Source organism: Phaethon aethereus (genome assembly GCF_964289735.1).
Source record: "Phaethon aethereus genome assembly, chromosome: 5".
Classification (NCBI taxonomy): Eukaryota; Metazoa; Chordata; class Aves; order Phaethontiformes; family Phaethontidae; genus Phaethon; species Phaethon aethereus.
This window is the reverse complement of record NC_138579.1, coordinates 51,212,833-51,284,921: the sequence shown is the minus strand read 5'-3', so window position 1 is coordinate 51,284,921 and position 72,089 is coordinate 51,212,833. Positions and strand designations below refer to the sequence as shown.

At 37.3% G+C, this 72,089-nt stretch overlaps 1 protein-coding gene across 1 annotated transcript; it reads right to left on the bottom strand.

Moving 5' to 3' along the window:
- Positions 1-22,038: 22,038 nt before the first annotated feature.
- Positions 22,039-52,657, bottom strand: CPT1A (carnitine palmitoyltransferase 1A; the record flags this gene model as incomplete). Its single annotated transcript, XM_082000556.1, has 18 exons — positions 22,039-22,182; positions 23,680-23,772; positions 26,412-26,516; positions 27,588-27,740; positions 32,259-32,393; positions 33,700-33,864; positions 34,723-34,839; positions 36,728-36,833; positions 37,873-38,061; positions 39,187-39,382; positions 43,703-43,790; positions 44,815-44,922; positions 45,584-45,661; positions 46,512-46,649; positions 47,371-47,472; positions 50,671-50,842; positions 51,244-51,383; positions 52,517-52,657. The coding sequence occupies 18 exons, from the start codon at positions 52,655-52,657 to the stop codon at positions 22,096-22,098; spliced, it is 2,313 nt and encodes a 770-aa protein (XP_081856682.1). The 3' UTR covers positions 22,039-22,095.
- Between the last annotated feature and the right edge of the window lie 19,432 nt (positions 52,658-72,089).

The window sequence follows — 72,089 nt, the reverse complement described above, 5'->3', positions numbered from 1 at the left end:
AAGGGAAACTGGATTGAGAATGTAGGATTCAGCAAATTTCAATCCTAAATGCTATGTAGGTAAAAATTTTCCCACCACAAACTCTTGTACTTTACAATATGGGTAAAAAGGAGGTCATCTTCCTCATTATGAGGCTCATCTGTCTAACAAATCTAATGTTGAACAAAGTCTAGTGTGGTTTTTTTTCTTCCAACAGTAAATACCAAACCTACTGACAACATTGCTCTGTTTTTCAAAAATAGTACATCTGCAGACAGCAGGAATAAGTTGCCAAAACAGAAGACCCAAAGCTAAACTTAGTAGACTTGCCTACTACCACTAGAAATGGAATTGTTTCACAATGCATAAAATAACCAAACTAAGCAAATTCTTACTCAGTTTTTACTGCATCTCTACTCACGTAAACATCCAATAAAGTAATTTCAAGTTAAACTTACTTTTAATAAGAGTCTAGGTAAAGACTGAAGAATTGGATCAGAAAGCCCTAACTACAGAGAAAATCCATTTCAGTAAAAAATATAATAAGCTTTCTACAGTATTAAGTTACTCAGAAAAATGCTGGATGTGGTGCTGGTTTCACTTACACCGGCATGAAACTTTTCCTATGCCAGATCAAAGATCATTAAATAGAAAAATTGTGGAGACTTCGTCAACATATCAATATTAATACTTATTGGCTTTATAACACATTGAACATTATCCAACTTTCAGCCCTTTAGATTTTAATTATGCACATAAGATATGGGATAAACATCTCCCAAATTCTTCCATGATCATCCATTCAGCTAGACAGACAGAGTAACCTCTTTTTTCTGCCTCTTCAGCTTGCACCAGGAGACAAGCACATACTGCTTTCACTTCCTCCCAAGATATACATACAGCTGGTTGCCTGAGAGGGGAAAAAGAAACTAGTATGAAATATTTCCATTTTAAATACACAAAATAATTTAAAAGATGAACTGCAAAAGTCAGTTAAGAGTTGGAATGCACAGAGTTGAATCAGAGTAGCTGCACTGTTACTATAAGATACATCATTGTAGGAATTTCACTGTTTACACTGAATAGCTTCTGCTTCTAACAGATTGCTTCTGAGTTTTTCTAATTTATCACATGGAAGACTGTGTTCACACTACATAATTAATCTATGCAAATGCTGCCCAACAGGTGCAGACAAAGAAAGGTTATACAAAAAGCCTCTTCCTCCATCTGCATGCAATAGTCAGATCCTGCCTAATGTACAAGGGAATGTGTTAAAAAGGCTTAGTCAGGGTCTAGGGAATACTAAATGTAAAAATCAGTCTACTGCTGTTAAAGGAAACAGCACCAAGCCCCTCAAGGATTCCCTGAATGGCACCTTAGCAGCCTTGCTTTGAGTAAATCCTTGAAACTACCAGTTGTTAACATCGTAACTCATTCTACTATATTAATAATGTAACTCAACCTACTGTGAGATTCAAGCAAAGGCACAACTTGGCACCATTTACCCCATCAATACACTACCAACAGCAGAAATTATTAAAATTTTAAAAATAGATGATCAGAAAGTATTTTTAAAATTGAGTTAAGATAAGAATGTCAAGGTAATAGTTGATGCAAAAAAGCTAAGAAAATCATGTATGCAAACTGAAACTTTTAGAGCCTGGAGTAAAGCTCCCTAAATTCAGTTAAGAGGTAGTTTAATTTGTTTCTATTTATTAGGCAAATGACTATAAACCAACAAAAAAATAGAGATTAGGCTACAACTATGTTAGAAAGCATAACAACATCACAATAGCATGGTCACCTTGGCAGTTTGAATAGTAAAATATTCTAACACAAATGAAATTGACAGGAAGTGGACCAAAGGAAGAAGAGATGGGAAAGAAGCAGTGATATAAACTTGCTTATTAATTGAACATCACAAACATATTAATAACTAATTTTCTTAGTACTTCTTTGGTCAAGGTTTTGTTAGAAATGAATGCTTGAATGTAGAAAAATTTTAGAACATAGAAATTGAAGGAAAAACAAGCAGTAGCTAAGGGGGAAAAAAGTCGAGAGAATGCAACATGTGATCAATACATAAATAATTGTTGCTTTGTAAGTGGAACTAATACATATATCCCTGAACTCTGTATACTATATTCTTAAAGGACAGTTATAGCCTCTCCTTTATGTATTATTTTAATTATAGAAACAAGATGGTAAATGCTATGTGAAGCGATTCCTTGTATACAAGCCATCTGTCATTTTAGTCACTATTTCTTAGATAATTATGATAATGGTTACACAAAAAATTAATGAAGTCAGACCAATGGATTATGCATTGCTATTTCTAAATATTCACCTGTCTGTCTTCAATTTTGGTAACATTTTGAATGTTGATGTTAAAACTGGGCTATTTCCTTCATTATTTCCAATATCCATGTAGTTTAGCACATTCAACAGTTTTTTTTCATCTGGACTTTCTTCATAATTTTTGCAACCGATGCATTTGCAAATAGACGAACACATAATTTTAGCCTGGCAAACACAGAATACTTAGAATAAAAATTGCACAAATCTTAAATTAAACATACATTTGAGCAACTATTGGAGGTATACCACCAGGGACTTATTCTATGTGTGTTGGCCTTGGATGCTGCCAGAGAGAGACCATCAGCATCAATACAGTAGGGAAGCAAGACAGGTTTTTCTCCATGGATTCTCTGTGGAGATTGATGTTCTGTACATGGACAAATCACTCCTCCCCTCCATTTGTGGATAATTTTGCAAGATAACAAAATAGCATGGATGCAAAGAAACTACCAGGATTAGCAGAAAACCATTCCTCACTTCTTCTGGAGCAAGCAATTTCTTCAGGATCTGAGAGCTCCTGATACCGAAAATTTTAGCTGTTTAACTTCAGTCAGATTCAGTTCTTGGAAGATATGACAAGAAAGAGACTGTGCTTCTTATGTTCAAAAAGTTTTATGATGGAAAATGCAAAGAAAGAAGTAATTATTTTTAGCATCTACTAGTTACAGAATATAGTCAATATTAAAGTAGTAACTGATGAGAGGAAAGTTCACCTGACTCACCTCAAAGCACTCACAATAATTCTTGAGGCATCCTGAGCGCTTGCAATTACATCCTTTGTTATGGTGAGTTTTAATTTCTCCTAGTTTCATTTTCCCAATCTTTGGTAAGAAAGCTTCTGGGTTTCTATCAAGACAGGCCTAAACAAAATATTTCTAGATTATGAGAAACTCAAAGAAATGTTTTTAATCACCTGAATTACTGTGATCCAATGTTTAACAAAGAAGTTCTTACTTTTCATTCTCATTATTGGTGATATGAAGCCCATGGATAAAGGAGTCTTCCATGGCATGTGAGAGCAGGAATTCAAAGATTCCAGAACACTAAACCAAATTGGCTCTACCACAGGACATTACCATCTACCAACTTACATTGTTTTTATGGAATAACCTAAATGACCCATCTACTATTCTCTTGGGGCTGGCTTTCTTTCACTGCTGACACTACTTTCAGCAGAAGTAAAAAGTTCTCAGTAAAGAAAGTACCCTTGCATACATAGTTACATACATCTCGGAAGTTTTAAATATATCTTGTTTTATTAATGGCCCAATACAAAGATCATCATCCACTGAAATCAGCATTGGATTGTAACAGCACATTTTAATTAGGTCCCAAGACCTCGCAATGCCATGGACTACTAAAAGGCACGTTAAAGAGGTTATATAACCTTTATGTTCAATATTTATGGACGGCACAGGTATGCTTCCGTCAGTGACAAATAAGATCTATTATGGTCTACAAGATGCCATGTACAGCAGTGAAAGGAGCACTTAGACACCAACAACCCCATCAGCTGAACTACAGATGAGCATCTGATTTGCAAACTAATTGTTGCATATTGACAGCAAAAACTGCTGTTGCTTTGACTGGTTGGATGTGGCAAAGCTCTAACTCTAATTAGATCAACGTCTTGTACAATCCCAAAATTATATGAGTGATACAGAAACAGTTCTGGACAGTTGCATACAACAAGTTCAAAGCCATCCTTAAAGCATCATTGGTAGAATAAGGCTTCATTATCACTTTAAAACTTACAGAATATACATATTAGATTAAATTATTGCTCATATTGTACAGTTTGATATACACACAAAAATTAGCCCACATATTATTCTTCATTCCACTAATAAAATCAGTCTCCAAATGTAGAAGCAACCTGCTTCTCACTAGGTTCAGTGTTGCTGCCAGGACAGCCAACTTTGCATTGCTGCATGGGTCAACTGGAAAGACTAACACTGACAAACGCAGATCTGTCAATGAGAATGATAATTTGGATAGTAATTGTTTTCTTTCAACTACTGTCTGACTTCGGGATACAATAAATTTTCCTTCAAGTGAAAAAAATTTCTGAAATTAAATTTGGGGTTGAAAACTGCCTTCCAAGAATAAAAGCATCATTAGTTTTAATCCAAACAAGTTCTATAAAAGGGAGGAAAGAAATCCCTGAATTTCTTTATGTAAGAATAATACAGGGGCAACACTTAGCTTTATTTAGGTTAATTATTTAATATCTTTATTGATGATCTGGATGAGGGGATTGAGTGCTCCCTCAGTAAGTTTGCAGATGACACCAGGTTGGGTGGGAGTGTTGATCTGCTGGAGGGTAGGAGGGCTCTGCAAAAGGATCTGGACAGGCTGGATCGATGGGCAGAGGTCAACTGTATGAGGTTTAATAAGTCCAAGTGCCGCGTCCTGCACTTCAGCCACAACAACCCCATGCAACACTACAGGCTTGGGGAGGAGTGGCTAGAGAGCTGCCCAGCGGAAAAGGACCTGGGGATGCTGGTTGACAGCCGGCTGAATACGAGCCGGCAGTGTGCCCAGGTGGCCAAGAAGGCCAACAGCATCCTGGCCTGTATCAGAAATAGTGTGGCCAGCAGGAGAAGGGAAGTGATTGTGCCCCTGTACTCGGCACTGGTGAGGCCGCACCTGGAATACCGTGTTCAGTTTTGGGCCCCTCACTACAAGAAGGATGCTGAGGTGCTGGAGTGTGTCCAGAGAAGGGCAACGAAGCTGGTGAGGGGTCTGGAGCACAAATCTTATGAGGAGCAGCTGAGGGAACTGGGGTTGTTCAGTCTGGAGAAGAGGAGGCTGAGAGGAGACCTTATCGCTCTCTACAACTACCTGAAAGGGGGTTGTGGCGACGAGTGTGTTGGTCTCTTCTCCCAAGTAACCAGCGATAGGACGAGCGGGAATGGCCTCAAGTTACGCCAGGGGAGGTTTAGATTGGATATTAGGAAAAATTTCTTCCCTGAGAGAGTGGTCAAGCATTGGAACAGGCTGCCCAGGGAGGTGGTGGAGTCGCCATCTCTGGAAGTGTTCAAAAAACGTGTGGATGTGGCACTTCAGGATATGGTTTAGGGAACATGGTGGCACTGGATTAATGGTTGGACTTGATGATCTTGAAGGTCCTTTCCAACCTTAGTGATTCTGTGATTCTGTGATATTTCAAATACTGTAACTAGTGTAAAAAACAATACTGCTACATTTTTCATACATGAGGCCGATACCAATGTGTACTGTACTTTTTTTTTACCTTAATGGCTTTAAATCGCTCAGTTTCATTAAGTTGATTGTTGTAACAATTATTGCAGTTGCAGTTGTTGCAAAAATCACCATTGGCAAAGCAATCACAGTATCTATGATTAACATGCAAAATAACATAAGAAATTAAAATAATAACCGGTTTAAGTATAAATTTTTAATTGTAAAGTCTACTTTTAGGCAGAATGTTCAGTTTCTATTAATAAAAAATGTTCCTTCCTCTGTAATTTAACCACATCTAAACCTCGACAAAGAGCTTCTCCCTCTTTCAGTTTTACATTTTGTAAAATACACCCAGTCCATCAATTAATCAAACTTTAATTATTGTGTATACATCTCTGTGCATATTATTTATGTATGAGAGCATCAGCAAGACAAAGGAATTATATTTTAGTATACAGCATTTATATTCTACACAGGATTTTCCAGATATGCGGTGAACAATTCTTCTAGCTTCTCTTTTTATTTTTCATACTTCGGATTATATGCAGTCATCTACACCTCTGCACCAAATTCTGAGCTTGCGTGACACTAGTTTACATCAGCTGTGGATCTTTCTAACTCAGTATCAGATGAGTAATTTTTGACACATATGTACTGTTCATTTTAAAGCACACATTTCTTGTACGTTTGTCCTTTCATCTATACACTGTTTTTAGCATTTGTTAAATATTGATAAACTATTACTTACAATTTAAGACACTGAGATTTTGTGCAGTTACATGGTTTCTTAGACTTTCTAACCCCTGAACCAAAAGGTAAGCTACACAGGTTGAAAAAGGAAAAAATTAGAAAAAAATACACAAATACAACTACAATGAAAACTAATTATTTTATAGTTTTGAAACAATAAATACTGATTCTATTTTTTTACACCAATATTGGTGCTACTTAACAAGCGTGTTACACAGAGTGTGTGAGAGAGAATAAGCAACTTGTAATCTCCCTCTGTCCACTAGATGTCACTACTTGAGAGAGGTCTGCCCTTAGTCATACAACCTGGTAATGATTGTGCAACTGCAAAGCTCTCTCACCTTTCACATTGGGGTTGCATCTCCCTCTTATTTAAAAATGAGCTGTGATTAAATAGTATTAAAAGAATTCCATTATTGTTAGAAATACAAGCTAAGCATATGATACTTAGATTTGGAAATATATCAATTAACTTAGAAAATTAAATTTTGTTCAGGCAAATGGACAGCACAATTGTACTGATCCTAAGAAAACCTGAAACCATGCTACATAGTCTTGACCACCAGCAACTGGCATCATGACTACCGAGATATATACACAGAGCATTCTTACAGAACTGCATTTTTGTTACAAGAGAGAAGCAGCTATGCAACATGAGTCTAGGAGTCATTGCCAGTTTAAAATTCAAAAGCCATTGTGGATATAAGATGTTTCACGCATCTCACCCCTCTGAGGTCATTTTCACTGGCCCATGCAGATTTGATTCTAGATGGAATGTGGCAGTGCTAGCTACTGGTTGTAAGGGTCCATTTTCAAACTGTTCAACATAAAATGCATATATTGTGTTTATGTTAACTTTTTAAAAAATACTCTTGTAATTTAACAGAGAAAAATTAACACAAAGAAAATGCTTCAGGGATAGTTTGATTTCCAAGGTTACTGATAAAAACTCATGGAAGTAAAGGGTCATGAAGTCGGCATGCATCTGCCCTTGGAAACTGTTCAGTATGTCAGGAATCCCGTTTCTCCCAGCACAAAGAACCAAGAACTGCAGTATTGGCACACTATTTTCAATTTACTGATAATTTGAGGTTCAGTTGCTTTTAAGTCTGGTAGTCAGTTGAAACTGGCTAGTGGCTTGATGATTTACATCATGTTCAGCTGCAATATGACATCTAATTAGTTGAAGACTAAGCAAAATATAAAAAAGAGTCATCTCCCAGGCCAAGAAAACACACTGCAGATCTGTTGTTTCTTGACACATATGATTAATAAGGGCCTGGTTATGGAGAGAGACAAGGGAAGAACAATTCAGATTACACTGATATTACCTGTAACAGAGAGACAGTGAATAATTGTAAATCACTCTTATTTTAATAGGTGATTAATCTAACTGGCTATAAAGAAGAGGAAAATTAATATATTTAAAGCAAGAGGAGAAATCTAGTAAACAACTAGTTTGTTGTAAAGTTAGAGAAGAACCACAAGCATGTCTACATCACTGCTCCAGAATGTTTAGGCACCAATTTGCAGATATACTGCCTTTAGAGATGAAAGACTCCCTAGATCATTGTTTGATCTGACCCTTGGGTTTTTTATTCCCACTTTTATGGTAGTGGCTGTATCCACAAACCATTTTCTGTGTTTGTACCAACATCTCATATTCACTTCACACAAATCAGAAGTTAACAATTAGAAATTTCAGTGATTTTTGCTACCAACTCTGTTGGAAGTAACACATGAGAAGCCAATCATCTGCAAAGATTTTTAGTCTTCTGTTCAATTTTCATAAACAAAAATTATAAAGACTTAATGACTGTTAAATCGTAGCCGAGAGAAAAGAGCGTAAAAAATCCTACTGGAAGAAAATATTATTCTTCTTCTGGTAAACATCAATGTGCTTTCCTTCACCACAAAAGAGTCTTAAAATGGTTCTCAGAAATAACATACTCTATATAATACCAAATTCAGGGTTTCAACCCCAGAAAAAAATTATTTTTCTTATGGAAAACTGTATTTTTAATTCTGGTATTACTTCTACTACAATAAGAAAAATGTTGAAAGTTATATGCAGAAAGTATGCTGAGAGCAGAACTAATCTGTCCAAACTAGCCAAACTGTCTTTAGAAAATGCATATAATTGTTACCTTCCAACACAGACTTAACATTTGGAACATTACATTCCACTTTAAGAAAAGGAAAAAGAGTGTATATGGTACTTAACAAGTCTAAAGGATAAAGCTTCTTTACCTCTTGTTCATTTAGAACCAGCTCACCCGGAACAGGCAAAAACTGCCCCAGTACAGCTGTTACAGGGTCGTCCACACCTGAAAAGACGACATTTACCTGAAGACAGCAGATCTACTCACAGTGTATAAAATTTTATTTATGCATAAATATTTTTTGAATTAAGCATACAGGCAACACAGGTAAATTGGTATCTTCAACTTATTTGTTAATAAAAAAAAATTACCTGAGGCTGGCTGTCCTCTGTTAGCCCCTTTCTTCTACAGTTTAAGTTTGAACCCAAATTTACTCTAAAATAAATAGCATCAATGAAGGACCTAGAAGTTTTCTCTCCAGAAATGTTCTTCTCATTGAAAAAAAACAAGACATAAACCTGATCACACAAAAATACCCGACATAAGAAGCCACCACCAATTTGTCAGCTAGGAATTTGAGCATAGTATGTTTTTCTCTATGACATGAAGTACATTTAAATTCAAGTGCCATAGACTTAAAATATTTTGATAAAATAAGAAAAATGTCAGAAACAATTAAATATATTTAACCTGAGTTCTTATTTTACAAATTTCCAGAGTTCTGAGAGAGAATCTGGAACAGAGGTCTGCAACTTATGCAACAATTTACAAAAAAACCAGGGAGAAAACCATAGCTGTAAGAGTAAGTCTTTGTGTAAGTCCTGTTGAAGAACTGCCTGTAAGTATATGAGCATCCTAGCCTATACAGAAAAAAGCAAATATCAGTCATAGTAAGATTACAAGATGGATCTTATACATGTACTTACTTCCTTCTCATCTAAAGAAAGAAAAAAAAAAAACCTTAACTCAAAAGTTGAATAGTCCCTAGACACTTTTAGATATAATTTCTGTACCTAATTCTTTTACTTGCTGTGAAGACAAGCAAAACAGAGGAAAGCTCAAGCAAATAAAAACTAAGAAGCGTATGCCAACACACTCTTCCTCAGCTTTTTCTTCTCTAACATTACAGCAAATGAATGAGAGTTTGAATTTTATAAAGAACATGACCTTTAACTTGAATATGCTTGGTTTACTCTTCTGATGGCTTATGACAAATACAAGTAAATGGGCTTTATACTTGGAGCATCTGCTGAGAGTCGCTCACACTCAGCACCTACTGGTATTGAGAGCAATATCTGTGCTTGTATAGTGCTAAATATTAAGTCTTTGTTTTCTCATTGCCACCAAAATGCACCACTGTAATAAAATTATAATAATAAATAATTAATTGAATCACGTTAATAATGTTTCTGATGAAGTTATATTTAGGTAAAGAAATATTTATTTAAATTTAAACTAAACCACACTCATTTAAACTAAACCTCACACATTTTCTGCTATTCAAATGAAAATGTGTTACTCCATCTAAACAGCATTAACTTTAGGACCTCAAAAACCACGTTCTTTAAAAATTGATAGCATTTAAAGTTCACATAATTATGTAAATACTGGTGAGATATTCTGAATCCTGAGGCTAAAGTATACTCATAGGCCTCAACGCTGCTCTTCATTTATAGAGCAACAGTGACACTTCGTGGCAAGCTAGGGTAAATGCAAATGTATGCAAGTGCTTAAGTTAAATGTGCTTTATATGGAAAGCAATCTGTATATTAAAAACTTTCAATAAATTCAACATATACATTACATCATTCTTATTACAATGAAGCTCCTCGAAATTTTTCAGTTATAAAATAAAGTAAAAAATAACTGGTGATAGCTACATTAGCTTTAGCTCACCTCACACTGTTGCGGCCTAAAAACATAAACACATGCAGTTGCACATTAACAATCTATGATATACTATCCGACAGGCTAGAGAAAATTTTCTTTTTTATTGTACCTGACTGAAGATAATTATGTTGGTTGTGATACTCAGGAATTATTTGAACTGATTTTAGTTCTTGTGTGCCACAAGTTACACAGAGTATTTGAGTACCTCCTTCCAGCTGGCAGATAACCTGGAATGAATAATGAATGATTAGCTTTTACCTTAGAAACTGTAATTCTAAGTCTATAAAGGTTTTCATAAGAGTACCACCTGTCTTATAAAGCTTCATAATCACAGACTGGAATCTCTCAAACAAATGGATTATGGATGAAAATGTTTGCTTTTTGACCCTTAATTTTAATTTATTTTGGGAAGCAGCTATTGAGATCTAACGTTGTAGCTCCTAAACCTAGGTGATATAGATTCTTGGTTCTCTAAATTGCTCCATGGGGACTTGAGGAGCATATTGTAGCTATTTACTAGTGTGCTGGCTTCAGATTCAGTTCCCTAAACAGAACATGACATTATAATTGCTCGGGTTTAATTTCATTTATTTAGCCATGATTTTAAATCAAACTTTTCCTTCAGATGAAGTAACCTTCATATTGTTTGGCTTTTGGTTGTTTTTTGTTTGTTTGTTTCTAGCTGTTAAATAGAAAAAAATGTTTTTTTAATATACATACATATAAAGTAGCAGTATAACTAGATAAAATTTAGACTGAGTCCAAGGAAGTGACTGCCTTACTATTCTTGATACACCACTTATTAAGTGGGACTGCTTGATGCTATCACAGTACAAATAAGTTAATTTTATCTAGCATATAATTTTGCTATCAATTACAGAATATAATTACCACAGGGTTGGAATCATTTCTGTGTGAACATCTGGATTCCTCTGCTACACTGTGCAATGCTAGTAACTTGCAGCCAGACTTGTCAACATTTGAACTCTGAAAAATTGCTCTGTCTTGGTGATTCTCAGTAACATTACTAACTGCCTCTCTTACCTCAGCCTGAAATACAAAGTTTTAATTCTTAACAGGCATGCTTTAAAATCTACTTTAAATTCCAAGCAAATATAACAAATGTAAAAGTTAACCTGCATAAATCATGTATTTTAAAGCAAGGATTGTATTCAAATGAAATACTGAGAATAGTTAATTTACTTGTCAATGGCAGAATAATTTTTGCTTATATTTCAAGTAAAAATATTCCTGAAGAATAACAATGAACCATAACATACTTTACAGTAACAATGGTGTTGAGTGTCTCTGCATCATGAAGCATCAACTGATTTCTGAACTGCCTTGGAGAGGTTAGGCAATAGTCATAGCAAATTAATGCAAAACAAGGATTAATCTTGAATTATATAACTTGACTGTGGATCATTGGGATTTAGTCTAAGTAAGAAGTAGTCACCTGAGACTGGACTGCAAATTCAGTTATACCTGTAAATCAGATTGTTCCAAAATGAACTTTTGTTACAGTGATCAACCACTGCGTGTCATGGCATTCTGTAATAGATGCGGTGCCACTTGCATTTGTTGAAAACCAATTTATCACCTGTCTTGCTGATCTATTAACTTATTACAATGTCATATTCACAAAAGTCACGCTTCCAGATGAAGCCTTGCCCATCAATACACACTTTAAAACACTGAATGGACAACCTTGAAAAACCTGGTTACAAAATTCCAGTAATTTTAAAAAAATCTCCCTTTCATGAAATACCTGAATTTCTATAGTTTGGCTTACACATGTCTAGCAAATTATATTTGAAAAAAATTCAAGCATTTTAAGAGAATAATTTAGTTGCAAAGAACATGTCTCCATAGCCAGGGAATGCTAATGTTAAAGCCAGATTTTCATCCTCAGCTCTGTTCTTTATATGCACTGCACACATGATAAAGGCTCAAATACTAATCAGCTTCCCAAGGGTATTTGGTGGAGTCCCTCTAGGCAGTTTGTGTTCAGATGGCCTTAGGAGAAGCCCCCTCCCTAACTGGCCTCAACTGGAACCAGAATGTACAAGTGGCAGACAGGAGCCAAGTAGACTTGTGCTAATAGGAACGGAAACAGGCAAAAAATACAAATACTATTCTTCCTTCCTCCACAATGTAGCAGTGTAGGAAATCTATGGAGTAACAGTTTTCTTTCCCTCCCCTCTCTTTTGTGAACAGATCAGATAGGACAGTGTTTGAAAGAAGCTTTTACCCTCTAGCACTTAGAATAAATCCCATTTTAGACATCCAACATTTGGACAGATTCTTCCAATAATAATAAAATCTTGCATGCATACTTACTATTTCATCATAGACAGAAGCACTAGTCTGAAGTAAGCCACAGATATCACTGGAATATTCTAGTACATAAAATAAAGCATGTTTTGTTTACAAAAAGATCCATGTTTTATACCAAGAACTCCTTTACAGCATCAATAAAAGAGATTTTGATGTCACTATTCTTGCAAAAGAAATATTTAATATCCTTTTGTAACAGACTTGCTGGGAAAACCAGACTTCAGTTTGGGTCTTTTGATGTCCTTAAAAGCTTTATTGTGCCCATTTGGTAAAACTCATTTAGCTTCACGATAAACTACCTTGTAAGATCAAAACTAGCAAATCAGTTTAACACTGAGCAGGATTGTGAACAGGTTATGGGCAGAATACATCAAAGAACTGCTCACAAGCTTACTGTATTATGAGCATAAATACAAACTACCTAACTTTCATAACCAGTGGTCAAACTTCAAAGTGAAATAAAAACATTGTTCAACTCAATTACAAAAAAATGTGCTGCAAGAAGGAATATCTTCTTCACAGTTCCCTGAAGGAATGGGGAGGTGGTATGAGAGGAAGGAGAAATGAAAAGTAACACTGAACTATGTGGTTGAATCAACATACAAACAGTGGTCCATTCTCCTTTCAAACGTTCTTAGTTATATTAACGTTATCAGAAAAGGCTCATACTGTAATTTGCCAAATCCAGAAATTAATTATTTAGCTATTTAAATCCTTCCCTAAGATTATAAGAGGACCAAAAATAAAAAAACCCTCAGTCATTTGGGGCACTTACCATTTAATCAATTGGTCAAGTTTTGTAACTGTATAGTACTGTTTTGGGTTCCTTTAAATTGATCAAAACAAATACATTTATTCTTACCTGCAACTGGAGGTATGAATGATCTGAACACCTGAAGAAAAGAATGTTTTGTTTGTAACTATTTTATGCATTAAATGATTCATTTTTTAAAAGCCAAATGAATAAACAAAAAAACGGAGTTAGTAATGTTTGAAATTGGAGGTTATTTACATTTTCATGATGTAATTAAGCACATAATGCTGCAGCCTATTCAGCATTACCAGATACCATTATATACCTTGAATATTATTTCTGCTTTTTCTGCTAAACGTATAGCTATGGTTCAGATCTAATGCATTTACAACTATAATAACATCATGCTTAATACCTACATTTGTATTTTCAAAAACAAACCAAATGAACAGAAAATGGAACAGAGACCAACTATTTTCTAGTTTCAAATTAGAATTGAAACTGTTCGAATTAGACAATTTGCTCTCTGTCTGTGCTGTGCGTCCTCTTAATACATATTAACAGCAGTTTAGGAGGGTAAGCAAGCAGCATAGATACAACCCATCAGCTTTCTTTATTTCAATAAAGTTATTTCTGACAGAGCAGATCAAGGAAACATGCAGATTTAGTATGATAAACTGTAAGGATACTAGGAAGAGAGCTGGGCAGAAAATTTTTTTCTAAATCTTATTTTTAGGTTGTTGTATAGACACTTAACAAATTTTCATTAAGTTTAACTTGACCTTGAAGAAAGCAACTGTTATGCCTTAATCACACCTTTATTTCCTAAAGGCTTCCACCTGTCTTTTGAATCTTATTAATGATTCAAAAGATTGAAGGTCTTGATTATTAAAGAACTACTGGTAATACTGAGCATGTGTGTAAACAACCTTCTAATCCAGAGATACTTTTAGTAATTAATACTGTAATCTGAAATTAGAAAGAAAACCAAAACTGCCCATCCCTGGTATACTGTTCTATTAGGTAACTGTACAGTAGACCTCAAGCATGTCAGGATGAAATGCCACTGGGAAACAGACTGGGCTAGGTAGTGTCAGCAATGACTACTGTGATAGGAGGTTTACTGCACAGACAGCCTCGCAGCTGACACCTGGCTTCAGCCCGGCACTTTGGTGGGATACTGCAAGGGAAAAAAATCAGACATTGTTTTCAACCGAGTGATTTTTGCGAGTTTTGGGTTTTTTTTTAATGCTTTTAATTTTTGAATCTGAGAACACCACTGTTTGTCAAAATATTTACATGGGAAAAAATGTCAAGTGATATGCTTAATTATTTCAAGATAGTTTCTCAGAGGAAACCTCAGTGCTCCTCTAGAAGCAGCCACAGTGCAAACTTAAAATTTGGAGATTTCTACAGATGACATTCTACAGCCATAAAAAACATGCAAGGACACATAAGTATTCTACATATGAATACCCTGCATTAAACAGGTGGATTTGGTCCTGTGAGCATCAAAAGAAGTTTTATGCTGTGTACATTTCTAGATAGGAGTTGATCCAACACAGAAAATATAACTTCACACTCTACAGAAAAGCTGACAAAAGTAGTAAGCAATGGGAAACCCCTCTCTCACAAAACTACTTTCCTCATGGAGATTTAACAATACAGCCTATGGTTTACTGTGCAAATAAATTATTTTTAAAATTTATAGTCCAAATGAGTTAAAGATGACAAGTATGTCACCTGTGGAAATAAAGAACAACAGTTAATATCCTATTTGTACTTTGTACAATTACCTAATAGTTGCTAATGCAGATGGCAATACATAAAACCAAACTGGGTATATTTGTGGCATGGTAAGAGTTTTTTAAGGATCAAAATAACTACCATGCCATTTAAAAATATGGCTTATAGTATGGACAAAAAAAGAACAGCAGCCAGAATCATATGTTCACACTGCATGCTATTTCTGACAATATAAACCAGAAATTTATTTCTGTATTTACTACTAAGTTTGTTCTGGTATAAAATTTATGACATAACTTTAAACATTATGTGGATCCCGTATAAATTTTAATGCAGCAATTCCCCACATTTAAATCACAAATAAGCATGAACGTATAAAAATTCCTCTCTCACTTAATCTTACTGGTATCATTCTAACATTTTGATTGGCTCTTCCTTCTGGAGAAAAAATGCTTGAAGTTGGAATGCTGCAATTTTTAGGCTGCATCGCTACAGAAGAAAGAAAGTGGACACCATTTGAAGGCAGATTAGGTGAATGCATATGCTCAGCTTCTTCTGGAAGATTTAATTCCTTGTATTTTTCAAGATCTTCATCATCACAGCTGTTGTTTCCAGGTGGATGTACTTCAACTTTTACTATTATATTTTGATTTTCAATGGTAAGTGGATACTTGAAGTGATCTAACAAAGTCTCTCCCACGTTTACAGTGCATAAATGATTGTCTTGACTAGATAGCAATCCTTCTTCAATGGGATTATTAATTACTGCAGTTTCCAGATTAAAGTTTTCAGAACTAGCAGGACTATTTTGGCTAAGTATTTCAGTTACAAATCCGCTGTCTATTACTGATCTTGTATCAGGCAATATCTCATCCTCCATAGTCATGGACAGACTGTCAACTGGATCATTTTTTTTTTTTCATTGAAGATGATTAAATTTTCTATTTCAGTATTCTTCTGAATAGTTTTTCTATCTAGAAGTGAATGAAATAGTCTTAAGCAAACAACACATATAAATAACACTGACGATTAACCCAATTAACATATAACTATGAAAGAGTATGTTGGGATTCTGAATCTAGCTTCGAGAAAGTAGAGGCCACCGTGCCAACACAAACATGCTGCTTTTACCATAAGAACACATTCTTTGTAACTTTTAAACACATTACCAGTATTCAAACTTAAATCAGAATTTTGCGACTTGGCTTTATAGTAACCCCAAAAAATCAATCACGTTTGATGCAGTACCTGTAGACAGCTATAATTACACTGTTGTAAGTTTGAGTCAGTAAGGCATGTTAAGACCAAGCCTTATCTGTACTCTCCATGTCACTGTTGCCAATTACAGACAACAAAAGCCAAAGCACCTCTACCCAGAGATCACAAGGCCCCCATTTTTAATGGCCAAGATCCACCTGCACTGTCATCACTACTATTTCTGGATTTAGACTAAAGCAATATGGGGAAGGTCCCCCTGACTGGACTGGGATGTGGCAGCCCTCTAAAGGCTGAACTCTCTGACCCATATGCATCAACCACTACCAGCTCTGGCACATCCATGGGGCAGGGGCGGGAGACCAGCACTGCCCTGCTTTGGCTACCCTCCCCTCTCACCCCACATCACCATGCTGGTTTCCAGGGCAGAAGGGGAAGCAACAGGCCCCACGTCCACCCTGGGCCCTCAGCAGAGGGTATGTCTCTATCCCTTCCTCTAGGCAATTCACCTTCCCTCCCATAGCTGGCGCCCGCTCTTCAGCGAGTGGGGAGCAATGACCACGCGCCAGACCGTTATGGGAGGCTGGGCATGCGCCAGAGCGCCGCTTCCAGCTTGCCCCGCCCCCTGGCTCTGCCCACGCAGGCGAGTCTAGCAGTCCACAGAGGCAGCAGCTGAGCTGAGCACACACATGGCCTGCGAATTATGTTGGGTGTTTGGGGGGAATTTTTTGTTTGTTTTGTATTTAAAGTATAATTTCCTTTGGAAATGCTCTCGCATTACATGGAGTCAAAGATAAATCAGGACCCTGGTACAGAGTAAGAGGTTATTTGCTATAATCCATATAGAAGAGTGCCACTCAGCACTGGCAAGGCCATACCTGGAGTACTGTGTCCAGTTCTGGGCTCTCCACTATGAGAGACACATGGACATACTGGTGAGGGTCCAACAAAGGGCCATGAAGATGATTATGGGACTGAAGCATCTCTCCTATAAGGAAAGGCTGAGCTGGGACTGTTTAGCCTAGAGATATAAAGCGGAAGGGACGGTGCAAAGAAGATGGAGCCATGCTCTTTTCCATGGTGCCCAGTTATAGGACAAGAAGCAACAGGCACAAAGTGAAACACAGGAGTTTCTCTCTGAATATCAGGAAACACTTTTTCACGGAGTGGGTGACTGAGCACTGGCCCAGGTTGCCCAGGAAGGTTGTGGAGTCTCCATACTTGGAGACACTCAAAAAGCCATCTGGACATGGTCCTGGGCAACCATCTGGTTGGACCAGATGACCTCCAGAGGTCCCTTCCAACCTCAACCATTCTGTGATTCTCTGAAATAGCCGGCTTCCAGCTTCTGCTCTTAGAGCCCTTTCTCAACTCATTATGTAAATTTTGGAATTGTCACCCCAGTGCCATAAAGATTTCACAGTTTAGAAAACACTATGGCCATTTAAGATAAAAGACTGTTTCCTTGAAAGCAGAAACTGTATCTAAACTTTTCATTTTATATTTTAATGTCTTAATTTTTAGGAAATTTTGTGTGTTAAAAATAACCCAAAAACCACCCACAGCAACTAAAAACTTATGCTTTTGGTTACAAACTTCCACCAAACTTCCACGCAGTCCTGGGTCTGCAGCCATGAAAGTCAGGGAAAAACAGAACAAAACAAAACTCCTTCCCTCTGAAAGGTTTCATCTAACAGATAATTTTTTTATTCTACTACTTCCCAACAGGAGTTCATTAATCTGAGCCAGAGCTGATTAATCCCATGTATCATGTACAACTACAGCAACATTTTCCAAGTATAAGATACATCTTATAATTGCCACCTTTAAAAACAGGCAAAGGGAAGAAGGGAAAAAAATCCAAAAAAATAAATCAGTATTTTCTGTGCCTAGAAAGTTTCCATACAGCATTTCTGTTCAGACTGAACATATCAGTTTAGCACTTCAGTATCCAGCCTTGGTGGGGAATGAGTGACATACAACCAGGAACTAACAGGATCTAAGAGCTGAAGTGTGTAATTAAAAATCACTGTGTTCTTTCATATAGTGAAGGCTGCAACACCCAGAAAAACTGCAAGCTAAATGACTGTGAAAATGATCTATCACACAAAAGTATTTGGAGGGTTTTGGGGGTGGGGTTTTTGTTGTTGTTTGGTGCGGTTTTTTTTAATTCAACAGCAATTCAAAAAAACAGCACATGAACCTTGAAAGTGTAAAAAAAAAATCCTCTTCAATTGTCTCACTAGTAGTCCCTAGTTTTAATGCAATTTCAAAGGAGTTTTCAGGTACTGTGAATCTTCAGATAAAGCAAGCAGCATTTTAACAAGGTTAACTTTCTGTGCCTGAACTAGTTCTCCACTGCCTTACCATTCATATTCTATGGATTATTCACTGTAAAGATCAAACCAGTGCTATCCACTAGCTTGCAGGCAGATTGTTTCACAGAAACATTCCAGAAGTTATTTGGATCTCATGAAAAAAACCCATCTAAAATAAGACCAATGTCGTTTCTTTTTTCTACTGAACCTGAAAAAGATAAACTATTCACTAATATATTCCCTATTAACTAGCAAGACATGTATAAATCACTGCTCAAATGAACTGAATAGTCTGCTACTACCATTCCTAACTGGATTTAATAGCAACGATTTCACAAGTCCAGAAACAGCAGTGAGGAATCTCGGAAGAAGATACAAAAGATATTAAACATTGTACTAGGTAGCAGTAATTGTGAGATTTTGCTTTATTTTTTGAAGTCACAGAAGAGAGTAGACAAAGTGTTGAAGGTGAATAACCAACCACAGATGTAGAGTAATTGAACAAGATTAAAAAAAACATAGCTTAAATTAATGTATTTTATACAAGAAAACAATTGATACAAAGGCTGAATTAGAAACATGATTTTCAAAGGCAGGCACATACTTCCTTAGTCCCTCAAAAAACTCAACCCTTAACAGAAAATTTAGTTTGGAACTGTGTTAATCCTGGACAGTGGTGGCCTCTAAATGCACTTAATGCTCTCCTAATTTCTGGCATGAAATAGCTGAAGTAAGAAATTTGGAAAATGTGCATTCGAGGTATTCCACCAAAATTCCACACTGCTATTTAATAAACAGGTCCATTTATTATCATCCAACCTGACTTTTACCACGTACTCAACCCTAACTTTGAGCTCTGAAATCACTATCTGAGAATAAATGATTCAACTTTTTAGTAACAAATTAATAGTTTTTCTGGAATGTGAACATTTTACTTTATTATAAAGTATACTGTACTGAAAGGTTCATTCCAACCTAGGTAATTTCAGTTACATTCCTATGGCTTTTGAGCAAAAAAGCAAGCAGTTTTACTGTATGTACACAATATTGACATAAAGATTTAATTATTAATAACCCATATTCACTGTGGATTTCTAAGATTTACATCCCAAAAGCATATTTTATTTACATGCTGTTGACATTTTAGAGAAAATGAAATAAAATCTTATCTGTTTAGGCATTATGATCTATCCCAAATTAAAAAGAAGATACATTTAACACCACAAAATGTTTAAGACATTTAAAACATTTTATGTTTTAAAACATAAAAAACAGCTTTCTGTGCCAATTATACTTACTGTCTAAGAATGTAAAATTGCATTGCTAACTATAATTAGACTGGAAACATTTAAAACCTGAGAGTCAAATCTAAACTTATTTTTTTAAAAGAAATCCTACCAGCTAATACACCCTAACGTTAATTTAAGCACAGATTGGTCAGTGGTCAATAGACACCCCCCCACCCCCCCAAAAAACCTCAGTGCATTATTTCTGTAGCTCCAAAAGAAAAGATCACTATAAAATTGTTGCAGTAGTTTGATAAATGCCAGGCTTGCCAGCCGCAGTAAGGCTTATTTCAAAGTGTCCTTTCCCACACACTGTACCTAATCAAATAATGAGCATCTTTGGCCAATTCCTGTGAGGGTTCCTACATTTATGTAAGCATGCATTTGCTTAAGTATGTATCTAGGATCTTTGCGGTTTCCCACCCCAAACATACATACACACGTTTTAATAGCTAGATCAGAGTTAAAAAAAAAAAAAAAAAATCTAAAACATGAAGAGTCATAGAAAGTTACAAATACTGGCCAGAAAACATTCAAAGTCTAATGAGAAGTTTTGTATGAACCCGAACGGCCTTTTAAAATCAGCATAGTTTTGGAGCAGCATTCACTGTATTACTAAACACCTGGTACCTTACATTAAAAAAAACCTATAAAATAAATTGTTGTGCTAACAGGTACCCTTTACTTCAATGCATGATGTAAAAAGTAACCACAGCTATAAAGCATGAGGAAGAGAAACATCATGCATAAAGCTACTCCATTTTGTAGCAGCCATTTTATTTCTGCACTTGGAAACATTACACTCCTTTTTGAGTGAAATAGCTTTCCCTTCCCTCCTCATATCCTTCAGAAACTCTGCTTGACCAAGAACTTCTCCCAGGAGGGATTTGAGAAGGCCATGATTTTTCCATTCTGGAGTTATTCTCCACAGCTTCAATAGTTTGCCCTTCTCATGCGGGTGGTTGGCAAGGATCACTACACCATGTAGTAGTGGTCTGTCCAGGCTGAAAGCAGGCAAACTGCAATTGATGTGCATCTACAGGCAGCCTTGCTTTGGAGACTATTCAACAGGTTGCATTTAACTAAATTGACATTGCCTGGGACCCAGAAACTCTTACCTCAAATGACCACATACACTATTCACCAAAATAAACACATGAGTATCTGTAGCTCTGAAACAAAGTTATGCATTTCATAGGGACTGGTCTTTGCCATTTAAGATGAGAGCATCTCATTAGAGCTTTAAACCTAACTGCACCATGTGGCAACATATTCAAGTCTACTTATGCCACATCAACATAACTTATAATTTGAAAACTAGATCTGTATTACTACTATTTTATCTCCTTGACCACTACAACAATGTAAAACCAACTCCCAGCATAAGCTTTTTTCCTGGATTTAGGATCTTTTTTTTCCTAAGGCACTCACATGAACAAGTACACAGGTACATTTATTCATACAGAAATAAAATCAACAATGTGACAAACATGCTTGTTAGTAATAAGAAAAATGTTATACCTGCTAATTAGGTGACACGTTTTACTACCCAATGAAGCACTACCCAATGGTGGTTTTTTTCCCCAAAACCAAAAAAATTTCTACAACTTGGTATGTTACAGGGGGTTATCCCAGGGATTTTTGGGGTATGTTTTACGGAAGTTACCTTTAAAAAAAAAAAAGACACTAAAAAAAACAATGAAGGTAAACAGACACAAGTTTGTGAAGAACATTCTGCTATTAATACATAGCAAATCGAACTTTGTCTAGTATTTGAGTTTAAGATGGTGTGTTTTATCCCTTTGATTCTGGAATACAAGTAGATTAATTTTAAGTAAAAAAAGGGCAAGTGTATACAAATTAAGAGAAAACTGCAGGAGTTAGAATATACACGACTTCATGCAATGATACTATACTTCATCCCTAGAAACATACAAGATTTCAAAAGTCATCCTTTGTGGAAACAAACTCTTCCAAACTACTGAAAAACAATAATGAAATATTTGATACACTGCTAAGGTTTTCATAGATGATCAAGATGATGTTGACTCAGTTTCTTTGCCACCGATTGCTTGACAAACCTTGCCCTCATTCACTGTTCAGAAGAGTTCTCATCCCAACAACAGGAGATGGCTTAGTGCCAATAAGGCAAATCACTTGGTACAGTTTTTAGTAAGGTTAAATAAACCCATGATGTCAACCATTGCTTTTTGGATGTTTTTTCCAAAACGATGAGAATCCTTAAAAAACAAACAAAAAAAAACACAAAGACTTGTACTTTCAATCAACAGTTATCTTTTAGGCAAAAGAAGAAACCTTTTAATATTTTGTAATTTTGGAGCTTACGGAATTAGGGCATGTATTTTACCATAAAATGGGGAACTTAAACCACAGAAATTTTAATGCTATACAAATTAATCCAGGTTTATGTTATTACTGACTAATGAGTTCTTCATTATGCATTTACTTTCCTACAGACAGAATGGAAATCATCTCCTCCTGAAATCATATGCATCTATAGCTTTCTGTTAGTTTAAAATAAGTGGGGTTTGGTATTGTTTTTTTATACAAGATATTGCAAAAGCTGATTTACAGAACACAACAGAATATTCAGAAAGTGTATGACTAATGATCTAGGAGTACTGAAAGAGTAGAAAAACATTTTGTATTTGAGTTCCTATCAGAATCATGAATCTTTTGCCATTGAAAAATTACATAAAATACTGAAAATCACAACTATCTAAATGTAAACAAACTATGAACTACTTTTATTTATTCTAAGTGTCAGGTGAATGGTGCAAGGAAGAAATCAAGTATATAAATACAAATTATTAGCTACATTACAGGACCTACTACAAAGACCCTACTGATATCAAGGTCACACACATGAAAGGCTGCCTTTGCTGTATGGACCTTTGAATTGACTAATAAGAAAAAATACAGGGAAATTTAAAGTACAAGCTAACAGGCATCTGAAGATTTGAACTATGAAAAAACAAAGTTGTATTTCCTAATCTTTAATGATTAACCAAAGGCATCAAGATCTCTGGGACAAGTTAAGATCAAAATAGGAAAACTAGTTCAGCTATGTAATCCTAAACAAATTCTGCATGTTTATTAAAGTCATAAAAATCTGAAGGGAAAGGGTGAATTGAAGCTCACTCAAAGCAGGCCTCTGCAACAGTAGGATAATGAATAGATGACATCTACTGACATTCTAATAACGGGTGTTATTCTAATAAATTTTTGATTATGTTTCTCAAGCATACATTACAACTTCTGAGCCAACTTCTTTCAGTATTATTTAAACCAAGAAGGTCTACAGAATAGGGAGCATACATTTTACTCTGTCTTTACAAGTGCAGCCAGAGACAAGTCAAAGCAAAACTGTAATAACAAAAAACAGGAAACACCCATCTTACTGTTTATGGGACAGATATGAGTAATTTTACACATGTGTAATTCCCTGGAACTCACATAAAGATGACCTTGGGCCATATGCTTTCTTTATGCTTGAAATCATAAGTGAAATAGAATACAGTTTTCTTTGTCCATAAAGCTATTAAATTTATAGAAGAGACAAAAAAACCAGCAAAACGGCGTATGTTGAGAAAGAAAAAACTCATTATAACTGTGTGTTGCAAGTCCTACTAAATTTTTTAGACAACAAATAGAACAGTTTTATAAGCAGGTATCAGAACAGATTTATTAAACCATAGGAAAGGACTAACCCTTACCGTCTCAGAACAAGATATTTTGCTGGAGACATGAAAATGGATGGAATTTTCATCCAAGATAATATAAGAAACACCATAACCATCATCAGCGACCTAGGTGAAGAAAGAAGAGAAAAAACAAGTTCTAAACTACTTTTTTTCCTTCCATTCCTAAATTATCTTATACATAGTTACACAATTCTTACTGTGCAGTTTTTAAAATCAGTTGTGATTTCTCCTCAAGCAAAAATTGATCTTCCACATTTAATGCATCATTTCTGAAGACTGATACTACTTAAGTTCAAGCTTAAGTTCTAGCTTCATCTGAAGCACATGGAATGAAATTTTGCTGAATATATGTCTGTAGTATTTCCGAGCTTTAGTATTTTGAAATAGAATACTTGTTCGAAGACCTCCTCCTATCAAGTTCTGGCCCTAAGCAGATTCACTGCTTAAGTAGAAAGGAATAAAAATAGTTCAGTTGTACATCTAAACATCCTGTTTCATGGGATCACTCTGCAGATGTAAACAAATACAGTATATAAATACACGAGTATACAAGCCTTGTATTCATAGAGTAGTTTGGGTTGGAAGGGACCTTCAAAGGTCATCTAGTCCAACCTCCCTGCAATGAGCAGGCACATCTTCAACTAGATCACGTTGCTCAGAGCCCTGTTCAACCTGACCTGGAACATTTCCAGGGATGGGTATCTACCACGTCTCTGGGCACTGTGCCAGTGTTTCACCTCCCTCATTGTGAAAAATTTCTTCCTTATATCTAGTCTGAATCTACCCTCTTTTAGTCTAAAACCATTACTCCTTTTCCTATCACAAAAGGCCCTTTCTTATAAGCCCCCTTCAAGTATGGGCAGGCTGCGATAAGGTCTCCCTGAAGCCTTCTCTTCTCCAGGCTGAACAACCCAAACTCTCTCAGCCTTTCTTCATAGGAGAGGTGTTCCATCCCTTTTCATGGATGGAACACCATCATTTTCATGGCCATCCTCTGGACCCAATCCAACAGGTCCATGTCTTTCCTGTGCTGAGGGCTCCAGAGCTGGATGCAGTACTCCAGGTGGGGTCTCACCAGAGCGGAGTAGAGAGGCAGAGTCACCTCCCTTGACCTGCTGGCCACGCTTCCTTTGATGCGGCCCAGGATGAAAGCTTGCCCAAAGGAAAGTCATCTGACTGTACAGCAAAGATATGATGCTGAACACCCATATGATGAGCAGAGCTCTGGTCCGATTTTAACATTAGCAGCATTAACTGTCCCAAGTTTCAGCCTGATGTTATAAAGTATGCCTAGTAAACACGGACTATCCTGCTGCCACCCTCCTTCCTCTCTTTCCTAACTCAAAGGATTACAGCCTTCAAAGCTCTTTGCTGCCACTGCTGCTAAGCAGCCTGGTAGTCTTCCCTCCATTAGTGCTACAGGGTTATATTCTACAGAATGCGTAAAAAACCACAACTAAACCAACAAACAACACACACACCTGGACAGTCTCATGTACTGAATCTCCAGGCTACTTCAGCAAACTAAAGCACATTTTTTTTAAGTATACAAGAAATGATGAGGGGAAATGTAAGCAGGGTTATTTGGAAAGGCAGACAACTGAAGGAACAAAATTAAAGGAATGAAAAAATAGTAAGAAGGGAGTTAATGTAGCATTAGCAAAAAAAAAAAAAGGAAGTTAGTGCTAGAAATTCTTGCAGCCAAAAACCTATTTTATTGCCAGACCTCACCTTTCTGGGAATTCTAACTACTGACTTTATAATCTGCTGGAGCAAGCCAGTTTCTCATGAATGAGCAGCATTGCAATAGCTATGCTTTCTTGATACTACAATTTAAACTTATTCCAACTTCAAGAACTCCTGAAAGCTGTATCAGAAATATGAATAAATAAATTAAAAAAAAAAACAAAACAACACAACACAAACCCCCAACTTCTAGCTTGACAAAACAACCAAAATACACTGTACTTTTCATCCTAATTTCTATGTGGCAAAGAGAAGTTCTGTGATCCCTCTCATTGTTCTTTCAATAGAAATACTTTTTGAAAACAGATTAATCTACTCTATAGCCCCATAAAGTCTACTTAACAGATCTCCTTAACAACAATATCATCATCAATGGCCATGTTCAAATTCTGGTAAAATGCTACAGCAAGTCAGAAGCTTGTAAAATCTCTAACAATCCACTAGTTTCTTGAAAGTCTACAGAAGCTGTAGAATATGGTTTTATTCTTGACTTAGCCATTATATTAACACTTAGAAGGGCAAGCAGAACAGTTTGAGTAGCTTAATTTGGAGGAAAGCATGAATGCATTTTTAATTAATCAGGAAATATAAAGAACAAGTCAAGTATAATTACTTTTACAAATCCTAACCTTAAAATCTAGTTTAAGTAATAAGGCATTTGTCACGGTAATAATAGCCTGATGTACAGAAGCTCTGGGCATACATAATGTGATAGAAGTCCACACTTTATCAGACCTCTCTGCCATGAAGCCCTGTATCACATTTGAGAACTGAGTATTTCCTTAAGAATAATCCGTTCTTGTAGTGCGATATGAGAAAAAGGTGATGAAGATTTTCCTGAGCACATCCACATCATGGGAAAACATTAAAAACACATTTAAAAGCATGTGTTGCATCTATGATGTGCAACATTAAGGTATTACAGATCCAAAATTTTTACATTGGCATATTCAAAATAAATCTGTTTTTAAAGGGGCACTTGTATTTAGCAAACATACCGGTCCAAATCCACCACCACAGGATAACATCTCAGGGTTCTTCTTTAGATCAATGTGTTGCTGTGGTGTCTGACTTGTTGACAGCCTCCAAGGCTCTGACAAAACCTTTTTTAGATATGAAAGAGATGCAAACAAGTATAACACACTGTTTAAGAACATGCAACTTCCTCAAAAACTAGTCAAGGTAAGTTAGCAAGCACCGAATAAAGCAATATTAACGATAACTCCAGTTCCCATTTCAATAGAATGAACAATTAAAAAGGTTAAAAGAAACAGCTAAACTTGCCCTGATATGCAGACTATTAACATATGAGGTCATGATGTCAATTCCTCAAAGAGAATAAAAGTTCCTTCAACTGAAATGCTATTTCAAAACAGATTAATCTGGTCTATAGCCTGGTAAATTCTGCATAACAGGTCTTGTTAACAAGATCATTAATGGCCATATTCAAATCTCAGTAAGATACTACATCACATTAGAAGCTTGTAAAATCTCTAACAATACACATGTATCTTGAAAGTCTTAAGAAGCTGTAGAAAGTTGTTTTATTCTTGCCTTAGCCACTACTCACATTTAGGAGGGCAAGCAGACAAATGTGAGTAGCTTAATTTGGAGTCAAGCTGGAACACATTTTTTATTAATCAGAAAACATGAACAAGTGCAATATAATTACATTTATAAAACCCAACCTTAAAATCTGCTTTAAGTAATAAAGCATTTGTCACAGTAATAAACATTGACATGAACTTTGTGCATTTAAAAAAAAAAAGCAATATACAGCTCCCTTAACTCACAGTAACTTAAAAGAAAGTGATTTTGTCACAGTTCCAAAAGAACATTCTTGAGAGAAAACACACAGCCTCTGTTGTGCTGCCTTGAAAATACGTAAAAACCACAAGCAACCAATATTTTTTTTGTAATACTGACTATGTCTTTCTTGCAATCCTTAATAACATGTATTACACTACAAAGCTCACAGAAAGCATTACTATAGGTCTATTAATAAAGTGTATATAGAGAGAAAAATGAAACTTGTAACCTACCAGCAGATGTTAATGAATGCTAGCTAAACTCTTACCTTTTTTCTTAGGAAAACCAGAGTTCTACAACTATGTAAGTAGATACCACAAAACACTAAGTAAACTATAATTAAGTTATCAGTAAAAGTGACTTACTTCCTTAAGGAAAGGAGAATCTACAGCAAGGTACTTGGACACAACATAAAGGCAGAACAGATGGCGATCAATGCCAGCACCAGTCATGGCGAGACGATATAAGTGCTGATGTTTGGTAGCAGCAAGCCGAAAGAACTTAAGCTTATTTTCATTCTAACAATGAAAAAGAGATGAAGAAAAATCAGTTAAGTGAACTGGGTTGAGGATCTATGTGCAGAAACTAAGTTAGAACTTAGTTCTCAAGCCTAGAGAACTTAAGGGTCAAGTACAAGACAATGCATGCAACTGACACTAAATACTACTAGCCTCTGGCTTTTCAACTTTGTGTATTCAAGTTCAGGTATTAGCAAGTGTCAACTATTACTTGCTATAAACTGTGCGTAATGAAAACAAATCTGTATTTTAAGTGTGCTCTAACCCCAGAATCAAACATGATTACAACTCAGGTTTACTACATTATTGTATATTTAATTTCCAGAAATACTGGTCTTAAAAAGTTATAGAAAAGCAAATCTCAAAATGATTTAAGAAACACTGGAACTGCAACAGCCATTTTAGAGGGTAAACAGACAACACAATGTACTGGGGTCCATGAATGCTAGTAATTTTTTAAAAGCCTTCTCTTAAGTACTCAGGAACAGGTAATTCCAAAGCGTCTGAAGTCAAGCAAGCAGGCAGAAGGCCTGCTTGGCTGAGCAGGGATCTTTTTTTAGAACTTAGGTGGAAAAGGACAAGGTATGGATATCGGAAGCAGAGAGGCAACATGGGAGGACTACAGAGATGCTGTTCACCAATGCAGTGAGAAAATTTGTGCAGCCAAAGCTTGATTAGAGTTCAAGCTGGCTAGTACTTTGAAGGACAACAAAAAGGGCTCTTTAAAATATGTTAACAGCAAAAGGAGGCAATGATATCAGAGATGATAACATTGCTCCCTTACTTGAGGTCGGTCACCTCACAAATAGATAATAGACAAAGCAGAGAGGTTTAATGCCTTCTTCATCTTTGTCTTTAACACCGATAATGGGCCCTGAGACCCCCGGAGCCCTGTGTTGGAAGGCTGTGACTGAGGGGATGATAAACTCTGAACTTGTTTGAGACTTGCTGCTCCAGCTGGAGGCACATAAGTCTATGAGGCCTGGTGGGATTCATCCCAGGGTGCTCTAAGAGATGGCCAATGTTGTCGCGGGACCTCTCTCCATCATTTTTCAGTGGTCTTGGGAATCCAGAGAGGTCCCAGTCAACTGCAAGCTGGCAAATGCTGTTCCCAATTTTCAGGAAGGGTAAAAAGGAAGATCCTGGTAACTACAGGCCTGTCAGTCTCAATGAGTGCCTGGTAAAGTCATATAGAGATGGTCATTCTGGGAGTTATTGAAAAACAAGTGAGAGACAATGTAGTCATTGCTCAGAGCCAACTTGGGTTCCCAAGGTGAAAGTCCTGTTTAACTTAGTTTCCTTTTACGACAAGGTCACCCATACACAGGCCAAGGAAGCCAGTAGATGCAAGGTTTTTTGGATTTTAGTGAAGATTTGGATAACAGTCTCTCACAGCGTTCTTCTGGACAAAACGTCCAGCATACAGCTGGATAAGTCCACAACAAAGGGGGTGAGCAATTGGCTGATGGCTTGGCCTCAAAGAGTTATAATAAATGGGGTTACATCAGGCTGGCAGCCAGTCACCAGTGGGGCTCCCCAAGGCTCAATTTTAGGGCCAGTGCTCTCTAATGTTTTTATAAAGGATCTGGACACAGGAATCAAATGTACATTAAGTAAGTTTGCTGATGGTACTAAGTTAGGAGGAGCTGTGGACTCCTCCAAGGTTAGAGGCCTTATGGAGAGATCTGGATAGACTAGGGAGCTGGGCAATCACTAACCCCATGAAATTTAACAGGAGCAAGTGCCAGATCCTGCGCCTGGAATGGGGTAATCCTGGTTATACATGAAAGCTGGTGGACGTGAGCCTGGAGAGCAGAGGGCAAGACTTATGAGGAGCAGCTGAAGTTACTTGGTTTGTTCAGCTTAGAGAAGGCCGAGGGGTGACATCATTGCAGTCTACAGCTTCCTCAAGAGGAGCAGCCGAGGGGGAGGTGCTGATCTCCTCTCTCAGGTGACCAGCAATAGGACACAAGGAAATGCAATGAAGCTGCATCGAGGGAAGTTCAGATTGGACAATAGGAAAAGGTTCTTCACTGAGAGAGTGGTCAGTCATTGGAACAGGCTCCCCAGGGAAATGGTCAGGGTGCTAAGCTTGTCTGAGTTCAAGGAGCATCTGGATGATGCTCTTAGTCATATGGTTTAGTTTTAGGCAGTCCTGTGAGGGGCAGGGAGTTGGACTCAATGATTCTTATGGGTCCCTTCCAACCTGAGATATTCTGTGATTCTATGAACATTGGATGGATGTTGCAAGGGCTGAAAGAAAGTGTCAGTTCAAAACACTTAGATAGCCAATCTGTTAAGATTTTTATAATGTGGAATACAACACACAATATATGGCAACCTGTCACTTCTTATCTCCAGCATCAGGGCATTTTACACCACTTATTTGAGACACAGTGAGCAGCCTATTTGCCTCCAGCAGGAGAAACTAATAAATCATTTGTAGTTATGCTAAGCATGCCTACCATTGGCATTCAGGAGTAAAGATTTGTGGATAGTCCATGGAAAATACAAGTGCTCAGGAAAAATTCTAAAGAAAAACCCAGAGAAAAGCAGAAGCAAGCAGTAAAGGCAGACAAGTATTTTTAAAATAATATATAAATGTATATAATATAATCTTCATGACACATAAAAACTAAAAATTGCATTATGAAGGCATGGTTCCTCTGCTCTGCAGCTGATCATTCCAGATGAAGGGCAGTAATGAATCAACAAAACTGAAAAAGAATCATGTTTGTTGTAACCACTAAAAAAAACCAAAAGTGTGCAGAATGACATGTGCTATATATGATCTTGCCATGTATGGGCTACCTTATTCCTTTGACAAAAATGCAGATATTAGGACTATTACATCTCTGCAGTTAACATCAGAATTAACAACTACATCAAAATTACTTTCTATACACAAAGTAGTTGTACACTAGCTGTGCCATACAGTTATGTATGACATGTTGACATGATTGGATTTCCAGACTTGCACTGGTTTGATCACAGCTCCCAGCACAGCACATTGAGAAATACAGGGGGATTTTACCTACACAGAACTTCCAGGAAAAGGAAGAAGAAAAAAGTTTTTCTCTCTGTGCATCTATTTTCTTGCAGTAACATTTATTCAGAGAATCATGGGGATAGAAAGAACCTGAACCATTTACCTACTTAGACTTCTCTGCCCTAAGATCTGATCAATGAAAACTCTTTCCTGAAGGACCATTATGTAACTTTTAAAGATTTTCAAAGTGAAAAAACAACCTCCCCAAGTAATTATTTTCAAGCTTCTCACCATTTCCCTCCTTACTCCTTATCCTTACTAGCAGAAAATGCTTCCCTAATGTGTTTCTGAAATTCAACACCATTACTTCTTTGGACAGAGAACAGATGTTGCCATCATCTCTGCATCAGACTTTTTATCCTCTTGAGCACAACCTGGCTCCCTACCTCTTCCACAGTGTTCTCTCTTCTTTAGACTAGGCAAGAATAATTCAGTACAAACTCTCCTCATAGATCCTCTTCAGAGGTTTCTAACCATCCTTCTTGCTCTCCTTTAGACTCTTCTCCAATTCATCCATACCTCAGGTGTGGTGTCCAAAACTGGACACACCACCCCAGTTAAAGCTGTACTAGAAAAAACGTGCAGAAACAAAAGACTACTAAAAATAAAGGGCAAGATTAACTAAAGTGAGGGCTCAGTTTCTCCTAATGGCAATGTGTTATGTCAGTGTTCAGTTACTGTTATTATAGTCCTAGATCTTTTTCATTAGAACTTCTACCCATGCAGCTGTTACTCAGGCCTAGATGTACCTTGAGTACATTCCTATGTAATAAAATCCTCTTTTTCAGGTCAAGTTTTTATTGACTCTGAAGAACTGGAAATCCCCTTCAGCTTAGCAAAACCTGCAAATATAATGATTTATTTCATCAACTGTATCCATGAAAATTGTGACTAGCAGTGGATTAAAGAACAAAAAAAAAAGCCCTCGACGATCATCCTCCACCATTGCATTTTGACAGCAAACATTTTAGCCAATATTGTCCAAATTTTCCAAACCAAGAAGTTTTCCCCTAGACCATGCTTGCTTTGTCTGCTAATCAGAACATCACAAGAAAGATTAAAAAGCCCACTGAAATCAACATTATAAGAGCAACTACTTATTTCCTGTGAGTAATACTTGCTTTCCTGTCAGAAAGGAAAGCCCAACTGGTATGAGATTACCTGTTGTACAAATCTATGTTTGAGTTTTACAAGTCACAAAAATTTCACAAGTCATCTCAGTTTTCTGGAGTTCAGGAACTGTAACAATTGGCATATTTGACTAAGTTACTGACATTCTCTTTTGGTATAGCCTTGAATTTCTGCCATATTGACAGAAAATGTGGACAATTACCCTATGCTGCACTTCCTTCCTAAAAAACAAAGGCATCACTCTAAGTGTTTAAAAACTATTTGGGAACTCTTACAGACACCTAGCGATAATTCATGTTCCTCAGGGATTGTATAAGGCAACAACACTGTGAACTTACACTTTCAGTTGGGTCTTCCATGATTCGAACAAAATTACATGATTCAACAGTACACGAACGAACAGTTTCAGTCCTGCCTTCTCTGAACAAGCGTGTCATAGAGGCTTCATACGTTAAAGAAAATTTTCCCATGTCCTTGAAAAGGGAAAAATAAGAACTTAAAGGTTTAGCCAGACTTAGCTCCTCTTTCATAATCAACAGTTCAAGGTAAGCACACAGGATATGAGTTTAATTTGTGGAGTGATTCAACTTTAAGTTTTTAGTAGCCCACCATTAGCAGTCTTACCCAAAGATAATAAAGGCACAAGTAAGATTAGTAGCACAATTTCATAAATGCTAATAGAACAACCAAACTAGCAAGGACAACCCTCTGTGTTTTATATTCGGTCATCTTCAGTTTATAGAAAAGCTGATTTAAAGGCTATCAAAAACCTATTTGAAAGTTCAGTGGTTTCCTAATTAACACAGCTGTGGTAAGAAATTGAGAAAACTGTAAAATCCTTAAAAGTATTTTCAGTTAAAAGTTTAATAGCATGGAGATGTATGCCAGTGTGGGGATTTTCAAGAATGTGAGAACTGAAAACAGTTTAAAAATCCAGGAAGTATGGCTTCTGTATTTCCTGTAGATGTAGACAATCTACAGATTAAAAGTTGCTAAATGATAAAAGTTTATCTAACACATGTTAGCAACTCTACCTGTCTAAAATATACATCAGAACAGATTGTGAAAATTTGTTCAGTTTTAGATTAAGAGGATGGGTAAGAGAGGTGTATGCGTAATCAAACTATTTGCCATGTAGCTATACTGCCCAATGGTAAGAAAGACTGTAAGTGCTGATAGCAGCCAGAAAACCCAGATGCTTTGAAAAACCAGTTGAAATTACATTAAAAAAAAGAAAAAAAAAAAGGACAAAACATTACCTTAACAGTGACAACTAGAAAGCAAAATGAAAAACATGCATGCTGCTACACCGGTGTTTTCTGAAAGCACGTTATAAAGAAGGTGAACTAACAAAAGAAAATATAGGAAGGAATTTCCATTAATCCTCTTAAGGAGTGTCCACAACTACTGAATTAAGGGTGACTCCACACTAGAAGATAAATGTTACATTGTTTAGATTATAACATTTTTTAGCTTATAAACACAGCTACTAGAGGTTTCATATCTACTTTTTTCAAGTCCAAAATGCCTAGGGATAGACCAACTAAGCAGAAGAGAAAAATTTGCACAAGTGTCAATATGCCAACATTTGGACAATTAATTTCCAGCTATTAATCTGTTTAGGGTTTGTACCAATTTCCATTTAATGTCTTTAATAACGTTGCACACACAGTGCAAGATTACTCTAAAGTACTTTACACAGTCACATGTTTTAATAACAAGCATGCTATAACCAATTTAATGAGATTCTATAAGCCAGAAACAGTCTATTCTTCTTACCCGATAGTGAGCAAGCTGCAGGGCAAGTTGCACGAAGGCATCAGGGCTGGTTTTTGCTTTCTTTATTAGTCCCTTCCCAAAAGCATCAAAGAAAAATGAATGGAAGTCCACATCATCTGCCAGAGCTACGGCAGTGCTCAGAGACCTCTCAATCACTTCTTGACACTAAAGTAAATTAAGAAATAAATAAATAAAATAAATATGCATATGCACACATATGCATGTGCACGTGTTCAATGGTCAATGTGTTTGATGTTGAAAAAGTGCAAATATATTTAACTGATAAATAAATGCTGCCTTTATGCATGCCAGGAAGGGAAAAAGAGGAGATGCTACCTTTGCCAAAAAGTTAAAATTTAAAAAGCTAATAAAAAAAGCAAATACACATCTGGAGTCCAAAAATTACTCTTTAAAAAAACACCAGTATTGAGACTGTTCAGATCACTAGAACATAAAAGATGACCCACAGAGATAGAATGGCCATGGCTGTGTGGCTTCTAATCTGCCATACATACTTAATTAAACATATCACCAACCATTACATTTTTATTCAAAATTAAAATACAATAGGTGATGGCAGTTTTTTTTTTTTTCCTGAGTTAAAGAAAAGACAACAACCAAACCTTTAGACGTATACAGAATTTTGAACACAGCCAATCTCAAGGAACTATTACACAAGAGCATTTGTTGTAACAATAGTAATAAAACCTCAGCAACTTAAACTTCATTTTAATCCAGTTAACTATTTCAAATAGGTGGCCACTTATTTTTAACATGTTGCCACCAAGAAAGTTTCTAGTAAAAAGCTGACATTTCCTTGGCCAGAATTTTTAGAGAGTGATGTTAAAAACCCCTGATATCTTTTTAAGTAAACTGAGTAATGTCCACATGTGAAATACACATCTTACGGGACTCAAAGGAATTTGAAGCTGATTTCCTGACCAGTCAAATCATTTAAGTAATTACTGATAACCCTATAAAAGAGGAACTCCTTCCTCAAAACACTAGCTGTTCTGTACTTACTTCTTCTGGAATTTCCCACTGTAGTTTGGTAGGAATAGGAATAGTGTGATTGGTATCTCCTTTGCAATGCCCATCTTCTGAATAGCCCAGTTCGAGATACTCAGTTGCCATTGCATTCTGCAAAGAATGTACTTCTTCAGAATTGCAACACATTACATACTGCTGTAATTAGCATAAATTAGGATTTCATTGTGAAATCAACATAATCCATTTTCGGTACATAGTGAAATACAATGTACAATCCATTCCCAAATACCGAAAACAGCTGCAAGTGAAGCCACCTGGTTTACCTCTTGTTTTAAGGCATTTTTACTTGTGTTCTGAATGGGAAAAATGCCAGATATGCACAAACACCTATTCAATTACACTGGTGCATTTTGTTAAATGCTACAGAATTAATCAAAATGTTTCAATTAAAAACCCACCTCAAACTTCCTAGTAGTAAAAAAAGTCAGTCTTAGAGCCTTGGATTTCACAACTTTTGTTCAATTTAGATTCTATAGAATTTCTGCAAGCTTGGTTTCTGTCAAAACTTGTTCAGCAAGAAACAGTTTATTTCAGAGTAAGTGAATATTCCTGCAAGAATTTAATAATTTAAGATTTGCATTCCACTCAAAATTGCAGTTTATTTTATACATGCATTAGAGCTTTTGGGTGGGGAGGTAGAATGTTTCCAAGATGAACAATACAATTTGAACAAAAAAAAAATGGTCTGACTACACAAGATTTCAAACAACTTCTTCAATGTAAAAAAAAAAAAATTTAAAAAAAACCAAACAGAATTATCAATAGATTTGAGTTTGCTCAATATGGAAAGAAAAAGCTTGACAAAAATCTATTGCATGTTCTACACAGAAATTTCTAATCTCATTTAATTTAATTTTCTCACTTAGTGGTCAGAACATGCCAGAAATAAAGCATAATCCATTCTATTCTAAAAATAGAGAATCTATAAAGAGCTAACAACAGATAACTTTTTTAGGAAGTGAGATACTACTTAGTTTATTTTACTCATCTTAATTCTTAGCAGAAAATGAACCAGCTAATAGTAAGTACAGCGATATGAACTAAAGCATATAACATTCATTAAAAGAAAACAAAGTAACTCGTTTCCATTGAGCTATTCTAAACTGCACTGTCAAGTCAATCTCCAATCAGTTTGGCCTTCTTTCTTCCTCGGTTAGAGGATGCATGAGGATTTTTTGGTCTTACATACATGGAAATGCTCATATAATAAAATTAGGCAATTACTTGCAGCACTAGTCAGACCTAAGACCTGTCTGAACAAATACATAATGAAATCGGTACTAGCTAACATTTATGAAATAGTTTTGAGTGATTGAGTCATGTAACTGTTTATATGTTTAAGCTTCAAAAAGAAAAAAAATCAAATAGGAATTTAAGTAACAAACTAAGCTCATGATGAATAAACCTGACAAAAAGTGCTTTTATTCCATTCATTGCAAATAAATACAAGAGAGAATTTAAACAGCTTATCAATCTGAAGCTCATCAAACAATGATGAGAAGTTAAACTCAGTACATTTCCTTTAAATTTTGAAAGTAAGTGTGGGATTTTTATAGCACAAGAAAATTTAAGTGCTTCAGGAGCATGTATATACATAAAATACAATACCATATCAAAGAGGCAACAATCTATTGACTTACAATATTATAAATAAGTTAGATGGTGAGCTGTATCACTTTTCTATGAAGACATCTATGCTCATTAAAATTCAATAAAGACCTTTAATTTAGAGGAGTGCAACCTTTTTTTTAAGCAAGGTTGTTTTGTTTGTTGGGTTTTGTTTGGGTTTTGGGTTTTTTGGGGTTTGTTTTTGGTTTGGGGTTTTTTTTTTTTTTTTTTTTTAAGTTCTATAGTTTTTGTAGACACAGGCCCATAATCACTCATCAGCAATGTGACTGCAAGGGATTGAAAGGAACTGCTGATGTTCAGGACCATATCACATTATCTTCTGCATTAAGGTTTTGTACTAAACACCTACCTCCCACAGGTGTCCAACAATAGGAGCATCTGCCCACGAGTGCTCTGCATTCAGACCCACTCTACCATTTTTGAATACTATAAGAGTGAATGTTTTATCAAACCACCTACAAAAGAAATCAACATTTCTTTATATTTTTGCGCATTTCAAGAGCATTTTTATACTGTAACTTCGTCTCTCAAAAATTCACATTCAAATGCACTAGTTCTTGGCTTCTTTTTTCAAATAATAGTTTATTTAAATAAATAGACATAAATTTGAACCTCATGAAGTTCAACAAAGGCAAGTGCAAGGTCCTGCACCTGGGTCAGGGCAATTCCCATTATCAATAGACTGTGGGATAAATGGATTTAGCAGCCCTGCAGGGAAGGACTTGGGGTACCGGTGAATAAAAAATTGGACCTGAGCTGACAATGTGTGCTTGCAGCCCAGAAATCAAATCATATCCTGGGCTGCATAAGCAGCAGCATGGCCAGCTGGTTGAGGGGAGGCAATTCTCACCCTCTACTCTGCTCTTATGAGGCCCCATGTGGAATATTGCATCCAGTCTTAGGGTTCCCAGTACAAGACAGACATGGTCCAGGAGAGGGTCATGAAAATGGTCAGAGGGCTGTAACGCCTCTCCCATGAAGAAAAGCTGAGACTTAGGGTTGTTCAGTATGAAGAAGAGAAGGCTATGGGACACGTTCTTTCAGCCTTCCAATATATAAAGGTGGCTTATAAGAAAGACTTTTTGCCATGGGCAACAGTTAAAAAGTGAAAGAAGGTAGATTTAGATTTGTCATAAGGGAATGTTTGTGGGTTTTTTTTGTTTTTGTGTGGGTTTTTTTTTTTTTTTTTTTTACGATGAGGGTGGTGAGACACTGGAACAGGTTTCCTAGAGAAGTTGTGGATGCCCCATCATTGGAAGTGTTCAAAGTCAGGTTGGACAGGGCTTTGAGCCACCTTATATAGTGAAATATGTCCCTTCCCATAGCAAGGAGGGTATAGACTAGATGATCTTTGAAAGTCCTTTCCAACCCAAACCATTCTGGGATTCTATGAAATTTATCAGCTTGTAAGTCATTCATTCACATGTATTAGCCACATGAATTAGTGAAATTCTAAAAAAAGAGAAGGCATTCTCCACAGAGTCAATACAGTACCTGTCATAACATCTGCCATGTATTAAGGATTTTGCGTATGCATCCAGTGACCTCACTGGATCTTCTTTCCTGTACCCTTGCTCAATGTCATCCAATGTCACAAAAAATGCTGCTTTTTCAACAGCATCTAGGGACTGTTTGTTCTTTCCATGGCTAAAAAAAGCCTGTCGAGCTTTAGCCCATGGTACTCTGCAAAAAGAATTTCATTTATAGCTAGATTATGTGAATTTGTCAATGTTTTGTCACCCTTAAGATCACTATGAGACATTTCTCCTACTTCCATCAAATTTGAAGCAGCTACTACATTTAAACTACATCAGCAGTGAAAGTTCTGAAAATACATATACAATGTAATCCTAGGAACAAATTCAACATATCACACAGGTACAAAGCTTAATTCTCAGAAAATCAACCTTTCTGTGGCATGCAATACGTATAGCATAGATCATCCACATTTATAACGGAACAAAAGAAAATATCTATTATGTAGAAGAAGAAAAAAGTAAAAATAATGAAAACAATCAACAGATATATTAATAGCCATTGTTGTAACACCTAAATCTAGGAGTCTGGACAATTGTCAATATAAAGTTCCATGGTAAATGCCTGAAACAGATCTAAGTTAGAGAAGTCCTGAGCAATGTAATTTCTGTATGGTTGCACCATGTTTATTTATAAATTTACATGGTTTTCCCAACAAAAAAATATTTCAGTTTGTTTTAAAGTAGAAAGTGAGAAGAAGGAAGGACTCCTACTAAGAAAATTTATTAAAATCCACAGCTCTTTCTCTCCCTTGACCAGAAACAACTAGACAAATTGACCTAAGTTTGTCACAATTTAATTGAATTCAGTGATCGTGCACCTAGAACCAACTGAGTACATACTGCTTTATGTTGTAGGTGCAAGTCATGAATATGGAGTAACAGTTACTGAATTCACATTCTCAGTCTTAATTTTTAAGATATTCTTTAAAATGCCAGTGAACCCCAGAGTTGATATAAAACATATAGTTCAATATGTGTAATACTGTAAAGCTTCCAATTACCAGTCTTATGATTACCACAATTAAACCAAACGTCTCCAGCTATGTATAGGTAATCTGTATACAAGGTTGCCATTGCAAAATGACTTTTAACTTCATGTAGTTACAAGTGACTGAAGAGCTGTTACATGCTAGCAATAAAAAAATCAGTGATCAAGGTATAATAACTGACTGCAGGCTATTTTAAAATTCCAAAGTCAGTATTCAATTAGTATGTTATGCAACTATTTCTAAATATTAAAATTAATTTAAAAAAATAAAAACCACCATACCTATCTCCAGCAGTAAGAGCTGCTAGCTTCTCTTCACCAGCCTGAGGCTCTGAATCATCATCAAGAATTCTCTGCATCTGCTGTTCAATTTCTCGGGGTTTCAACAGTCTACCATCATGGTACAGCCACACTTTAAAGTAACGGCCTTTATGATACACAACAATGTGTTTGCTGTCTTTCACATGCTGGAGGGTATCTAGAATTGCAATCACTTATGTGAAAACAAAGCTTAAGTCTCAAAACACTTATTCACTAAATAACATCAGATGCCTACTGCATGTAATACCAGTTAGCCACAGCTTATTTATTTCAACAAAGTAATAAATAGTGTGGAATAAACCACTCCCCTATGTTATTTCAGCACAAAGATTCCTGTATGAAACAGTCAAATACCTAGATTTGATAATCTTAGATATATAGCACCACCAGTTTCCACACTGGAGGCCAATATCAAGCAACTGAATCTGTATTTCTGTATCTGAAAAGCGAGGACTAGTAGTGTAGTCTGATTAAGCAGTCAGCAAAAGAATATGCTAGACGAGTCTGAGGAAAGATACTTTTAAATCATTTGCATTCAAGTACTACACAACTCACAGTACAGTCTGTAGGGAGTCTTAAGAGAGCCCAAATTTAGTACCATAAGCTTTTGTTCACATTTGTCCTGGCAGATGCAGATTGAATACTCCATCTGTGGCCAAAAAGTGTAGCATTATGGAAGTCAGTGAAGCAGAAACTCAGGCCACAGTTTTTTCCTCATTATTATTTATATGGCTTAATTGGGATAAGCCTGAACTTTGTCATGAGGGCATTGTATCAAACCACAGATGAAGGTTTCTACAGCAGACAGGAAAAGCTCTCAATTGATGAAAACTGTTAATTTAATTCCTTCACTACCCCAGAGAACTGTTATATTCCTATGAAACTGAAAAGACCCATTACCGAGACGGGGAAGAAAGAGGATATCAAAAATGAGGGCTGAGGTTAAAAGTCATGATTCTAAGAGAACTGAGAAACATTGTACCAGGAAGGAGTTCTATACTTTGGGTGATCTCAGCTATTCATAAAGTTTTGGCAGTATGCTCCATCCACCAATCAGAAGCAGTTTTATGCTAATCATGCCTTTCGCTTTCCACTTCACATTTCTGCCAAAGACAGGATGCCTGTGATAAAGTACTAAGATTGGCAGAAGTACAATGGTTTGGGAGGAGAAACCCTACAGAGGGGGGAAAAAGAAGCAGCAAAGCAATCAGCTAGCGAGGCAACTTTTTCTGTAATTCCAACCTGAGTCAGGACACCCCAAGTATTTGTCTCATGTACATGATGTGTCCATAGAAAAAAATAAAACCTCTTGACTGTAAAAAGCAAAAGTGAGTTCATTAGTCATCTACATCAACAACTGACTTCACAACAGCCCTGGCAATTACCTTTCAGACACCTTACTCACAGGCCTAAATATAGATTTATGCACCTGAAGTACATATTTGTTATAATACAAAATCTTTTCTTTTTTCTTGCCAGTCCAAGAAGTTATTTATGTACATCTGCAGATGCATATAACATGCTGCATGGATTTCCTATTTTAAAAAATGGGAATGGAAAGACATAAAGGCTCTTCCCTGCTTAAAAGATGTCATGTTCAATGTATAAACTGTGGGGAGCTGGCCATGGGCTCCATGGCTTGTGAACTGGCTAGGCATTGGTCAGCAGGTGGTGAGCAATTGTATTGTGCATCACTTATTTCGTATATTCTTTTAATATTATTAATTTCTCTTCCCTTGCTTTCCTATTAAGCTGTTTTTATCTCAAACCAAGAGTTCTACTTCCCCCCCCCCCCCCCCCCCCCAATTCTCCTCCCCATCCCACTGGGAGGTGGGAGAGGAAAGGAGTAAGCAAGTGGCTGCGTGGTGCTTAGCTGCGGGTTGGGGTTAAAACACAATAACTCTATAGTGTGTTTTGTTAAAAGACATGAAAATTAAACAACTGCTCAAATGACAGGGTACAATGTTCATTAAGATTTTACCACCAATTAACATAAAGATATGCCATGGAAATTTTTTTTCTTTTAAAAAAAACAATACACTGCTCCTTTAGGAACTGTAACATACGTAAAATACTTAACATATAATTGAAATCAGGGTGCCAGAAATCAAGCTACTCATGAGAATCTGGGAAAAAAATGTCTTTATAACTCACTTATCCGCATACAGAATGACAATAGTAGTTTTTCCTTTAGAAAAAGAGAAACAATGAAAAACTGCAAAAATAAAATGGGAAAAGTGAAGTTCTTAGAAGGAAAATAAGGTAATTTTATGATGCTGACTGTACTTTAATTTGAAAGACACTTTAAGCAGGAGAAACTGAGGAGAACCATTAAGATATACAGGATGTATTTTAATCAGGTGTTAGAATGAGGCACTTTACACATTTGTGCAAAACTCATTTCAGAGTAAGAGAACACCAGTTCCAAAGCTAAGTGCAAACAGTTCATACCTTTTATTTTATTGAGAACCGGGGAGGGGCAAAGGGTAGCACTTTCAGTACTTCAAGCGTTCTAAATAACAATAGCTCATACACTACACTTGTCTAATAGAGATGTTAAAACTTGCTAGTCTACTTAAACTACTAGTTCATGACCAGGGAATAACCACATTAAGAACATGTTTTTCTCCATTTTGCAAATAAAGGAAGCTGAGGCATAGCTGGGAAATAATTCCTCAATAATCTACCAAAGGCCAGGTACAGAACTGAGAGTAAAATCCTTCTCTTACACCTGCACCTACAGCTATATCCACCAGCCAGTGCCACTTCCCCCACTTATCCAACTTCATATAGTACGGCAAAAGTCAGACCTCCAGCAGGGAAGAGTAGGCACATCCCTGTGTCTGTTTAGAAACTCCTGTGTTTTTTATTCTGTAGTTGAGTGGGACTAACATGCTCAAAGGCAGCTTGAAATGTAAGAGTGAGTTACAGATCTCAAAGAAAGTTAAAAAAAAAAATCCTGTCATCAAGTTACAGCCCATATGTACATTCCCTTGCATTCCAAATTCCTAGTAATTGTCCTCTGCATTAATCATGACTGTTAGGATAACTCTGCAAAATGCTGTATTTCATTCTGATGCTGCCACAATGATGCAGTGTGAACTAAGTTCTAAGAGGCTCTTCAGCTTATAACCAGATCAGAGAAACCTAGATAATAGCTTAAGCTGTTGTGGAAAGCACAACAACATAAGTCTGCACTCAAATCTGCTGTGAAATTATTTGTTTGCTTCTCCAAGAATGATAAAATGGATAGCAACATTTTCTTCCACCTGTTGACTATAATTATTAGTATTTTTAGATGCAATCTGCCTATTTTTACAGTGACAACACTCCGGGAAAAACAAACGAACAACAACAAAGTCACTTTAATGTTAAGATCATAAAAACCAGCTTCAGCCTGGAAAATTTAGGATAAGCTGATGGAGACCTTTGGAGGCTACCTTGGGGAGAAACACATGATGAACCTTTAGAACATACATTATCTTTAGAAAAATAACACCATATGGAGAAAAATCAGCCTCAAGATCTTGGATGATATATTGACCATGAAAAAAAATAATATATTTTAATGTTGAGATGCAACAAGAAACAAGGTTTGCCATTGACTAATGTGAAATGCTACTATGTCTGTAGGCAGTGTTATGGAATGCATGCAGTGAAAGCATATGTACATCTACAGTAAGAAAGTATATATGAATTGTCACTTATAGATAATTTTTTTTTTTTTAACTGAGCTAACGTGATGGCTTGTGATCATGAAAACATATCCCTAGTCTCCCACAATAAGCAGAAGTTGCAGGAACAGACTCAGGTGAAAATGACCTTGCTGTGAGTCAACAGGTATGCCCCTCTATGCAACATTAAAATGTGAAAACTTAGTTACTCATAGCTTAGAATAATCAGACCATTGCTGGTAGGTAGGGCAGGGCAGGAACTAACAAAACCCAGAATATATAATTTTGTAATGTATTAAAGAGAAAGTTTTGGACACAGTCCTTACTACAGGCGATTTCACTTCACTGATGACCTGACATCTTACAGTGCATACAAAAGGTCAAGGTAACAATGACATTGAAGGAAAAAGAGAAAGTCAAGAAAGCAAAAGATTTTAAAATGGTTTAGATAAGAGAATACAACTTTTACAAAGATAAAAACATGGATGTCAAGAATCCTGAAAGAGTAGATTGGAGAAAAGTAGAGGTTATTTATAAATTAAAAACATAGGGTAGACAACAGTTTCTTGAAGTTAGTTTTTAATGTAAGTAAAGGAAGAGACCAAAAACACTGAACTTTCAAAATCACCCCTAAAGGGAAGTAATCTATACACTCTATAGCAATTCATTACTTCCTGAGTATCAGAACACAGTACTGGTATGCCCTTGTGTGTCAGATCCTTATCTGTGGAAAAAAGGATTTTAGCAGAAAATACCCCCAAAACTGAAGTCCATGTTTATTCTCCTTGGCTGGTCCTGCTTACCTGATTCCTCTCCTGGGATACGGGAGGTATTAAACATCCGTTCCCACTGAGCTGAGCAGAGTGGAACAGTAGATCCCATCAGAAGAATCTGTGTCATGAATGTACATTAAAATGTAATTTGGCATATAAAATTTGCAAATTGTAAAGGAAGGAAAAAACAGGATCTGGTTAAAGACAGGCTGTAGAACAGCAAGATTTATAATATATCAACTCAAGGTTCCACCCCTCTTCTGTTCATGGTCTTTTCTCGAACTACATGTGGAAGACTCCACTGACGTTCTAATAGCTGCATTTTTTTCTCTCCTACCTAAAGCTCACCCTTCAGGAGGTGAAGCTAGCTAGCACCTGAAATCCAAAGAGCTCTCAATAGCTGGTCTAGATGCAAAACTTACACATGCAGCATGCATTACCCCTTAATTTCTTATTTTAAAGCTATTTCTGGCTGTGTAGGAACAAAAGGTCACATTTCTTAGATTTGCAGTTACATACAATTAATAACATCCCTGCCATGACCTTCAACAAAACTACTTAATTGTTTACACAATATTTGTTTGCTACAACACACTTCCACTGGACAGAAGAGAAATTCAGAATGGGATTCACTTTGCCTATCTTTGCTACCTAGAAATTAGTGCAACATAGGATTTTATCATCATCTATACTTAGGCTGACACTGGCCCACTCTTGGCCTCAAGGTCCAGTCCTTTGTCCCAGTCACCCCTTGTGCTCACACTACATGATACCACAGACTCTTCAGACTTCAGTGGCTCAAAAGTACCACTACATGCTTAGCACATACCAATAACATGTTATATGGAAAACTTAAGATATGCAAGTACAAGCCTCTATTTGTCTTTTGAGCAAATACATATGTTAATTTCGAATACTGCAATTAGTTGGCATGACAGAATCCTGAATTTTTGGTAGTTAATATTTTCTGCCCACGTGCAATTCAAGTGATAACCAAAATGTTTGAGACCACAAATTTAGTTACATCTTACATGTAGTTCTGACAACAAGACATTCCTCTCCTCTCCCATTCTGAAAATTGATCAACTTCTTACAGACTGTGCTGGAAAAAGATCAACACCCATTTAAACTGGTATACATACCGGCTTTATTTCTTGTCTGTCCAGTTTTTTCCGATAGAGCAGGATGGCATGGATAACATTACCGGCTCTAGCTGCCTGTAGGCTTGTGGGAGATAAATAAAGGAAGTCCTGTACAGTACATAAGAATTGTAAGTTAATGATTACAAGGCTATATTTAAAAAAAAAAAACAAACTGATAGTACTTCTCATCCACATTCTTAAAGTTTATTCTGGTCAATATGGAAAAGGCTTTAAAACATAGCGCAGTGAGTTGATGACTTGAAACTCAAATTTCTTCAAACAGTCACAGTCTCCTTAAACAGCATCAGTCCTAAAACATACATGACAACTGTTAATCTTCCCAGTAGAAAAGGCAATGTTACTTAAAACTTGAATCCAAGACTGCCATATTTCCTCTTGTGGCTTTTAATTTTAGGGTCTTTTACAACTTTACTTCCTGTATAGACATTTGCGAATATGAGCAGACACCTTGTTGAATTGTGTTACCCATTAAGATTTACGCGGAGCTTCTGAAAGACTGCTTGTTGCAGTAAGCACAAAACTGTATGTCATTACTGCATGAGTTTGCCTAAGTGGCAGATGTGCTAAGTTTATTAGTAAGACTGTACTTGAAGGCATTGGCTGCAGGTTATACTAAAAGAAAGGAAAACAAAGGTCAGATATTCAGTGGCAATGGATTTCTAAACAGAAAGATATCACAAAATAAGAGACCTGGCAGAATTTTTACAACGCTTCTTTGACACATAAGGTGTTTACAGTATTTACCTACCATTGCAAAATAGTTACTATTAACCATAATCGGTCCACGTCCTCTAAGGTAGATATATTCTTCCCACCAATCACTAACCTGCAGCAGGAAGGAAAACAAAAGCAGTAAAATCTCATAACTTCCACAGTTTGTGTCGTCTGTGTTAATGACTCCTCAACACATTCCATATAGAAGCAGGAAGGGAACTGCTAGCTTGTCCCCCTACTTAAAAGACAAAAGAAAACCCAAACTAATTTGTGTTAAACTTCAGGGAAAACAGCAGTGAGAGAATTAAATTAAATTCAGCTGTAGCTCTCTGAGACACTTCTGAAGAAGCCATCATCTTCAGATAATATTTAAAATGTATCAGAGCTCCTGAATATTTTGCAGACTTTTCCCAGACACTAGCTCAGCTTAGGCTACTGGGTACAGCTAGATGTTAGATAATTTATCAGGAAGGAATATTACCGTTCTCACTATGATGTTTGGGTTTTCTTTTTGGTTAAATAAATAAATAAATAAATAGTTACAATTCTTTATTTCTTTTCCGTGTGCTTTAGCTGCTCTATATAAAGAAGTTGTCCTTCATCATTCTCCTAAACTACCTGAGTAGCCCGACCCATTGCTAAATTATCAAGATTAACAAGCCAATAAACAGATGTCAGAAGCTATCATAACAGCAAAAGCTAAATCACCTGTTCCAGAATAACAAATATAAAATGAGGATTCATTCTTTCAAGTTCCATTCACCACACTGTTTGTTTACCAAATCACACAAATTATTTCTTTGTAAATCAGGTTGTTTCCAATGCATTTTACAAAAATATTAGGTAGTTTCAATTGCCTTCTTTTACATTTAAGAAAGAATGAAAGTTAAGCCAAAAAAGGCAACAGGGAACAAATAAAGCTATGCCATTTGAACGATTGCACCTCCTATTTATCTACTCACATAGTTTGTGGCCCACCAGGATTTTAACTTCAAATACCACTGAAGCCTTGGTCCTAAATTAAATGCAAAATCTTTGGCAAGACCCTCCATTCTTCTGAACTCTTCGTCATCCATAAGTGGCCGAACTGATTCCAGATACTAGAAGACAGAAAAAGAATCATCATCAGTATAGTAACTAATACGTAGCTTCTCACCATTTCTACACAAAGCATTTGAACAGTAGACAAAGGACTAGACAAAGTGGACTCAGTTCATAAGTTTGCAAATACTATGTTGTTTAAATAAGAGCATACACTCTTCTACACATCTGCCTGCAAAGTACAAAAATTATATCTTTTTCCAAACATTTGTCCGCAAATCACAAGTGGAAGAGGTTACTTTTCTAAAGATACATTTTACGCTCAAAAGGGGAAGACATACTGCTTCTTCAGTATCAAGCAGAGATATTTTCTTAATCTCTAAAAAAAAAAAATCAAACCTTCAGTTTCTGCGACATACTGTCCTAGTTAACACACTTTGCTATAAGGTTTCGTGTCATAAAACACACATTTATATGTTCAAGCTGTGGAAGATAACAAAACATGTTTGAAGAGCCCTGGAAATCACACTTCATTGCATAGTCTTATATCAACAGATATCACATGTTCCAATATGAATTATGCCAGCTTCAAATTGTCACCAGTTTCAGTGGTTTGTCATACCCTTTATTTTAATTTCTATACAGAAGTTTTAATTCATTACACCGTATTAATATCATCATGCAATACTTTTATAAGGCATGGCAAAAAAAAAAACTCACAAGGGCATCTAAATATAGATCCAATGTTACTGAAGAAAATGAATTAGTTAATGTACACACCCTATTGACCGTGTCTTTAACAGCTGGAACTGGCAATCGTGGTAAAGATGTCTGGAAACTGTATAACATAGGTTTACGTCCTGAGAAGAGTTTTACGAGTGCCTGAAGAAAAACAAAAGCAAAATACACACCTCAAATTATTAGGTTCAACAAAAGAAAAATGACAGAGTAAAATGCAATGTAACTCATAGTTCTGTTCACTGGCAAATTATACTGTACTAAATTTCGCAAACTGTCATATTTATCACGTATTTTTCACAAATTAAAAAAAAGGCACTGACATTAACTTTCTAACATGTCAGTGGAAGAAAAAGGTGGCCATAACCATTCCTGACTTTCCAGACAATCTTCTGGTCATTAGGCAATATTATTGTTTATGAATGGAATACCTTGATCTCAACAGAAAATACAGACAGTTATTTAGCACTTCTTTCCTTCATACATTTCCCTCTGTAAAGATTAAAGGACCAAGTCTACCAATTGCTCTTTTACTATATAGTAGATACTACAAAAATATCTATATTGTGCTTCAAAACAGGAATCATTACCAAGCCCATCACTCAGCTAAGGATCCTAGATAACTATAGCCACCTTTAAAAATAATAATTATGCTTTGGAGTAATGGTTTAATATCTTTCAAAATTATAGCTCAACATCAGTAATAGTGTTGATGTTACAAGGAGTTCTTCAAGCATGAGTCTATATCAGGTAGTCTACTGCACGATTTGCACATACCAAATTGTGCAAGCATGACAGTGACATACTTAGTGCTTATGTTACAAAAAACAACAACGATGAAACAAAAGATGACAGAGATTACATTTCCCATCTTAGCGTCAGATATTACAGCATCTCCTGTTTTCCATGGGAGACTGAAGACAGAAGCAGCATTTCTGACTATGACTACTTCTCAGCTGTGACCTGCACTAGGCTGAAAGTCTAAATGATGCAACTTCTAGGCTACTCATGAAAGGATTTTGACATTATCGCCCTATTTCAGCATGAAAGTAAGGTCAAGTATTACACCAACAATCCAGTGGAACCTTTATTGTCAAAAGTTCAATCTTGGTCCAACATATTATACCATATACTGCATACAGGCCAACAGACTAAAAACAGAAGAAAAAAAGATGATGTATTTCACTGCTAAATTCCTAGAACTTCTCCTTTCTATCCCCTCTCAACTGACAAAACTACTTGTTAAAATGTAGAGTTTTTCTCTACTCTCTCAATTTCCTTGGTCAGCACAGCTAGAGGAGGTAGTATTAGGCAGCGCAAAACTACTAATAACTGCAAAGACATCCCTGCAAATGGACACTTATCAGAGAGTTGTTAGATATATATGGATGCACCACAGTGATCAGCCCAATGAAATCTAGTTGTTCTTCGTGACAACATAAATTTGAAGTCAGGTGAGGAAAAAGCTCAGCTTTTCATGAGAAAAATCTAATTCCATATGTGAAGACAATTTTATTCCAGAACTCTTAAGCCAGGAAAGGCTGAAATTACTTTCAGACAGACAGTACCTGCTCAGCTGACAAAACCAAACACATTTCACAGTATTTATCTGTTAAGTAAACTTGTAGGTAGAGATTTCATATTAAAGACCATTAAAGTGATCTGACAGACACACATACTTAATTATATCTGATTTCATATGCAGGCACAGCACATAATCTCATTCTAGCATGCGTTGCATCTGTTCACAGATTATTATTATTTTTTAAAACTGCAACTAATACTTGGATTTTTCCCCTAATCCTGGTAGAGGAAATTGGACTTTAAAAGATGAAATATGTTCATTAAAAGTGCCACCAAACTTCCAACCAGCCTGTAAGTCACTTTGTACTGTGACTGAAATCAGAGCTCAGGTTTTTGATCTGCATGACTTTGAACAGATGACAGTATATTCATGATAGCATTTTTCATGTTGTTAATTAGCATGAAAAAAGCTAAAGTAAAAAAAAAAAAACAGGAAAATGACACAATATTAAAGGATAATAAAAATCAAGAAAGCTAAGGTAGTTGGTACTGTTTTAGTAGCGAAACCAGTCTTCTCTTTTGTTGGGACTAGCTAAAGAAAGAATAAAGTGTTAAAATAGAGCTTCATATTAAGTATGGATGAGACACTGTTGGGCATACACCTTTTTAGTGTGCTGTATTTTAAAACATACAATACACAATAAAAAACATATGCAACATATACAATAGACAAAAATATATAAATACAATACACAACAAAGCATGGTAAGTAGCATTACAGTTCATAATGTTTAAGATTGATAAGGTAAGCTTAACAGCTTTAAAATATCTATCTGGTAGGACATGCTGAAAACCCAGACAGCAATTGATAGAAAGCCTTACCATTCAGAGCCTGTACTGTACAAATTTGAGTCATGAGGCTCCTGATACTCCTTCCAGGAGAAACTGTCAATTAGAAATTTCATTTGTAACAGGTGAACATTAAATTCTATTTTAGTGTACCCTTCTGGATACCTGTTCTTGGAACATATTTCATAATAAATCATGTGTTGTTAGTCTAACACACATCAGTTAATTTTTGAGGCTGCAGAGACTAATTTTATTGTTGTAGGCCACAAGTTATTTCTACAATAGTGACAAAAGTGAGTTAAAGCAACCAAGTCCAAGTAACAAAAATCCACTTAATCCCTTGAAGCAACTATATGTACATTTCCTTACTCCATACCTATCACATCCTTTAAGGATCTTTTCCCAAAGTACCACAATATTCAACAGGAACCAGATTACAATCATCTTATCCTTATGTGAAAACTGCATACCAAGCTACCTACCTTATGCTTTTTCTCTAACTCATTTTGGAGACATACCACTAAATCAGTTGAAAGGATATTCAACATTATTGTCTTCAAGCATTAGATTAATTTTAGAATGGATGACTAGAAATCTTAACATTTCAACAAAGAATTATGGTAGCACTTTATGGGGAGGAGAAGATTCTTCGGTGCTGCAGCCCAAGTTCTTTAAGCTGTACTTGCACATAGAAAAAAAGTAGGTATTTGAGTCACACAGTGCCAAGTTGTTGGCAAATTTAGAAGTTATTCTTGAAGTATTTACTCTTCCTTCTACAAGGCAATCCTGAATAGTTTAATTATAGCATCAGAAAGATGACAGTAATTAGTAGAAACATCTACCTAACAGCCTCCTGTCCCACAATACAGAAAACACAAGCAAGGAAAAACCTACAAAATTTTCTCTTATATGGCTTTGAATACAGATCAGATAGAAGTTAAGATGAAACAGAAGACAACACATCCTTACCATCCAAAACTTGGTGCCTGCAGAAAGTTTGCCGTGTTCAGCGAACATCCAACCGTGATAGGAAAGCAGCATTTTTAGAGAGTAGCGCATTGTGACAATAAGGGCAACCCAAAGCCCTGTGCCAAAAAGTATTCCACTCACGATGTTCTGTGTTTGGTTTGACATATATCCACTATTTAAAATAAAAGCCAGCATGTGCCAGTTAATGTCAGTTTAATTTTTAAAGAGAACCAAATATGCAAACCTAAGTCTAATGGTATTACAAGCAGGCATTACACAAGCTTCATGCCTGTTAAGCACTTTTTCATAAAGTCCTTTCCAAACACCCTCTCATGCAGCAAGATCAGAGGCCACAGAAGTTGCCAAATGTGCTTCCCAAATACTCAGAAAACAACGTAGTAATACTGGTATACAACCTACCCATTTCATACCTTCAACACATCTGCTTATTGAGCTTACTCTGTCACAAACATAATGTTCAAAAACTGATACATTTTCACAGGATTAGCTTTAGGAGTAGCTACAATGAAACTGGTTTTCTTTAGCGGAACAGTAACTTTTCAGTCTACTTACGTTGTATCAAGTGTTCGGTTGATTTTAGCTATTATTCCTAAAGAAGGATCAATTTTGGCGTACATTGTTGACATCACACCCACAACTACAATAAGCCAGCTAGATGGGCTAGCAGGATAAACGCCAGTGATAATTCCATTCTGGAAAGAAAAGCCTTCACATAATTTTTTCATACCAAAGTGGTTGACTTCATATTACCGTGTAAAGAAACCAAAATCAACACATTTAAGTCATTTAGTTTTAAACAATAAGTTAAAATTATAAAACATTTTATTACATATGCTTAACTCAGGAGCAGGGAATGCATTTAGTTAAGTTTGACTGCTACAGAAAATTATCATAATTACATCAAGAATTAAATGAACTTTTAAGTTCTTTTGTAGACAACACTGATCCTGCTGTGTTACTTAAAATTACTAAAGTCTTTAGTCTTTTTTTTAGTCTTACTAAAAATACTGAAATTATCAAACAACTTTGGAAAAAATGACACTTCAGTAATTCCCCATTTACACTGAGTTAGGTCTCTCTAAATGAACACATGGCAAAAATATTTGACTGAACAAGACACTGAAAACTGGAATCAAGGTTTTTTTATATCATTCATTTAAACAGTCCTTCTCACAGCTTTTTAAGAAGATTTTAAGGCTACTGTTAAAAATGTTTTTGAAAGAGTTGTTGAAGCTAGCCTGCATCTTAACTAGTTTGCTACTAATAAAATAGATACTTACCATTTATAATCCCATGAACAAAACAATAAATTCACAAGAATCTGTATAAAATACCTCATCAGAAACATTATTTAGCATAACTTGTACAAGACAGATGTTCAGGTAACTTTTTAAAAGCAGCAAACATGCTCTTTAATTTGAAAATTTAATTTTGGCAAAGAATACATAAAATTTAAGAGTGTAGTCTTGTACCTCTAAGTAATATGACACTGAAAAATCACAATATTTCTGACATGCTAAAAGATTAAATAACTACATGATGTATTATGAACAGAGTGAAGTAAACTAAAGCTATTGTTAATTTCTACATCTGTTTCACCTTGCTTCTATAGAAAAAACAGAGAGATGTACCCTTTCAGTCTTTACAGCATCACCCAGTGCTACCTTCCTTGATATCCCCTGTCTGAACTAAAACCCACACAAGTCTTTCACAATAAGGAAATTTATTAGGCAAAAAAAATAAGTTTTGCCTAAACAAAACTTCAATAAAGCTATAAAACATTAAACAACCCTCAAGTTTGGTGGACTTGACTAATCTGAAACACCTTGAATCTGATGAACTTTTTCTTCCATGAATGGACACCAGATAGATAAATTTGCTTGAGTGCCTCATGGCTCATTCGCAGGTCAATCCCATCTGGAGTTACTGTAAATTGAAAAGCTACTGCTTGATGAGCTTCCGCCATCTTCAGAGAGAGTTCTGTGAAAAAGCAAAGTTCAAAAATTATTTCCTTTTTTTCAAAGGAATTAGGAGCTAGTCTATTTCTAGCAAGATATCTTCTACATGGTAATTTTGGGAAATATTTCAAAGTATGACACATTTACATACAGTACTTGCCTCTTCCTTAACACACTATGCTTGCCCTTCAGTCTGAGTGTCCAGTATGTTAACTAAGGAACCTCTTCTAACCACAACAGCTGAAAATGGAAGCAAAACACTCTCATGTAACTTAGGCCTTTTGGCGGGATTTCAGCAAGCTGAATATAATGCATATATGCAATATATAAAAATTCAGAGCAGAGCAGAAAATTAAAGTCATAATATTTAGAAAAAGCATATCACAGGTACCTAGTATCTCATTCTGCAATGATAAAGGAGATTCAGAAATTTTTTTTTATCATCATCTTGAAACAAAAGGTATTTAACGTCTTCACCTCAGCTAGCAAAAGAAAGCTGCTTCTGGTCATATATTTCTCTGAAATTTTTTTCATATCTTAATTTCAAGCTGATTAGTCACAGCAATATAAGACACTATAGCTCCTGTGGCTCTGATTTCTGACTGGTAAATAGGTGCAAAATCAAAACTGTGCAGAGTGAGGCAACCAAATCAAAACTTTCAGAAAAAAGACCTTCACATAAATCTGAAATTAAGAGGAAATTTAATTGAACTGCAGCTTAGTTTAACTACCCAAATAAACATCAACAGTGCCAATATAGATAAAAGACCATCATAATGGACAGGCTCAAATAAAAACCACTGGAAGTTAAAACAGAAATGCCACTGTGATTCTGTTTATATACTTATGTCTCAACTCTGTCTGAGGATATAGCCAATTCAAATTGAACTGTCTGCTCTTATTTATCTGCTCATCTTCATAGCTTCTTTCTTTCTGTAATGAGCATTTCTACATAAATATCCTGGAAGGTACCTGTACTCATCATTAACTCAGAGTAATGTTGTTCAAGTACTTACAATCAGGACATAGATTTTTGGAGACAGGCTCTATGTATAACATTGAAATGGTCCAAATGACATATTCCTGAGGAGACCATTGTGATTCCAAAGTGTTTTGTCCACATTCATTTATTAGCTTACCAAAACTTCTCTGCATAATCCTAAAGACAACATTCTCTTAGAAGTATAACAAAAAGGTAGAGGAATCCACAATCCCATCTCTAGGTCAGGATTCAAGGGCAAGTTTTAATTCCACATTTTTACTGGTACAAAACACAACGTTATCAATATCAAGCATTTTAAGGCGGCACTGGCATTTTTATTTAAGCAAAATCAGAAGAAAGCACAAATACTTCATGCTTTTTGAATCCTAAAGGCTGAAATTCACATTTATTTTGCAAGCCTGAAGCTTATATTTTGTAATTAAACTTAAATTTTGGTAAATGTTCATCCCCTGTTGAACAGCACGTGTGGGCTAACTAGTGCAGTTTATCTGGGCACTTCAAAAGCAGTTTATTATGACTGTAGTGCTTCTCCTCTAGTCTGTAAGTATTCTACTATGTCAAAGTCATCGGGAGCAGGAGCACAAAGAAAAGGTGCAAAGGTGTATGAGTAGACAACTAGGGAATGTAAGCACTGAGAATGCTGCAGTAACAGTAGGCTTATGAAATAACTACACAATATAGGAAGAGAAGGAGTATTAGGCAGCGATGAACAAAATAAATGCTGTTGCACAGCATCTAGTAAGGTTGCTGACCAACAGGTAGTGACTCTTTGCAATATTTAAAGTGCCTATCCCTATACCGGCCTGCAACAATCAACCTCTGCAGTACAACTACTACTATGGCTGACGATAATTCACAGATCTCCCAAATTCATCAGCCACTACTCAAGTTTTAGATATTAAGTTCTGGGTGAATCAGGCTTCTGGGTTTCCAGAAGGGTAGGTAAAGCTCACAGTGTCATACAGATAGTATGCAATTTGATCTACGCATGTACAATGTCTGATTAGGACAACAAAGAAACCAAATCAGCTTTGAACATCAGTTTCAAAACCTTTAAGACAAACCCTGTATGCCCTAGTAACAACTGCAATTCGTAGTACTTAATGACTCTGCCATTAACAACGGCTTATTCATAGGGGTCTTGCTATAGACAAGTATCAGGAAGTCAAAGTCAGATATCCATTCATTCAATTGTGCATCACTAGTTTGACGCCGAGAACAAAACTGCAAGAGGGCAATAAAATAGAGACAGGCAGCAGTAATACATGGTATACACTGGACTCAACAGGATTTGCAAAAGAGGAAATCACTCAAAGTTAAGAATTCATCATGTTTATCAGTACTATTAAGAATGGGATAAAAAAAACCAAACCAAAACCAAAAATCACACAACAAAAACAACCAGATCCCCATATGGAGAATCAGACAAATCCATGTGTCTCAAGAAGAGCCAACAGGTTCTCCAGTTCACTCATCAAATTTTGTGTTCTGGAATGCCAGTGTCTTAATACCAGATCAACTAGTTTCTGTTACCCTTCAACTCCCCTGTAACTTCTCAGCCTGGGCATTTGTTACTATCCTCCTCTCTGTTTCTGAAGAGAAAGAATTTCAGGAACCTTTCCCCTTTTAGGCATATGCTTTTCTACTGTGCGAGGCAGCAAAAGATTATAAATACCATTAATCATAAACAGTCAACCCAATATTTTAATGAATTAAAACTTAGCCTGATCATAAAATTAAGTAAGCTTCAATGAGGAAAATATTCCTTATTCCCAAATGAAGAAACATTAATCCAGGAAGAATTAATGACAAATCAAGTAGTCAAGCCCTGAAAACAAAGACAAGTCAGTTCCAGGACTGTATTACTTGACCTTAAGATGTAAAACAATCAAATGGCTTGTTTCTTTTCATATTCTTTTCCTTTACTTAAAAAGAACTGTAAGCCTTTAAGACTGTTCTGAATTATGATGGCTGAATACTGAAGACTTCCTGAAGTCCCTTTCTTCTTTGAACACTTATTTTCCTCCTTAAAGGCCAATTTAATTATAAGCTGCTGTACACTTCCCCTCCTTTGCATTCCTCTGCTATCACGTGCTTGCTAGCAAAGTAGGTAAAAGGGCACAGGCCAGAGGAGCATGCGTTAGACTTATAAGCTTGATTTACCAATGTTAGTAAAGTAGCACCCACATCAATCAGCTAACTAACACTCCTTCTAACTTCAGGTATTTTGGTAAGCAAAACATTTCTGTATAGCATATACTTCCCAACAGTGCGCCATAAACAAGAGCTTTTGACTTAGCAGTTTGGCCAAGTCTTACTTAAAGGGGAAAAAAAAGCAGCACAACAATTTCTAAAAGTAATACAAAATGGCTATTTTCATTCCTTTCAGTGTTCTCTCATAATATTAATGTATCTTAAAACACACACTTGCCCCTTCAATTTTTTTTTCTTTTAATTAAAGGAGAAAGCTTCCTGTTCCTTGCTCTTTTCTGGTTTTACTTCAATTCAAACATGCTGTAACAGCTGCAGATGTTTCTCCTGTTAATTTTTCATACCTCTGTTTGAGCCAATAAAAACCTTGCCACAATTTTTTCCATTGTTACGAACAAGTACTGCTACCTTGGATGTCACTTTTTAGTCAAGACAACACTAGCATACTAGAAGGCCTAAGCCCTGATGGTCTGAAAAACTATGCTTCTATGCCTACTATGCATAAAGCCTCCTCAGACTGCTATTTTTGAGGTTTCAGGATATTTGCACTACAAAGACTGAGGTTTAATTCACAGACTGCTCATAGACCTCATGATTTCAGGTTGTAGACACTGAACAGTCAACCCTGTATTACGGCTTACACGTTCCTACAGCCACAGAAGGAGATGAGTGCCACAGGTCTGCAAAGTCTGAAGCTCAAAGAGATCCCATGAGCAGAATGCTTCCATTTAGCCAGGCATGCAAGAAGTGCTTTGTAATGTGTCCCTGAAGCACATATCACAGAGCACAGTGTCTAAAAGACAGTGAAAGAATTACCATGTGCATCTTAAAAAGCACCAAGCCATGGTACAAAAGTCAAATGTATTACAGTACATTGCACAAAACAAGGTATTAATTCCTGAAGTGGTTACTTTTGAAAATACTGGTTACTTTGGAAAGGTATGAACCTTTCTATGTGTCTGTAGATTGCATAAACTTTATATTGATAAAATGATAGTGCAAAAAGAAGTAAAGTCACCACCTCTACCTCGCAAAAAAGCAGCTCCTCAGCTTTAAGGGGATATCCATGTCACATCTTATCTCAGAGCTCATCTTAGCCACTTGCTTCCCATATGTATACAGAGGGGTTAAAAGATGGAATTTTGGTCCGTGGATGGACACTGGGTGAGAAGTAGATAGTCGCGAAAACCTCAGTGGAGGGGTTAACAGATGGAATTTTGGTCTGTGAGAAAACTGCAGTTAGCATAGGAGAAAACAGATGGCTGGATAAGAAATAGATACTATGCTGGGTGAGAGAAAATAGCCCACAGAGATAAGAAAGTTGATCAAGGTTAGGGGAGGATGTGGAAGACGTGCAGTAATGGAGGAATATAAAGCACAAGTCACAATTTTGTTTGCCTTGTAACATTCTGCTATTTGGCTTAAGCATAGTTGGTATGTGACTGCTGGATTATGGTAATATGCCACATGAACAGAGCCTACGAACCAATAGACAGGAAGGCTGTGGCGCGTGCAGCACGTCTGGCCAGCGGGTGCATACGCCATAGGCTCCCTGTGTTGAGAGGTGGCAACCGAGGCGTGTTCTGACACTCGCTGGCCACGCGTGTTGAAACTCGTTCCTCTGCAAATGTATAAATACCGGGATTTCCCAAAGGGCAGTGGGCTGGTGTATGGCAAGGCCACCGTTGCCTCCGTGGGGACACCCATGTAAGGCTGGCACCTACCAACTGCTGGGCTGAGCTCGCAGTGCAGGATGATACAAGAATGTACAGATGGTCCATCTTCCTCACAGTCCTCGGGTTGGTAAGACAATTGCTTTGCAAAACACCCTTAGTGTAATGCATGTCTGTAGTTAATAAAACGCTTGCTTTTTTTTCCCCCGTGTAGTCTGTGTATATGTGTTTACCCTTCTCGGGAATCCTTGAAACCACCCTAAAAACCATACATTGCTTGGACCAGGCAATCCATTTTTCCCCCCATTTCCTATTACTCTTCAAATAGGAAAAACCCTGCCATTTCTCCTTGGCAGGAGTCCAAACATCCACTGGAAAATGAGACATATTATTTAAATGTAGTTTTCACATCTATAACTCCTTTTCCTGCAGAAGAAGGAAGTTAAGACATGCAGAGGAAAATTGAAGTGTCTTTCATTCATGTGACCCAGAACAGCCAAAACCTTCGTGAGAGACTTAATTCTATGACTCCCACATGCAAGCTACCTCAGCAATTTAGTTTGAGGCTCTCCTCACAGATTGTTGATATCTATTTATAGATCAGCTTTTATATACAGGGCATACACCTGTCAGTAACCAAACTAAGCTCACAAAGCAACTCTCTCCAATTATTCTACTTTGATGATCAAAGGTTGACAGTTTTCTTGGAAAAACAGTGACTGCTGCATACAGTTTCTCCGCGAACACTGCTACATACCATCCCACACAGGTTTCATACTGTCAGAGCCCTCAAATAGACATCTTTGGCACCCAAACCACAGGCTGTTCATAGATAGTGGGCAGACTTGCAGCATTACATTACCCTGTGCTAAGATCTAAAATATGCTGCACCTTGAAGTATGATGGCAGTTTTGAATTCATAAGCACCTGGAAGCCATTCATGCAGATGCACGGTACCACCAATAAAGCAATGAGAAGCATCTTATCACATAGGTAGTGTCTTCTGACTCCTGCCAAGTTACTACTAGCAAGCTTAAAATTAAAAAAAAAAAAAAAAAAAATCAGAAACCATAAACATGACTTTAAAGAACTCTTCGCTCCTTTCTTAAAATAAACTTGCAACTTCAAAATTTAGCTTAGCACTGAGGTTTCATGTAGGAGTTGAGACTGGTGAGGAGAAAAGAGTGGTAAACAATGTAATTGTGAATGATTTTGTAAGGAAGTTTCCAAGATGGGAAGTGGAGAGAAGTATCAGTTGAGAGTACATTAAACACAATTTTATACAGGAAACAGAACTATATTAAGATTTCCATTTAAAACTAGACACCTTGAAGGTCTCAGGAAACCAAGCAAGTGCCTTAGTGTCTTTGAAATAAACTATCTGGGGGGCAAAGTGGGGGGGGGGTGCCAGGGGCAGGATTCAATTTCTATCAACAGGCAAAGCAATAAGAGTTACTGTTTGAATGTTAAAAGTGGCCATACAGAACCAGGAGAAAATTTCTGGAGCTCTCACAAGTTCTCTTAAAAAGACTTCAACTCTGAAACTTGTTTAAGTATTGAAAACATTGAAGAAGTTTTATCCAGTATTTTATTGTCCACACATCAGATCTCCCTTCAGGAGACGAGCTTGCTACAGCTTTTGGAAGAAAACAGACATCCAAAAAGTTTCATTTGTATGTTCATTTGTTAACATATTTTGACACTTTAGGATAGATCACTGAATTCCAAGAGTCTGAGGACAGACTTAATGAAAACAGAGTCAGTATTAAAACAATAGAACAGTTGCACTGTATTTGTGCTGAGACAGTGATCAAGTATTTTCTCTCACCTGTTTAAGCTATTACTATAGAAATGTGCATTTCCTACTCGCCTAGAAAGCCAAAACTATGAATGAATTTTGTTTTACACAAATCAATGAATAACTGTTTATGCTCAAATCTGTTGATTTCATACCAGATACTAAACTAAAAGCAAGAGAACTGCAAACATCCAAGTCTCTTTATGCAATGTTCCAAATTTCTCTTCAAATTCCTGTTATTGGTGCTCCCGTCAGTCCAAGCTTTCAGTACCACCTACACAAAGTAATTCAGACTACCCTATGGCAGTTGACTTGTCTTAGATAGTGTGTTTGCAATGAAATTATACCTAGTGAAGCACAAAGCCAGTGCCAACATCCAAAAATAACTTGCTAGCATGTTAGTTTACTTCCAGACTTTGCCACCAACTACAGTTTAATGGCAACATTGATCTATACAGCCATCCCAGAAGTGGATGCAATCTGTGAATAATCAATGTTGCTTGAGGTTTTGGTTTTGTTCAAAAACTCGTGCAAACAAGGTTCTCCAAAGCAAGAAGTGTATCAAATACTTAAATCTCTTCTTACAGAAAGGTAAAGGGTTAGAGTCTTCCAAAATATAAGTGTAGTTGTCTTTGTAACATTCATCAAGTATGTCTTCACCTGTCTGAATTCTGCAGAGGTTCTGAAATCTATCAGTTTGACACCCTTCCAGATGTTTGATGCAAAAGTAGTAGCTGTCAAACCTACTTAAAAGGTTGAAGACAGCAAAAAATAAGGAAAAAAAGAACCAAACTGCTGATGGATTTACAAGTACAGGGACTGAAACTGGGAGTAGTGGCTGATAGACCAGAGGATTTCACTGCCATCCAGATGAACCTCGACAGGCTGGAGAAATGGGCAGGCTAAAACCTTAAGTTCAACTTAGTGCAAAGTCCTGCACCGAGGGAGGATTAATCCCATACACTAGTACATGCTGGAGACTGGCTGGAAAGCAACTTTGCAGCAAGTTGCGCACAAGCCAGCCAGGTGGCCTTGCAGCAAGTGCGGCTAACAGAATCCTGGGGTGCTTTAGGAGGAGTGTTGCAACCAGGTTGAGGAAGGTGACCTTCTACTCAGTGCTGGTGAGGCCTCATCTCAAACACTGTGTCCAGTTCTGGGCTCCCCAGTAAAAAGAGAGAAATGAAACTACTGGAGAGAGTTCAGTGAAGATCCGCTAACAGGATTAAGGGCTTGAAGCATCAATCCTATTTTTTTAATACAATTTTAACTGTATACCTAGCTTTATGAAATTTAATGTAAGAGTTTATATAATAGATCTGCTTCAAAAAATAAACTTACATTAGAACACTAAGGCCTGAACAAGAAATCCTGTGCTTCAATTGCTTTAAATGAACAGCACACCTTGGAAGTCAAAGTGGTAGTAGCAAGTCAAACGTTAAAAAAAGAGCAAGTTTTCTGCAACTGACAAAAATGTACTATTAGTTTGGAGGATAAAAGAAGTTAGATTTTACAGTAGAATTTTTACAGAGATTTTGCATTAATTTTTCAGGCAGCAGTTCATCTGAATTTTTCAACATTATTCTAGTAATGTTGCCCTCACTAAAAAGCACCAGTGTGTCATTATACGAGGTTTTTAAATGTATGTTACCATTTTAAACACTGCTACATTGTCCAATAAAAGTCTGCTGACCTTAAGTGCCATGTATACTGCAGTGAGATGGTGGGAAACAGTACAAACTCCTAATAAAAAATAAGTCCTTGGAATTTAATGTTATGTGTATGTACCTATACAAGGAAACATTGAATTTTCCTATCAAATTAAGAAAGCCTGTATTATCAATAATAAAACCGATATGACTTCAGTAAAGTGTTTTCATGGAGTTTGCTGTAAATGCAATATTTTAAGACACAAAAGTATATGCTGTACAGCAGCATCTAGCAATGACTCGGTAACTCAAGATCCCATCCGCTCTTATGTGAGTGACTGCCTCCTGTATTTAAATATGACATAAATAACAAAAATTCTTCCCTAATGCTAGAGGGTCAATTAAGTAAGGCTGCTAACCAGAGAATGCCAAAAGGATGCCAAAAATGCTTTTACTCATGTGCATCCAGTGCTCCTTTGATGTGCACAGTTGAACAAAGTCAAAACTAAGGCTAAAGAAAGAGCATTCAGTTTAACGGAAATCCAAATGAAGATCAAAGTTGTCTACAGTTTTATGCCTTTCAAAGGAAATTCAGGTTTTGATCTAAAAAGTCTTCAGTAAACAGTATAAAATATACAGCTCAAATATTTAAACACATAACCAAAGAGACTGGTCTCTCTTGTATCTGTTTCTTGGATATTCTACTAGCTAATGCCACTTTCTTGCAGTGTATACTACATTTCTGCAAAAAGGTAACAAGATATCAAAACCTCAGAAAAAATAGAGAGCTTATTCATAGTTCATGTGATATTCCACAAGGCACTGACTTCTGAATTTACTACAAAAGATTAACCAGACACTCTTATTCACTTGAGAATTTCTATTTCTAAATAGCTTCCTTGCATACTAACCTTCAATAATATCTAATAGTGCTTCAGCATATAAAGACACTGATACTTGCTGCTCTCAAGTCTTACCAATTACTCACCTATGTTACAATGATTAATCGTATTCTATAGACACAAAATCATTAAGAGAAATCTGAGAGGAGAAGCAAAATAATTTATGTGCAATAAATAGTCATGTGGATTAAATTCACTCAACAGGGCTTCTTAGGTAAACCTAATGACTATGGCGTAGAAAAAAACAACCACCCCCCCCGACACACACACACAAAAAACCCCACAAACAAAACAGAAACTGAAGAATCACTCTCTAAAGGAGATAATTAACATAGCATTTAATTAATTTTCATTTGTTCTCACGAAAACAAAGTTAAACTGACAGGTTCTCTCATGCCACTTTAGTTGTGACTGACACATGCTAAAATCAGTTTAAGCCTTCTAAAAGCTGAATCTGTTTTTTTTATGCAGCAGTTCTCATAGGGTCCCCAAAGTAAAATTACTATGCCATGACTGAAGTGGCTTAAGCCAACTGGAAAGAGGCAAAAGCCTCTCCTCCAACAGCCATCATTTGACATGTAAATTTCAAGTTATCATCTTTGGTTATTGCTAATCATTGGCTCAAATCCTTCCCACGCTCACCTACAGCTGACAGCTGTGGTCCCTTGGAATTGCAATGTCTTAAAGGATATCTCACATCTAAAAAGTGAACAAATGCTGTGGTTCAAGCCAAGGTGGAGAACTGAATACATGCATTTGCCCAGGTACAGCAACACTGGGACCCACTGCAAACTTCACCCCCAGCAGACAGTTTGAAATCAGAACAGCTAAGGAGTTTGCAGTAACTTGGTGTCCCATTGATAAACCTATCAGTTTGTGTCCTGTCCTCAGCAGTCTTCCAAGATCACCTATGGGTGAATATTAGCTACCCTCTGCAGGCATCTCCTTTGGAACCTTGGGCCAATTTCTTTATTCCCTTCCCAAGTGGTAAACTGAAGCAACAGGCATAGGGAAGAGATAATAACAAACAGACCAATGAATGAAATGTAAACATACCTGAACAGCTGTCTTCCTTAAAAGTGAACTTCAGGTCTATTTGTCACACAGGAATCTTTTGTCCTGCAAGATGACTGCAACTGGGATCTTGAATATGTTAGGACACACTAAGAGGCAGAATTCATTCCAATGCTGCTAGCTCCTAATAGACATTACTATAGCAATGGTAAACCGTGAGTTGTAGCTCTGAAATAGAAAGTAAAGAAAAACAGTTTGAGCTTTGATTCACCCACAGCTTTCAACCACTCAAGAGGGACTGGATCAGACTGGAACCATTTTAGAAAAACTGATGGCAATGGAGACAACAGTCACAAACAGCACTTCTGAAACACTGGTTTCCCTTACACTGGATGAATGTATTTTCTGGATCTATCTGTCTTCATTTAACAGGTCTGAGATTGTAAGGAACCGTGGAGTGAAAGTTCATCTGCTACCCACTCAGTCATTTCTGAGGGCTCAAGCTAGTGATCGCTAGCTAGTGCTATAAGCAAGGTGATCTCAGGGGCTAGGCTCCAACACTAGTTTCAGCTTTCAGTCTAAGACATCCAAGTGTTTGCCTGCAGGCTTTAAACTCCCATTAGTCAACATAAATGCCATCAAGATTTCTTGGAGAAATGTTCACAGAATAGACTGCTTTTCACTGGCCCTTCCAGAAGAAAAGCCACAGATAGTAAGTTGTCTTCTCACCTGATCAAACTGGAGACAGTCACGCAAAGAAGTAGAGGAGACTGGCTATAGCAGACGATGTGTTAACTGCTAGGCTAACACTAAGGAATATTAATCTCTATGGTTTCTGGATCATATGGCCTCTCTTCTCAAATAGCATGTTCCTGTAAAAGATAGTTCCAAAATGTACACTTCAACAAAAAAAACCCAAAATACCAGAACACTGCCATGCTCCACAACTGTAATCAAAACAGAAACTTTTACAACTGTCGTATTATTTCAGTTTTTTCCCCTGTACAGAGTATGACATACTATACAGTTCCTAGGCCTTTTAGATTATTCTAGTCTGTAATTCAGTACATGTTATATTGTACGCATCCCAGCAAGCTTCCTCCTCTGGCCTTCTAGAAATTCAAAATAATCTTGCTGAGTAAGAGATAAGCATACAGAACTAAAACACTGCACAGGTATCACACCATGCAGAAAACCCCTCCCACCTCCAAAAATTTAGGCTCTAGGATCTGTGTATTTCTTTTTAGTACTGCTACAAAAGACATACCTAGGCATTTAGATTATATGAGTTTTATCCCTTCTTTCTCCCTTTGCACTAATGAGCTTCTATGCTTACTCTATAAAGAATAATTATTATCTTCTCTATAACAACAAATATTTCTGGAATGTCAGGACTTTTAAGAGACATGCAAGATGACACATTTTAGGACTTTGGATATCCTGGAAGATGGACAACAATGTTTGGTGACCAAAGGCAAATTGAATGGATTGCTCTCATAGTAGTTCAATGATCATTTACTGTACAAGGTTGAAAGACCTGAGTAAGGTCTTTCAGCCTGTATAAGGTTGAAACACTGAAGAACCTGTTCCAAGCATTTTACAAATATTTAAATTGACCACTCAAAGTTAATCCAGACTTCGAAAAAGAGGGATGTTTTTCATCTTGTTTTTCTGAACATGTAGAGTTCAGGACTATGATACAGCATGCTGTAGGACAAAGACAATGGTTTTGGAGTATTTACAAATACACAATTATGAAAGTTTTTTTGTTTGGGTTGGGTTTTTTGGGGGGGTGGGGGGATAAATACAAACATTCACTTAAGTGGCCTTTTACCCATATTTTTTCCAAAATCAGTCTTGCTTGGGATTCAACATTCCAACTACCCCTGCATGCACCAAACAGAAACCCTCCCTGCCCTCCCTGCCAAGCGCACGTGTAACCGCCGATTGCTTCAGAACTTGTATTTGTTTTTATTTGCTCCGAGGCGTGCACTGTTGTCTCCTCTCTCCCCAGTTTCCACCTCAGAACGTGGGGAGCTGGCGGGCCAGCTCCAGCTCCGCGGGGAGGCCTGTGCGGAGCGCGCCCCCACCCCCACCCGCTCCTTGGTTCTCCTCCCCCCTCCGGGCCTCTCACGTGACCACTCCAGAGAAGTGGGTGAAAGGTCGCCTGCAAGCAGCGCCGCGCAGGCCAACAACAGCTAGGCCTGCGGCGGGCACAGCCCCGCCCCGGGCTACCGGCACCCCCAACCTCTCCAGGCTTAGCTTGTGCACCTTAACAGTTTCTATTCTGGTCCTCAGTGCTGAAGATCCCCAGCTCTTCGATGTTACAGTTTTCTTTAACCAAGAATACTGTTTTCTTCCTGGAAAAGGCTCTTGAATCAAGGCTGTAACACCCCAAAATTTTAAAGAGCCCTCAGATCAACTTATCTTTCAAACCAAGTCACAGCTATGACAGAGCCTGATACCTGTATAATCATGTAAATTTACATTTCCTAAGCTAATAGAGATTCACATCATCCTTCACTACAATATGACCTGTGTTATTTTAAACTGGTAATTATTAGTTTATTTCAGTATCAATATGCTCACAACAGGAAGAGAACCTGCTAATTACCACTGAAGACTACAGTACTTTTATATATATATATATATATATATAACATCCATTCACAATGGTCAGAAAACACATAAAAGAGCTTGTAGATCTGGAAATTGAAGGGGTTGGACACTCGGGAAAACATAATTGAGGAAAGGAGAATGAAGGCATTAGATCTTCCTCATTCTCAGTGCTACACTCCTACAAACATGTGATAAGTGAGTAGTTTTCTGTACAGTAATCTCCTCTAGACTGTGGTTTCAATACATTGTCCTCCAAATGCTGACAAATTGCCAGATAAGAGGAAGAACAAGATTATTTGTCTTGATCCTACTTTGCACTTTTTCAAAAAAAGGTTGTTACAACACTAGTATTAGATCTGTTATAACTGGAGTCATATTTTAGGTTGATTTTTACATTTAAACCGGAAAACATAGCCCAAAATATGAAAGTTGTGCGAAAATGAAGCACGAAAATGGAGTTCCGAGATGCTGCAAAAATCTCAATCTACCTTTTGCAGCAAGTCTAATTAGCATTCTAATCCAGTAAACATGCCATACCATGAAAAAACCAAAACATTTTCCGAGTGTATCTCAAAAGCAGTTTGCAGTGACTGCGGTTTTTATAGGTTTCATAGCCTGTAATCACATGAGCATATGGACTAGTATCCCTCACACACACACAATTAAGTATTTAGTTTACACACTCTCGAAAATCCACCACTGATACCAAGCCGCGTGCACAACTTCTACAACGCTGAAACTCGTCCTGGTAACGGGTCAAAGCAGCTCCACTAATCTGCGAAACTGCGGGTCACCAACGTCATCTTCGTTTATGTGGCGTAGATTTAATGAATCTCCCCGTGTGCTCTGTAATACCACTCCCCCTGCTTCCCCCCCTCCCCTCCGCTCCTTTACATGCGGCAATAACTCACTAACCCTCAAGCCAGAGGAAAACGCAAGCAGGATGTCAAGGACACCTTGCTTTTCCAGTGTACTCCCGCGCCCGCCTGGGTGGACCCTCCCGCGCCCGCCGGCACCGCCGGGGAGCAGCCTCGCTCCCACCACCCTCCCTGCGTTTTCACCCTTTCCTCCAGCAAGGATAAGCTGTTTCCGATTAGGAAACAGCACCCGGCGCACTCGCGCATTTACGACTGAACTTCGTGCTCGCCCTAATGAAAATAATAATTAGGTTAAAAACAGACCAACCGAGCCCGTTCGCCGGATCCTAGTCTCATCCTCCCTCAACTCCAACGCAGACGGCGGTGCGCTTCAGGAACGTCCCGACTGAGGTCGGGGGAGAAAGGGTGGAGCGGCAGACCGGAATCAATCAGTCGGACACAGAGGAACACGGCCCCTCACTGCCCCCTACCCCACTCCCCTCGGACCACCGGAGCCCACCGCCTGCAGGCGAGCCGCGCCGGGAAAACCGGCGATCGAGGGCCTGTGTCCTACACCTGCCCAGGACCTGCTAGCCGGCGACTGGGCCCCTCTCCCACGCACCTGCTGAGGGAATGGCGGTTATCAGCGCTCAGGCAGGGCAGGCTGAGCTGAAGGGAGCAGCGATACAAGCAAGAAGCGAGTGAGAAAGCGACAACACCCTTACACGCCCTACGAGAGCTGGGCTTGCCGCCTGCTTCCCCATTGGCTGCCGGCGGCAGGGGGGCGGGTCCAGGACTGGGCAGGGGCGGACGTGCAGGGCGCGGCCCGTATGGGCGGATCGGAGGCGGGAAGGGACGTGGGCACCGATAAGAGGGGTTGGGCTGTGTGATTGGCGGGGTGTACGGGGTAGGGTTAAAGGAGGGCTGTGAGGGGAAGTGGTCCTGGGGTCTCCGCGAAAGTCTCGCCGGTTTCAACCGTCCCGGGGAAGGAGGCTCAAGGGATTGTGAGGAAAGGTGCACATTGGGGAAGCACTACGCCTGGGGGAACCTGTTTGGGGTACAGCCATGGAGACAAGATGGCCTCCCCGGGAAGGACCAGCCAGCCTGCTTTGCTCCATCAAATACTACGATTTAAGGAAATGAGTACACTCAATACATCTCAGCAAAAGTAACTGCATTCTTCAAAAAAATGTAAAATCATGGAAGTAATTCAAGTGAAAGCGTATGTGTCGGTCTCAGGGCAGAAAGGCACTCAATTTGAAATGAGTACTTTTTAAGTTTGTAATGGGCTGTTCACTTTGAAGAGCTCAGAGCCTGAATATCTGATGCTCTGTTTGATTTCAATATGATAACAGCAGGAAGACTGCTCTGTCTCAAAAGGAGGTCATGGCCCGTCAGACTGCAGTGGTGTCAGTATGAAGTCTCTTCTTTGGACTGATAACAGTTGGGATTCATACATGTTTCCATTGTGGGTAGACCCACCCAGCTGCATGGTCCTGCCTGCTGCAGGTTCCAAGATGTGACTGAAGGCTCCAAAACATGCAAATATATAACCAAATCCAGAAGCATGGACACTACAGACTAAGCCTCTCCCTTACCCTTAAGATCATGCAGTGTCAATGAAAAAAGCAAAAGAATTCTCATCAGAATTTTCCTTTCTACTGTTCTGTGTAATTTTAAGAAGATGTTATTCTTTCAGAAGGAAACATAAAACCTAGAAGAAAGCAAGGAGAGGAGGAGGAAAAAAAAAGGGATTTAGATCTATTAATATTAGCAGCATGAGAAAGAAAACAAAAGAATAAATCACTACAAACCCAGCTATACCGCCAGATTCAGCAGCATTCATATCTCCGTATTCTTAGCCATAGCAGATAGGAAAGTAATCGGACAGTTACAAGAAGGTAACTAATAGTTTAAAAAGAAAAAAATCATCTGTATGTTTTTCATTATGCCCAAACGCAACCTGAAATGCCTTGTTAGGACTTTTTTTAATCTTTCATGTGCCTTTCACCTTTGAAATATTAAAAAAAAATAAACCAAAGCTGCTTTCACTCATTCTACCAGGAGATTTGTACATACCTTAGTCTGCAGTCAACATTTTAATCTAAGCAGTAATCAGGAGGTAATCAGTCAGATGGGAAGAGATGTTAGTGTTAATTATTTTGTTCTCAAAGTAATTTTGCAAGTTATCAAGGATTAGGGAGTACCAAGATAAAGTGCTTGCTTTGACATGACTCTAAGCCCCTTGCAAATGACCATAGTAAAGACAATCAAAAGTATTGCATTGCATAAGGGTGCAATAATTGCAACTTAGCCAAACCTGACTTGTCTCTGTTTAGCTGACGAATGTAAACCTTACAGATAATCCTGTGATTAGTTCCCAGTGGTCCTGACACTGACATCTAGGTCAGGCTCTATTTACCCATTAACCCATAAGGAGCAGGTTAGATACTTCTGTAAGACTGTCCTAATCAGACCATTGTGCATTTTTTAATGTGGCCACATGGACCACTGAAGTGCTCTATCTATCTCCACTGCTAACCGTATTTCTTCAGCTAAGGGCATGAGGTGATTATGCTTCTCATGGCTGCAACTGTAGTCATCTGCAGGCCTGCAGTGTGGCCTGTGCTTCCATAGCAACCTTTCACCGCTCAGCCACGCTAAAAGTCAATTTTTCCCCTGTAATTGACATATTTTTAATTTCTAAAAAAATTAGGAGTATCATAAGCACAGACCACGTGTGCTTGGTGCTGTAAGACTTCCCTAGTAATTAATTATGATCCTTGTAATCCAAAAATATCAAAATAATCAATGAGAGATCACATTTATCTGTGCCTCGGCAGACTGAAATAATTTCAGTTTACCACAATGGATATGTCACTCTTGAATACATTTGGTTATCTTACCCCAGCCCTTCAAGACTTCCTGGCTTCTGTACAGGCAACATGGCTTCTTTGTAGCAGCTTTTCTTATCTGGTATACCTATCTATCATTATCTTTAATTTTGTCTATTTTTTAACAGATTTTAATGATGGCAAAGCACAATACCTTAAGCCCAGATCTGGTCTGGAAACCTGGATATCTCCAGTGTGATTTTGTGTTGTTCTGTTTTGGTGTATTTTTTTTTAATTAATTCAGTTTCTCAAGTTGCTTAAGTCAAGCAGTTTTAATATAGACAAGCTACTCTCTTTGTTGTCTTGAAACAGAATTATTCTGCTTATTGGAATTGAATTATTCAAGACCTTCACAGCACAAACTTATTGGGTGCAGTCTCAGTTGCTTGAGCAGATATTTTCCCAGTTTGCTTGCTAGTAAAAACAGTACTGCAGTTTTATTTTAAACAAGACCAAGACCATTTGGTTTGTTTCCTTCATGTTATCTCCCATGACACCTGAAAATGAAGCTTTCCAATTCATAGTTAGGATGTAAGCACAAGGTAAGTCAGTGTCCCACAGCAACTTGCCACTGATAGCCAGAGTAGCAAAACAAATTGGTAGTAAGTGAACTGAAGAACAGCTCCAAAATGTAACTTTCTATAGATAGGTAAGTGAATGCGTGTTTATATGATAAGGAGCCACGGGTGAGAGCAAAGCAGACAGAGCAGGGCCCTCCCTGACGAAGGCACCTTCCCATGGCACCTGAGCAAGGTGAGCAGGACAGGTCCTGTGACAGCAAACAGGGTCAGCCAGATCATTAGTCATGTCTTCAGCTATGAGGCAAGCCCAAGGTTGTCAAGCTGGAAAACTGAGTCAGGACTAGGGTCTGGATCAACAGGGAGCATGGCCTGGTGTAAGGCAGCTGCAGGAGGATAAGACAAGAGCCTCAGCTTAAAAGCTACTCCCAAGCAAAGCAGGAAGCTCCACTGGGGCCTTGCAGTACAGCTTCCCCCAACAGCTCATTTCAAGGCCAGACACCTGCACCCTGTGTTGAAGCAGGCCCAGAGATCTGGCAGCAAAAATCCCAGGACAGGTGCAGGGAAGATATTCTCAGGGCTCTGACAGTGAACACACATACACATGTGCAGACTCAAAAAATGGCCACATTTACATTTTTGTAAGATGATGCAGGAAAAGTGAAAGTCCTTACAAAATGCAATGTCCAAAAGCCTATAGGACTTTTTGTCAAGAGCAAAATGTTGCAAAACTGTATACTGCACACTACTGATCAGTGAAAATCACTGAGTGTTTTCACATACCGTGAATAATGCCCGTGCCTTGCCACGTCCTCCTTTCTTACATGTTCCAGACTACTCCTGTCTCCCAAGCCCTTATTGCTATGAGTCAATGATCTCAAGCCACTGTTGTTATACTGAGTAACACCAAGCTCTGCCAGCACAGTAAAGTCTCAGACTTTGATCTGGCTTGACCTTTGTCCATTCCTAAATATTTTCTCATGAAGATACAGTAGCAACAGAACAGAGTGAGTTGCCATGCCTTGCTTTGCCTTGTTTTTAACTAGATAAAATGGATACTACTAATCTCACTTGACTGAGTTGTGAACAGGGTTATCAGCCTATCCTGTGGCAGTCAGACCTAGCAGAGAACATATGGTGTGCTTCTGCAATTGTAACAGCAGAAAGATGTTTTGGGAAATTAAATATGCCCCTCTTCCCCTAAACAATATAATCTTTAGAACTGATTATTGATTTTTAGTATATCAATTTTTTCTCTAGTGGGACAAGCATTTGGTTTTACATTCATTGATTAAGGAATTGCAAAACTGGGAACATGTCACAGGTTTTTGCTTAGAGTTTATAAATCAAAATAAAACAAGTGTGCCTTTCCAGTGCTCTGTCAAACTAGCTAGACTTTACAGTCTCCTTGGAAAATGAACACTTGTAGATGCCATTAACCAATAAGTAATATGTTATTGCTTTAGAAATTATACAATGACAAATTTTCAGGTGGTGAAAACCCACCTAATGTCCCCAGATCTTATCCAAGAATTCTCCGTGGCTAGGGTTATGCTTCCAGTGTCTGGTATTACTATTTTGTACACCTGAGATAGTCCTACCTATTGTAACATTACTTCCGAAGAGATGACCGGGGGACCAAGTGAACACAAGTACTAACCAATATCCATTGAGAAGTGGTTAGGTATAGGTCTAATAGGCTGCTGACCAAAATGTCTATAAACTTGGCAGGTTTTTTGGAAAAAATTAAATTTATAATCAAGTAACCATGGGTAGACCCCACTGAGATTTTTTAAAAGTGCCTGAGCATCTTTGGCAGAAGAGTCTGAAAAGAATTAAGTGACATCTGCATACTCAAAACACCACATTCCAAGCAATTCACTTTCTCCAAATTATTTTTTATACATATTGACTGGTAAAAGCAAAATGAATAGTACTGTCATGGCATACAGATGAGATAGCCCTTCTGGGCAAGCTCATAGGGGATCTGCCACTCAGAAAAGTTGGTCAAGAGGCTGCATCCACAGCAATTGATGTATCTGCCCCACACACAGATTTTTAGATCTCATGGTTTTAATTTCTCTCCTTCACGTTTCACTTCTTTTGTCTTTGTGTATTTATGACTCCTATGGTTTTGTCCTTCATGGTCACATTGAGTGAGGAATATGGATCTCCTGATACCACCCCAGATGTGATAAGATGGATGACATCGCAGGTATGAAGGACATTACTTACAAGCCTCACAGCATGTGCCTAAGGTTATGTTAACAGAAACAAAATGGACCCTGTCCAAGCTTGTAGTTGG